Source organism: Thamnophis elegans, chromosome 3 (assembly GCF_009769535.1).
Source record: "Thamnophis elegans isolate rThaEle1 chromosome 3, rThaEle1.pri, whole genome shotgun sequence".
In the NCBI taxonomy this organism is placed as follows: Eukaryota; Metazoa; Chordata; class Lepidosauria; order Squamata; family Colubridae; genus Thamnophis; species Thamnophis elegans.
In genome coordinates, this window is record NC_045543.1 from 123,241,441 (window position 1) to 123,313,529 (window position 72,089).

At 37.4% G+C, this 72,089-nt stretch overlaps 2 protein-coding genes across 4 annotated transcripts in view; both read right to left on the reverse strand.

Annotated features, from left to right (window-relative positions):
* Window positions 1-1,288: 1,288 nt before the first annotated feature.
* Window positions 1,289-41,364, reverse strand: NDUFS4 (NADH:ubiquinone oxidoreductase subunit S4). Its single transcript, XM_032214083.1, has 5 exons — window positions 41,192-41,364; window positions 30,690-30,762; window positions 10,142-10,314; window positions 4,882-4,955; window positions 1,289-1,507 (listed from the first exon to the last, which is right to left on the reverse strand). Exons 1-5 carry the CDS (start codon window positions 41,308-41,310, stop codon window positions 1,404-1,406), a joined length of 543 nt encoding a protein of 180 aa, XP_032069974.1. The 5' UTR covers window positions 41,311-41,364; the 3' UTR covers window positions 1,289-1,403.
* A 26,821-nt stretch (window positions 41,365-68,185) lies between these two features.
* The window catches only part of FST (follistatin), an 18,029-nt gene continuing 14,125 nt past the window's right edge, over window positions 68,186-72,089 (reverse strand). Inside the window, exons 5-6 of one of the 3 annotated variants that reach the window (XM_032213537.1) lie at window positions 69,765-69,920; window positions 68,186-68,907 (exon numbers count right to left, since the gene is read on the reverse strand). In XM_032213537.1, coding sequence (XP_032069428.1) covers window positions 68,825-68,907; window positions 69,765-69,920 — 239 coding nt within the window. In that variant the 3' untranslated portion in view covers window positions 68,186-68,824. Of the gene's footprint in view, window positions 69,212-69,689; window positions 69,921-72,089 lie in introns of all 3 variants that reach the window. The other 2 variants (XM_032213538.1, XM_032213536.1) reach the window with 2 other exon arrangements.

Here is a 72,089-nt window from a genome sequence, read left to right on the forward strand (position 1 = left end):
CTGGTGTTCAGCATGATGACTAATGCTTTAGCCCCAGTTTTGAGCAGTAGTAACAACAGTCATAACTAACTTCCCCAAATTCATTCTTCCAGATTTGAAGTGCAAGGAAGCTGCAGTGGCACATTCCTTGAGAAAGAATCTGCTTACTTTTATGGAAAGTCTTGTATTTTAATGCCTGCCTTGATGCTACACTGAGAAGCCAGACTGGAATTGGTCGCTGCCTCTCTGAGAAGAGCTGGGATAAAGTGGTGATATTTTTGTCTTAGTTACAGAGAACTTTCCAAAACACCCTTAGCAATTCTTGACTGGAAAAGATGTCGCAACATTCACAACAGGGTGGTAGGATGTATCCTTTCCTCTTGCAGTAAGGGATCACAGAGTTTTACTTGGATCCTGATAGGTTTTCACACTTACATGTTAACAAGCAACAACAGGATTTCTCTGCTAGGGTTTAAGCATGTTCTAAGTATGCCTTCAAGTTCTCAAAATATAACACTTCCCATCATTTTAAAGTTAGAATGGCATTGAGAATCAGAACAATGCGCATTTAATATTCCAGAGCGACCTGCTATTGACTCAGGAAATCTTGTTTTAATAAAATAGTACAATCTTGTGTACTATTTGTGTACTTGGTGGGATTCAATTTTTTTTACTACTAGTTGTGTGGGGATGGCTTTGTGGGCATGGCATGGCTTTGTGGACGTAGCAAGGGATGGATATTGCAAAATTCCCCTCCCCTCCCCACCCCACTAACCTGCTTTCCAGTTCCGTTCTCCTGTTCAGGGCAACAAAGGAAGATCAGCTGGGAGGCAGCAGGGGTGTGGCCAGCCTATTTGCTGGTTCTCCGAACTACTCAAAATTTCCTATACTGGTTCTCCAGAACCTGTCAGAACTGGCTGAATACCACCTTTGTACTCTTGTATATAACAAAGTAAAAAAGCTCCACAAATGACTGTATGTATTAACAGCTTTTCTATGCAAATATATATATATATATATGTGTGTGTGTGTATGTGTGTGTATGTATGTGCATATATATATATATTTACACACACACACACACACACACACACACACACAAATAGATATTGAATTATAAAATTATTCAAAAGCCAAGCCTTGGTCTTTAATGCTGCAGCTCATTTCAAACATTCCTTTTAATGAATTCCACGTACAGCAATTTCCTAGAGGTATGGACACCCCAAATCTCCTCTCTAAATATAGGGAAGTTTGTAACAGGTTCAATTGGAGACATCAAAAACATTTTAAATAGACACCACAAGATAGATGAGCAGTTTAAAGGTCAAATTTATTAGGAGATTAAGAGACGTATTATACATGGACTATAAATACAGCACAGCTGACTTTATTCGCAGTCAGATGCAGAGACAACCAATGCCAACCTATTTTGTGGACACCCTTGTTCTTTTGTTCCAAGAAAAGTTTGCGCCATAAGACTTGGATTTAGGTTTTGGAATCCTCTCCTCTTGAACATCATAGCTCCAGCCTAGGAAAAAACATGTTGAGAATTCTAAACAACACACACACACACACACACACACAGCTGGTAATACTGAGCAAGTGCAACACAAACAAAAGCAAGTTCAAGCTTTTAAGAGCTAACAGAAAAGAAATACCAACATATTTGATATACAATATGCAATTACTAGTTTATTCTTTTGCAAAAGGCAGGGAACAATAATCCTTTAAGACAGATATGCCTTAAATGTGACCTACACCTGTTCCCAGGTTTGTCAGATCTCAGGCACTATGTGTTCCAACTTTCACCGCTCTTGCTGATGGACCAGGACCGACAGTTGACACATGAAGGCCTGTAATCTTATGCATTCACACCTCTCTATCAGATGTCAAGCCAAGTTTTGGAAATATGCCTGGTAGCAGAGTACCCCAGTGCCACAAAGAAGCAAGAAGGACAAAGAGGCGAGCTTTGGAGAATTTAGAATGTGATCCTGAATTCAGAATCAGCTGCTTCACCTAACAGGAATCTTGCTAATTTTTCCATAGCTTCACATTTAAAACAAACAGAATTGCCTGATATTAGTCTTCTAAAAGAGTCATCTCCCAGCTGTAAACCTTATTCTGATTATATTCCTCTGTCACATTCAGAAATTGGATTTGCATGATGATAACCATACAGAGGCAGAAAGGAATGGGCAGTCTGGGGCAGAGACATGGGATCAAGGAAGGATGAATGTGATTAATAGACTATTCACATCGCAGTAAAAGTGCAATCATGATACTCTGCACTTGCTTCTGAGGAGGCCCTCTGGGAATGGGAGTGGGAATGGGAGAGGATATGGAATGAATCTTTTTTTTTTTTTTTACTCTTTTATATGCAAGATGTAATCTAGAGAAAATTCACAGTTCCAGACCTGTATTTTTGAGGAACAGCTACCTCCCTTCTATGATAAACCAACAAAAACAGTCTTTGAGTCAGAAGTCAGTATTTTTGAATATATCAACATGGTGACTTTTTAATAGAATTATTAATTTTATGCTTAAAATATTTCCTATTAATACTATGCATTACATTATCTATCTATCTATCTATCTATCTATCTATCTATCTATCTATCTATCTATCTATCTATCTATCTATCCATCCATCCATCCATCCATCCATCCATCCATCCATATCTATCATCTATCATCTATCTATCTATCTATCTATCTATCTATCTATCTATCTATCTATCTATCATCTATCTATCTATCTATCTATCTATCTATCTATCTATCTATCCATCCATCCATCCATCCATCCATCCATCCATATCTATCATCTATCTATCTATCTATCTATCTATCTATCTATCTATCTATCTATCTATCTATCTATCTATCTATCTATCTATCTATCATCTACCTATCTACCTATCATCCATCCATCCATCCATCCATCCATCCATCCATCTATCATCTGTCATCTACCTACCTACCTACCTACCTACCTACCTACACACACACACACACACACACACACACAATTACTAATACACACACGCACACACACATTTCCATGCAAATTAGATTAACCAATTTAGATCTCTCCAAATATTTTGGCCTATATTTCTTAAAATACTGTCAACATCATGTGTTATTAGGGATAATTTAAAGAGAATTTATGCTGAAGTAAATATATGTGTAAATAAGTAAATAAGAAAGCAACCCTGGGTTAGGCTCCTAGGGATGATTTCAACTTTTGACTCGAGTGCCGGAATGAAACTGAGTTTAATAACTGCATGTTAGCAGAGTGTTAGAAACAAGCCCATAAAGAATCACAGGGTTTGGCATCATTTGATCTGCCTGAGAATCTCTGCACTCATGGGGCCTAATCATGGAATAAGTGAGACTTGTAAACGTAGATAAAGATGCCCTGGCACAGGCAGATGGTAAAACATCTCTCACTTGCATTCACTGGAATTAGGCCAACGTTCTTAGTTCTCACTTTAGCAAACTGATTTTCTTGTCAAATATTTGTAGGAAATGAGATAAAGTAAAATGTAGAGATTTAGTTTAACACCAACGTTTATGGGATGTGAATGCTTGTAAGAACTACTCCCTAAAAATTCCCAGTCTATTTAAGATGTCAGTAGTAACATATTCAATATGTTTTAGTTAAGAAAATTGCTAAATCGACATTTTTGGTCCTGAAAAATGGAGGCAGATGACCCCCAGTTTAGATTTTGATCCAATAGCTGAACTTCTCATTAAAAGCAACAATATTAATTACAAATGCTTACTATGCATAGATCAAATTACTTATTGAGAATCTGTTTCTTGGTGCTGGTTTTAATCTCTAAAGCCAAATGGCTTTCTATCTGCAGGACCATTTACTACAGATGGATCCTTCTGCCCACAGACACCTCCCCCCCCCCCAGTGACCATGCCCTCATTAGGGATGCTAAGGATCCTCCCTCTAAAGACATCTGTGGACAGTAAGAAACGTGTTTCTCAATACTAGCCCTATGACACATCCATCCTGCCTATCTTGGTAAAATTGTGTCATAATGTGACAGTATTGGGAAAGACAATGTTGGATGCAAAACCCCCATGAAAAACAGCACCAGAGCTTGGTATCAATAAAGGTAAAGATTTCCCTTTTCCAGTTGTGACTGACTCTAGGGCGTAATGCTCATCTCCATTTCTTAGTGTTGTCCAAAGACATTTCCATGATTCTGTGGACAGCATGACTATACACTAAGGGGCACAGAACACTGTTACTTCCCACTGAAGTGGTACCTATTTATCTACTCACATTTGCATGCTTTCAAACTGCTAAGTCAGCAGGAGCTGGGGCAAGTAATGGAAGCTCATCCTGTCACATGGTACTCAAGTTGGAACCCAGGCTGTCAACTTTCCAGCTGACAAATTCAGCATCTTTAACCGCAGAACCACTGCACCCCCTTTTGATATCAATATTTCAGGCTAAATTACACACAAGTGAAAAATCTACCTGGGGTGTTTGCAAAGTAAGACACCAATCACTCTACGCCAAGGTAGCCAACCAGAGTGAGGATGCTGAGAAAATGACAGTGACAAGAGTCTAGGAAGGGACAACTGAATAATTTTTACTACTGATGAGGTTCAATATTTTTTATTATTAATGATATCAAGTGTTAATCCAAACTTCAATTTCAAGAAATATAAGAGAATGTTAATATTTGAATGTTCTATAGCAGTTCCTGTTGTAAAATCACTATTTACACTAGTACTATTATCCACTTAACAGAACACATCTGCCAACATGAAATTTCAGTCCCAGGCCACTGTCATTTCTTTCTGCTAGTAACTCAAACGCCCCCTCTCATTCAATAAACATGCACTCATCAATCGCACTTTGGTTGCTGCTGTACATACCATTTTTTTCAGCAAATGCAATAGCATCTTCTTTTGTAGAGAAGGTTAGTTGCATATTGGACAGAGGATCCGCTCTGTAAATAATAAAACATTATGGAAATAGATAGCAGGTAAAACATTTAAAAGTTGCATGATGACTTCAGAAAAACTATTAAGATCTATCTGGGTTTTTTTTCCTGGTGCCAAAATGGCACAATTATTGGCTCTGGTCTAAAGGAAATCCTCTTCCTATAGATTATCTTTGTATTGCTGAGAGAAAAGGCACACAAAGTCTCAACAAAGTCACAAAGGTGCTTCTTTAAAAGACAACTGGACCAAAGGTTCAAGACCTGAAGAAGCTTCTTGGATGAGAAGCAAAACATTTTCAAAGGAAAAAAAAACCTCAGGAAAGTCCAGTTGACTTTTGAAAAAGCACTTTTGGGACAACCATGACCTGGATGACTGAGAATTTCCATAGAAAGTTTCAACAGAGATTCTTAAGATAGATACAATGGTAAGATTCCATGTAGGGTTAGGATTAGAGTTAATGAGCGTTCTGAACTGCGTTGGGAAATCAATGGGCAAACCTTTTTACTTCTGAAACTGAGTGATAAAATTCACCAGTAAAATTCTAACAACCATATTCTGTAATCTTTGAAGCTTTACAATACATTGCAGTAATGCTGATTGATAGTTCTTAAACATTACAGTATCTAGACCCATGATGGCAAACCTATGGCATGCATGCCAGCTGTGGCATATGCAGAGCCCTCTCTGTAGGCATGTGTGCCGTTGCCAGCTGTTCCTCTGCTTTCCGACCAGCTGGTCTTCACAGGCGCCGGTAAACGCCTCAGAAAACGCCCTGAAAACCACCAAAAAACCAGGCATGTGTGCACTGGCCAGCTGGTCTTTGGATTTCCGGTGCTCTGGCACATGCACACATGCACGTGTGTTCCGGTTTGGGCACTCGGTATTGAAAAGGTTCACCATCACTGATCTAGACCATTAAGAGATACTAAAACTGGGCAAAAAGTATTTGGGTCTATAATAACAGTATTAATGATGCCATACTGGGACCTTGAGGACCATTCTGTCCAGAACAGGAGGATTATCAACTCCACAAATACAACGGCCGTTAACTCACAGCACTTTGATCTTGTTAGAGTTCAGCTTCTGCTTATGTGCTACCACCTAGCCCATTGTCAAAACCAGACACTGGTTCAGCAGCTCCACAGCCTCACCTGACTCATAAGGCAAGGGAAAAGTGCCATCATATGCTGATCACATTTAACTTCAAATCCCTAGATGACCACATCTAGTAGTTCCAGAGAGTTTCTGAAGAAAAACAACAGATGGTGTAGAATAGAATGGAAGCTTGTGGGCATAATGATACAAGTGTGCTTCGGGCCTGGCTAGAAATCCCACAGATTTTTAAAATACAGATCTGGCTCGAACAACCACACATCCTTGCATGCATTCTTTTATCTTTTAAAATTTAAACCATATTCTCTATCCAAGAATTGAGACAAATTGCTGGCTGCCTGCTTCTAATTCTGAAGTTTCACAACATCTTATGGTGGTTAGAAATGCAATTTATTACACCAAAAGAAAGAAAGAAAGAAACAAAAACAATTCAGTTTGTCTGTGTGCATTCTGATTTTTGATTACTAAAGGAGGAGGAGGCTGAACCACAAAAGGGCCAAGAATTCTTAGCCTTCCATTTTCTGAGTCAGCCAAACGTCCAAACCCACAGTCCAGCCTAAAATGTTAAACATGTGCTTACTTAAATTTTTCAGAATATCTCTTTCATGAATAACACCACCACAATCACTAAAATAGAACTTCTAGTACTACCAAGGGAAGCATGATGAATTCTCAGAATTTATGAGAATAAATCTGTTACGGCAACTCTGAAATTATGTAAAATGTGTCTCAAGATTATAAATGGCTGTGTGTAATTGCTTGGTCACAAGAAGTCCTTTTGATCTGCAATTAAATCTTCATGAAATCTGCCGAACTTTCTTCAGAGATGGAGAACTAACTTTCAGACTTTAAAAAGGAAGGAGGCAGGTGACAGATGAAGACAGATTGCAAATTGAATGACTTCTTTCATTGAGCCTTTGATATAAAATTTAACAAATTATTAAAGCACTATGGAGATATTATCACATGGTATTATACAACAAAAATGCATCCATTCTCACACTGAGGGCAGTGAGTTTTGAGCTAAGAATCTTGCCAGGTATAATACAAGTGGGAAACTCTTTTTTTTTTTAACTGAAGTCCAAAATTCCATCCTGCTGCACTAAGAGAATTCAAGACTGATATTTTTTTCTTAAGGAAGACACAAACCTATCTAATACAGTAAAATAAGGTAAACCAAGAAAGTTCCCAAAGAATTGCTTCAGCCAGTATCTAAAGTGGCATAGTCCCCAAAGAATAGGCAGCTTAATTCTAAAAGCAAGAGAGTTAAGGAACCCGGGAAATTACTTTAAGAACCTAGATCAAGCATTATCTAAGCTGGAATCATCCCTACAGATACATATTGGCTTGTCACATCTGTTTACAACTTTTAGCAATGCTTTCACTGGAATGCATTCTTTATCTGACCGAACTGATAAGATGAGGGGTTTATCATGTTTATAAGCCTACAGATAAACCAAAAATGTTTTGGAATATAGTGATTATTTCACAGACATTGCCTAGTCACATGCAAAGGGAACAAATCAGATCCTGCAAATCAGTGGTCCCCAACCCCCGGTCCGCGGACCGGTGCCGGGCCGTGGAGTACCTGGCACCGGGCCGCGCAGCGGCCGGGGGCCATGATCGCTGCAGCGCCGGGGGCCATATTTGCAACTTTGTAGTCCTCATGAACGCGCCCTTTCTCTGCCCCCCCCCCCGCCGCCCCAGATGTGCGGGGCTGGGGGGGCGAGGGGAGGCCCGATCTCCCCCCCGCCCTTTTGCTCTGCTCGCCCCGGGAGGGAGGGGGCGGCGGCGGCGGCCTCGGCCCGAACTTGGGATGCTGCTGGCGGAGGCTGCCTGGGAGACGAAACTTTGTCCGCGGACTCACCCGGCCCGCCTGCCCCGTGGAATGACGAGGGGGGTGGCAGGAGCGGGCGGCGGCGCTGCATTTTCCTCCCAAGGAGAAACTAAGGTTGCGGGGGGGAGGGGCGCAGCGCGGCCGTTTCGGGGGAACTTGGGGAGCTTCGCCGTTCCGAGAGGCGCTTCGCGCGCAGCCCCACCCAGGTGGGAGATGTTTTCCTCCACTGAGGCGGGGAGGGGGGGCTTTACGTAAGACTCGCGGCGCAGCTCTGCCCCCCCTCCTGGAGTGTCACCTGCCTCCCGCCCCTCCCCCCCGCCGCTCCGCCGAAGCGCTTTTTGTGTCAGGCCGGCGGGGCTCTCGGGGACCCTTCGGCCGCAGCCCGCCTTCTCCCCCTCTTCCCTTCATGGAGCGCGGCGCGGAGGCCCACCCCCTCGGAAGCAGCCGGCCTCCGCCGCGCCAGCCGCCCGCCCGCCCGAAGTAGGACACAGGGCCATCTTTTTCCCCCGCCGAACTGCAGCGAGGAAAAAGGGCTGCCCGAGCGAGCGGATCGCGGGGTCGGTTCCCCCTCCCTTCCCCCGGCAGCCGAGGAGGAGGAGGCGGGGCGGCCTCGCGGGCTGTCGGCCTTGGCGTGAAGGAAGCCCCCCCCCCCCTGCGGAACGCGCGCCCAGGATGGCCGCCTTCCCACCCGCCGGTCCGGAAGGCCGAGGGAGGCTCGTCTGACTGGTCCGCGGCGATAAAAAGGTTGGGGACCACTGCTGCAAATTACCACATAATCAGTGGTTTTATCTGTAATTAGTAAATTATACCTTTTATTGTAATTTATTTAATTGTGAATTGCCCAAATTATGGGCTACGATCCATTAGGCTACAGTAAATAAAGATGACTCTCTGTTTTGGCCTCTCATTTCTTTATCAGTAAAATTTAACCTAGCTTTCCCCCCGCTTTCTGAAGCATTTTCTCATAGGCGCAGGGTCTGCTTTTTCAAATCAACTGAGTGTTGATCAATTGATTGGACAGAAATTGACCCACCAGGTTGTGGCTTGAGCCTGATGTCATGGGTTGAGACAAGGTGACTGGCCCAAAGTTACCCAGCTGGCTGTCAACTCACAAAGCTTTCCTGACCCTGGCTTTCATTCCTAAAGCGGGACTAGAACTCACAGTCTCCTGGCTTCTAGTTGGATGCGTTCATCACTGGACAAAACTGATTCTTATGTAATGGAGCTAATAACAACAATTTGATCTTGTCTGACTATTGGAATTTTCCGGAAAAGTTTTTTTTTTTTTTGGTCTTTATATACAATTACAGGTATTTGTTTTCGTATATTACAGATATATATTCACATAGTTATTATCATTCCATTTACAGGGTTATAAGGGTTGCTTTATTTACCATCCCTCACCTGTTTTGACACCACCTTCTTTTCCCTTTCTTTTCTCCCTCCTCCCTTCTCTCCTTTCTTCCTTCCTCTCCCCTACTCCTCTCTTCCCCTTCCTGCTCTCTCTCCTTCTCCTTTCTATATTCCTCTACTCACCTCTATCTTCCTTCCTTCCTCTCATCTCCTCCTTTATTTTTTCTATTGTTATAGGTGTCTCTTCCAAATCTTAATTTTTATTTTCTTGGGGTGGTATTTCCGCAAACCCAAAAATAATTGAATATCATTTCTTATTCCCTTTCCTTCTCAAATCTATCCTGATTGTGTTCCCACCCTTTGTATCTTCCTTTTGAATATATACTTATATATTATTATTTTCTTCCCTATTGCCCCCCCTTCCTTCCCTTTTCTACTTGATGGCGTATCTGTATGTCTTTTTCTAACCATTCATAAAATCTTCCCCATGAATTGAAGTTCACCGATTCCTCTTTATCCTTTATTTTCAAGGTCAATTTGTTCCTCTCTGCACAGTCTAGATTTTTTTTTATTATCTCCTCTTCTGTTGGTACCTTATTTAATTTCCAATTTTGAACAAATACAGTTCTTGCTGCTGACTCTGGAATTTCCGTGGCCTACTTAATGCAACGCCACATGGTCATTTGTACATCCGACTACCAGATGACTCCCTTTCTAGAGTATGAGAATAGCTCCAATTTCACAGTTAGAAAAAAAAAAACCAAATAAAAAATAACATCCCTGGCAAAAACATAATTTTATTAGCACTTATAAAATCTAACCGTGCTGGTTAAAGGTCTGTATTAGTTGATCAACGAATAAACTTTGAAAACGCTATTTTATACTTACGAAGATGCCCAACCCATCAGTGGGTTTTCCCAGCGCTCCCTTGTATCAAATTCCATTTTCCATTTTTTCGTGTTATTAACACCAGCTTGCATGGCATTACGGGCCGGAACAAAAATATAAGCTTTTCGTGTTTTAATATGCTCCTCTGGAACACCAGTTAGAGGGGTAATGTCCTATGAAAACAAGAAAAGTGACATAAAACAAGTGCATTTTTTTGAAATGCCAATGACCTATACTTTGGGGAAAGTTAATTTTCATTGACAGGAATGAAACACAGAGTTTCCAAATCTATTCCTCATTCATGTATAGGTTAACGAATATTCAAGAGTCTTTTATACAACTTACATAAACTTTCTGGAATTACAATTTTTCACTGAGCAGAAGATCATTAACATTTAAACCTTAGGGGAGTTGCGGTACCTTTGCAATGCACTGCTGTAAACATTTCTTCTGTAGTGTTTAGGCTAAAACGTGCAGCTCTATGGGGCGCCCCAGAAGCCTTAATGAAGCTTAGCACAGGCATTTATCTCAGTGCCATGACTAAGCAGTTTTGCAATACCCTTGCATGTAGTCCTTCTTCAGTGACTGTTCAGTTACAATTGTGATGACTCCAAATTCTCTATTTCGCCTCCAGGTTCTACACCATACTTGACTTATGTTTCGCCTCTACAGCTTTTGGTACTACCCCGTTGAATGAGGAATTCTGGAAAGCAAAAAAGCTTGCACATTTTTGTGCAATTTTGTTGATCGCAAGTATTGACTAAGGTTTGGAGGTTAGTTTTAGTACGTATAGGCCAACACAACTATTTCTGGTTTTAGCCAGTAATATACCGCATGAATGGAATTGGAGTGATACGATTAAAGCTCAGTAAGCCAGATATTTTGCATAGGTTTGAAGCAAGCTCTTGGTGATACAAAAGGTATTCTCTATAATTTGAATCCTAATCTTCTAACATCTGTTGACAAAAGCTCAGATTATCAAATGCTTCCTCCCAAAAGGACCACATTAGCCGAGCAGGGTAATTCAAAACTACCACCTACTTTAGATTTTTCCTTGCACAATGCCAATGGGAATGGCTTGGATCTCTTTCTTCTGCCTGTCTCCAAAACAAAGGCTGATCTGATGCAAGTCCAAATCTTGGCAGACAGAGGTAATCCAAACCAGTGATGACATGACTTAAATTTAAGGAGGCAAACAAATTTAAATAGCACACTAGGGTTTTAAAAAATAAGCCTCAGCTACCAACCTCAGTGTATCTGCTGTCAAAGACTTTAAAAGCTGCTCTCAGCAGACCATTCCTAGAAAAGGGGAGACATGTCTTCCACTCCCCCCTCCCCTTTTTGTTTCACTTTATAAAATCAACTCCAAGAGATCAGTCACAACTGCCAAGTGTGAAATGTTTGTCTTGCATTTAGAACTAAAAGGGGGGGAGAAACCCACAGGAAATTACAACAACGCATAAAAGCTGAGCTCAGACTACCTAAAGCAAACTGTCAAAATATTTTAACAATTTAATCATAAATGTTTTCTTTGAGTCCAAATAGTGTTTATATTAAATTCCGGGCTAGTCAAAATATGAAGACACACCAATTATTTAGTCAAAAAGTTGCAACATACAAAGCTACACTCTCTTCCGACAGACAGGCATTTATTTGATTGCTTAAAAAGAACTATCACAAAGGTTGTTTGATTGGGCAATCAATTGTAGTACTTCACACAATTTGTTTCACCTATGGTAAAAATAAGGCAAGGCTTAACTGTTGCAGCTTGTCTGTTTATAAAAATCAACTGGCAGTTTATTCACATTCACACAGATACAATCTTAAAGTTAGGATTTGCCTGCCTCTGCATAAATATGTAACTGACAAAAAAGTAGTTTCTACTGATTCTAAAGGGATGCCACAGAATATGCAGACATATACATTAAGGAAAAATGACAAAATTAACAAAGATGTACCTAACCTTCACACTATTTACTTTTGGAATAAACTATGTTATGCAAAGTGTAGAAAAGTATTAAGAAATTGTAAAGAAAAAAACCCTACACATGAGATGAGAAAAAGAAAATTAGCTAAATTTAGTTTACGCCAACACCATTCATATTTTTTTTTTCATTCTTCCAGAATGGCCTCATACCGCTTCATATGCTGCTTTTTAAACTTTGCATGCCCTTCTTTTGAAGGACCTCATCAACTCCATCCAATCACCACTTTCAACTGGGAAGTGATTAAAGCATGAGTGAAAATGACCATGACCATTTATCACTTCATATGTTGCCTTTTGCTGTTTTAAATTTACCACTTTTTTTTTTGTAAGATTCATCAGCTCCATCCAACTATAACTTTCTTGGTTCTTTCCATTCTCTTAACTTGCTCACTCTACTTCCAGGTATTTGTTTTATGATTTGGTCCTCATACATTCTCTCTATATGACCAAGGCACAACAATTTATGTCTCTGAATTACTGTATTTTTCGGAGTATAAGACACAACTCTTCCCCTCAAAATTTCCTTTATACACTGAATACAGCATTTTTGGCCTACTGAAACCCCGCCCCCTTTGCAAAAATGGACATGCAGAGGGTTTGGGAGGCTTGCAAAGTGCTCCTGGGGGCTGGGGAGGGCAAATAATGGGCCATTTTTGCTCCCCCAGGAGCCCTCTACAAGCCTCCCAAAGCTCTGCATGTCCATTTTTGCAAATGGGGCAGGGCATTTTTTTGGGGGGGAAAAAAAAAGAGGCGTGCAGAGGGCTTGGGAGACCTGCAGAGTGCAAAAACGTTTTTTAAAAAATTACCTCTTCAACATCATGGTGCGTCTTATAGTCCGAAAAATACAGTGCTCACTTTTGCATTCAGCCTTCCTTCCTTCACCTCCCCCCCCCCCCGCCTTCACGTACTTTCTGTGGAAGTCAGTTAAATTACTGCTAGTCTTCTCCTGTCAAAAACAACTATCTTGATTTCCTGCAAATACTTCAAATTCTCAGCCAACAATTCAGGATTCTCCACATACAGTCGCATTCATATCCCCAACCAATGTATGTAACATCACACAAACTTTTTTGATATATTTATCAATAAACAGAATAAACAACCAAATGGACACCAGATACCAATCTGTTAAGTGTTACTCTCACTATCTTACTCTCATAAATGATTTATTTCTATCATGTAATACTGGTATTGCATTCAGCAACCAATCTTTCCTGCTAATAATATGGACAGAACCATCAGTTTCAATATATTTTGGTCACAAGTATAGTCAAGGCTACAGTCAAAGCCCAGTTTTAATGCACATAATATCATGCCATTCTATACAAATTAGAATCTTTAGGAACTACTTTGCAAATCATAAGATAAATAAAATATGCTTTGGATGCAATAGCCATAGAGCTGTACTGGAAAATAAGGTGTGGCTGCAGTCCAGTGCATTTTTTAGCTGCCACGTGCATCTTAAAACAATGAAAAGAAGAAAAAGGAAATTGTGGTGGTGAAGGCAGCTGCAAGATGGGGCTAGGAATAGCTTCTCCCATTTGCCATCTGATTAATGAGATTTTTGTGAATGGCCACAGTGACAATGATTTTGCACATGTATAAGCCTCCTCAGGGAAGTTTGTTAAGAGTTCCCATGGTATGATTCCAGATTCCAAATGTGTTTACCAGTCTTCAAAGTAGACTTTTGCAGTCTACTCCTGCAAAAATCTCCAGATCTTTATTGACCCCAGAGATATATTTGGATAACCATGCATCTGAAATTAAAGTCATCAAGGAGAAAATACTGCAACTTCATTTTACATATTTCTGAATTTTCTTCCTGAACCAGAAACAGAATTAGTTTATTTAGCTTTAGTTTAGTTTATATTTTATAAGTCATCATATCTTATGTAGGATATATGAAAAGTATAATTCAATGAGAATATCTCGTTAAAGGAAATTAGATCCCTACTTGAAATAAACAAGGAATGTATTAGGCTGTTTCACTTTCATAGTTTATCCATGTGATACTTGGGTAAGAATAGGTTAAATCCACAATTTCCCTGTGTTTGTCTCCAATGGATGCTATGAGAAAATAAGACCATTTTAACTAAAAGTAGAATAAGGGAAAGGAATCATTCCCTATGTTCAGTTTTTTTTTAAACGAAACCTTTTCTGGTTTTCTCAGATATCACCAGGACACATTTTCCACAGGGCTTCACTCAGGACACTTACAAAGAAAACGCTGAATACCAAAGTTTAGCAAGAGATATACCTTACAAAAGTTGCTAGCATTAGCAAATTATTTTTCAATCTCAGTTTTCACTCCACTAAATCAATTTGCACAATGGATGCATATTTATATACAGTGGAACACAATGTTAAGATACTTAGGCCTATAGGTTATGCTTTACCAAACAGTGACCATGAAGAGGTGTACATTAGAAATTGCAATTTACCTGAAAAAAAACAAAAAACAAATGTGAGCCACCATTTCTTCCATGGGGAAAAGAACATAAAGACCTGTTTTGCAAGGCTGGAGGGGCTAATCTGCTTAACTACCGTAATGTGTGTCATTCAGGAGTATTTCATGACCAAAAGCCAGACATCTGAACATTATTAGCCTACTGGAATAATTTTTATCTTTTAACATAATAAATAAACTTAACTTTTGAATAAATACCAATCATGCTCTTGTATTTTTTGACAAATCACTAATAATCATCTTTTCTTCCATTAGAAAGTTCTATTGATCTTGAATACCGAGAAGCATGTTGAACGGACAAAAAACAATTGTAGGAGCTATGACTCATACTAGAAACTTAGGTTCTGAACATAAATCTCCTTTGATCTAATAGATTTGACTAAAAAGTAAAATATTCACTTAGTACATTCCTAAACCTTAGGAATACCATTTTCCTACTCCAAGTTGCATTTTGAAAGCGTGTAACAATCTACTATATTACAAGAGGCAAGGTGGCGCAGTGGTTAAATGCAGCACTGCAGGCTACTGCTAGATCAGCGGTTCAAATCTCACCGGCTCAGGGTTGACTCAGCCTTCCATCCTTCCGAGGTGGGTAAAATGAGGACCCAGATTGTTGGGGGCAATATGCTGACTCTCTGTAAACCGCTTAGAGAGGCCTGAAAGGCCTATGAAGCGGTATATAAGTCTACTGCTATTGCTATAGTTATTTCAGCCACACAGCTTTAGCTGCTGACCAAAGAAATTGTCTTTTTAGTTACATTTAATGGGGTTAAATCTCCTGCTTCTAAATGTCATTTAAAATATTTGAGATTTTGGGAGGGAAAAAAATAACTTCAATTCTCCACTGTGTCACCAAGTACTTTGTTCCAAATTCAAGACCTTAGTGAAAGTACCAGTGAACCAAATGGCTGCAACACTACTGTTGGGAGAAGTCGTTTAAAAATTTCTTTAGCTTCATGATTTCAAGTTCACTCTCCTTTAATTATTGGCAACACAGAATGTGTCGGAGGGAGTTCTTTGATACACACTGATGCATATGTATATTTCAAGATGTTTAATGAAGAAATGGGAAAAGATCAACTGGGAAAACTATATATAAAATTAATTAGTATGGCATATAATTCTTTCTATTTTGAAGCTTACTCTCAGATGTAGTGATCTAAAGGATAAATATTAAATATTCCTATTTCTTTTGTTTTTTAAAGAGTTAATAATCCTATAATAGAACTCTTGGAGATTTAAGAAACTAGTATATAGAGTTCAAGTCTTTATACCATGTACTTCCCGAAAGGAAGGGGGAACCAATGGAATTACTGACTCAAAACAACAACAGTGGAATAATGTCCATTACTTTAGCTTTAGTTTTCAAGTCACTTTGGCCAATTTATTATGGCACACAAGTTCACAAGGTGAAGTATTAAGTAACACGGTAGAAGTAAAAAATAAGGAAGAATTAAATCTTGTTTCTGCCCCAAGTTATTTATGGATATTTAAGTGTCAGCAGTTTGTTTTTCAAGAGACAGACAGACATCCAAAATTTCCATCTGCACAATCCCAAAGAGACTGTATAGCATCCATGTGAGCAAGTAGCTGTTTAACATTTTCCTCCTCTCTAAAAAAAGGAAGCTGGGAACAAGCGACGGGAAGTTGATGTCAAAATGCAGAAAACCTCCCAGCAAGCTCCCAGCAGCCACCCAAGAGTCTAAAACTTGCTAGCTGCCCTCTTTTCAATGCCAGAATTTCACACATTTCAATGACCATTATGACTTCAAAGAATCAAATTTTCATCATTGTCCATCATCTGCCAGTTGATTTGTATAAAGAAGTTCTGCATGCACTCAAGACAAAAGGCCCCTTCCTTCCATGGCTATGTATCAAATTTAAAAGTACTGTTTGTGACAGTTGTGTCTGTGGTAAATTGGGATAACACTGAAGAAGTGCAGCTGCTCTGCAGGAGCCTCCTTTTTGGCTGCATTTCAGTTAAATAAAAACTGAATAATTAGTCCCTGCTTTTATTAAACTGAAAAAATGCCAGTGGCCTTCATAATTACTTCCGGTTCCCTAGCCTACTTCAACTCCATAATAGATCCTTGGATTAAAAAGAAGAGGGATTAAAGACCAACAACCTCCCATATTTTTTGACAAAAGGTAGCACAAATATACAAATATAAAACTGAGACCACAAAGGTGATGCATGTTTGCTTTGCTAGGATGGAAACCTGAACAAAGTGAGCATTAAACAAAGTCGTATTACAATTTTTATCTGTTGACCTTCAAAAATACTAATGTGAACATTTGGGTTGCATTAGTTTAGTTGCTTTTCCCATTACGTTGCAGTGTTCTCCTACTCTTGATAGATCTCCATCATTTCCACCTAGGATGGTCCTGTTGGTCTTAAATTTAGCTATAGGCCTGCTGGCTAAAAGTAGAGGAAACTGCAGGCCTTCTAAAACCTGACTATGTAGTCGGGCCTGGAGCTCCCAGCAAACAGGAGACTTGCTCAGAAGACTCCATTGCTCAAGTGCACATTTTAATTCTCCCTCTCGTAGGGTTTGGATTTTTGTTTATATGATATTTAGGAATATGGATTTTTATTTTGTTGTTTTTATTTGTTGCTTTTTATGTGACTGTTTTGCACCACACGGAGTCGCTTTCGGTGAGATGGATGGCTGTATAAATTTAACAAATAAATCTGAAAAGATATTGAATTCAGGCAGACATGTAATTTCTCCTACAGAAAGAAGTGAAGAAAAGTTATAAAAACAGGTCTCCTGCAAGAAGCAACCTAAGTAACTTCCTTCCAATGTACAGCACTGCTCAGTTGTAAGTTAATTCATATAGACAAACAGGTGCAAACAGATGCTTTAGCATCTCTGCTCTGTACTCCCTCCACTGGCACTATAATTAAGCCATAAAAACTCTTAGAGCATGTATCCTCTGAAGCATTTGAATCAGTGATGGGTTCCTACCGGTTCGGACCAGTTCTCCTGAACCAGAAGTGCTGACTTCAAACAGAGAGCAAACTGGTTCTCTGTTTTTTTAAAAAAGTGGGCCCACTTTTTATACTGGATTATACTTACCTTTATTCCAGCTTCTGAAGCTCAGCCTGAATTGCCGTTCCTCAGCCGTTTTCCTTTTTTTCTAAGTAATTTTCATTCCATTGTGCATGTGCGCGTGTCATACCGGTAGTAATACCAGTAGTGATTTGGATATAGTGCCCACCCAAATCAGTGGTGGGCACTATATCCAAATCAGTGCCCACCACTGATTTGGATATAGACTAATTCCTTCTTCACATTAATTCACTCTTTGTGCATTTATCTACAAGTGTATTAAATTCCACTAATAAATTTCATAGAATCTTTGGGATGGAAGAGACCTTGGAGGTCTTCTAATCCAACACCCTGCTCAGGGCATGAGTCTTATACCATCCCATTCAAATAGTTGTCCAGTCTATTTTTGAAAATCAGCAGCGATGGAACACCACAATTCCAGGAGGCAAACTATTCCATTGATTGACTGCTCTGTTAACTTTAAAATTTCTCCTTACTTCTACCTTGTGTCTCTCTATTACAAGCTTCTGCCCATTACTTCTGGGCCTGCCCTCTGGTGCCCTAGAGAATAAATCAATCCTTTCTTCTTTGTGACTTCCTCTCAAGTACGGGAAGACAGTTATGTCCCCACTGATCCTTCTCTTTGATAGGCTAGACATATCGAGATCTCTCAACAGTTTGTCATCCAGACTTTTTATCACCTTTGTTGTTCTTCTATGCACACTTTCCGGGGTCTCAACATCTTTTTTGTATGGTGGTGACCACAACTGGATGCAGTATTCCAAGTGTGGTCTCACCAATGCAGTGTAAAGAAGTACTTTCATTTCTTAGTGTCTTGACACTAAGTCTTTGTTGATGCAGCCTAGGACTGCATTGGCTTTTTTTGGCAGCTGTAGCTGGTAAGAGTCAACAATGACTTGATGACACATCATCAAAATCATTATTATCGCTATGCCTGGCAATTTTGTAGGCAGGTTACACTGGGTAGTAGCCAAAACAAAGAAAAAACTGTGAAAAACTAGATTTATACAATTATGATAAATGCCATATTTTCTAACATAAATGCTTAGCTGTAAAGGATTGTGGACTATTGCCAGCGGTCTGGATCACAATTAGTATTATTTACTACATTAAATGGTGGAAAAAATTAAAAGGAAATGATTGCTATTGCTTTAAAATGTTCCCATCAGGTATTCTTTGAACATTCAATTTTGAATATGTGCTCTAATAACAAATGTATATTTCTGCACTGCACAAAATTTTGTCCTTTGAATCTTTTATTAGTCCTGTGCAGATCTAATCTTTCTTAAATTTAGAATTGTCATATAGCATCTTGTAGAAGGTAGCAAGCAATTAAGTGAGAGGGGACATATTTTTAAAACAAACAAGCAAACAAACACACCCACTTTTGAGGTCATTTGTTCACTAAAATAATGTTAGGTGACATGCTTAGAAATTGATACGTCTTCTATTCTATTAATACTGGAAAAAGTATAAGAACAACTTGAAGAAATATGTTATATCAGAATTTATGGTTTTTTTACTTGTGATGTTAGGGAATGTTTAGTCCTGATCCAATCATGATCCAATCATTCTCTGTTAGCCTTACAGTTCTCTGTAGCTGCTTTTCATCGCGGGAAGTTGGGGCCCATTAAATTGTTTCACCCTAGGAGCCAAGAGATCCTGTTGGTTTCTGAGGGAATTTGGGTTATTCCTGAGGTTCTGATGTGCTGGTTGTCTGAGTCAGATATGAGGACTCCTCCTACATGTGAAACTTAAAGAGCCCTTTGGTTTTTCTAAGGATTTCCAGGAGATAAAGTGGCATCAGATATGCCTACAACACTGCTGGAGGAATATCAAATCTGATGAACAAAAGCAAAATTTTCTATTAAGGTTTCCTTTATTGCAATAAGGACGGCAAAACTTATTTTTCCACTCACACTACAGCTAGCCAACCAGTAGCCTTGTTAAGGGTACTTATATTTCCTGAGGAGAAAGTAGGAAAAAAATCTACAAGATTGTTGTAAAGACTCTTTTTTAAAAGCATTTATACAGCCACTAATCTTTTAACCAACTCTGGACAGTTCTCAATCAATATTCTCATCATCTGTAAAGAAAATTCACCCAGATCTGTTTGATTGGTTATCTTTTGGATTTTGATCTTTGGTTCTTTTCCAATTGCTTGATTATTGCCTTTAAAAGTTCCAAGTAATCAATACAAGTAGTGCTTGATTTACGATCATAATCAAGCCCAAAATTTCTGTTGCTCAATGAGACATTTGTTAAATGAATTTTTCCCCATTTTACGACTTTGCCACAGTTAACTGAATAATTGCAGCTGTTAGGTTAGTAACATGATTGTTAAATGAATCTGGCTTCCCCACTTTACTTGCCAGAAGGTTGCAAAAGGGGATTAAATTACCCTGGGACACTGCAACGATCATAAATATGAGTTAGTTGCCAGGCATCTCAATTTTGATCTCATGACCTTTAGAATACTGCAATGGATGTAAGTGAGAAAAATAGTTATGTCACTTTTTTCAGTACCATTGTAACTTTGGTCACTAAATGAACTATTGTAATTCTAGGACTACCTGTATAAAAGTACAGATATGAGGATTTCACAGAATCATTAACTATAAAAGGAAGTTGAATTGAAAATGTTTAGTAAAACAAAACAAACGGTCACAAGTGCAAATTTAGTTTCAAATGAGTCAAGTCCCATTATTCCTTCATAATATCTAGGTCTCAATAATTATAATTAAAACATCTGAATAACATTATATCTTTATTTCTATTTAATAGGGAGACAATCTCAATAATATAAAAAAGCTTTATAATGCACTTAACAATACAGATTATGTTGAAATACTTTTAAATTTTTTGGACTAGCACAGCATTTTTTTAAAAAAATTCTCTTTAAAACCTAATCAAGCAAATAACGAGAATTGAATGAATGAAATAATCATTCATTCATTATCTGCTAGATTAACATTTTTCTTAATTGAGCTGTAAATCTCATTATTTGTTCTTATACTAGCTTATTTTTTTCTCATAGTTTTGTATTTTTTAAAAAGGATACTTTGTGTTTTTATTTAAAAAAAATCATCAGAATTCCCCCTTCCTATAACTCCTAAATAGAGCATGTCATTATCAGGCATTGTTCTTCAAATGTAACCCTACTGTGAGAGCCTGCCGATTGTAGATAACAGAAAGAGGCCCCCTTTTGGGGATAGAGGGTGGGGGGAATGGCCTTACTAGATAGGATCTATCTGAATTTTCTTTAGTACCAGGTAAAAACTACTGCTCTTTAGTATGCTTTTTGAGATCATGGCTTCTTAAAATGTTAGACTTAGTTGTATTTAATTTTACTGCTTAAACACCTTTACTGATACTATGTTTTATATTATAATAAATATTTATTGCTAACTTTTAATTTTATTAATATTTAATTTTTCCAAAGTTATGGAGTATCACAGAAATTTTATTAATATAAACAGCAGTCAAACACAAAAAATAAAATAGATGTCTTGCAAAATACATATTTCAAACTGAACAACATTAAGAACTAAACATATGTATTCAACATTAAACATTTAAAAGACTGCTCCGAACTGCCATCACACTACCCTCTGAGTTATTCTTTGATGTAAAGCAAAGAAACTCATGAATTAAAAAAGACTCCTGTCTGCCCTTCAAAGAGAAATATCCTTTGACCCAGTGCTCCAGACTAAAGCCTTGAAATATCTGCACAAGAACCTTCTATGAGAAAAATCCAGACAAAACAGACACTTGAGATTTTTTTTTTAAAAAAGCTCAGTCTAATTTGTTCCTATACCCCAAGAGATAGCAGTGCCAATGTGAAATTGAACAGGCAAAATAAAACTTCTGTTCACTTTGCAAGCCAAATGCAAATATAATAGGCAGGAAAAAAAAGTCAGGTTGGTAATTCAAAATAATAGTCTTATCCTCTGAAAAATCTGTCAGATTAGTTTTTGCAATGAGGAAGAATATGTGCATTTCTTTTCAATTAAAATGTATTCCTTTTAAACAATAAAACTCTTTATATATATATTTTAATTTTGTTATTTGAACTGTGACAGTTACAGATATAGACTGTCGTCTAGCAGAATACTCGCTGCCTGCAGTCATTTTACAGAAAGCTCTGTATCACTAGCCAGTTAGCTGAGCTAGCTAACACTGCCACATGTTTAATCACAGTAATTACTTACAAAAGCAAGTGGCAGCAAGCACCGGAGGCTGAATTGAGATATGTTATTCTAATTAAAGAGGGAATTAATTGACAAGTAATGAATTGCAATAAATTAGCAATCTTTTTTTTTTTTAAAGTGAATATATTTATCTAGATATAAATATGCATGCATTGGCATAGAGGATGGCTTTAATACCTGCATAATTATCATGTTTGTTTTTCTTTTCTTAATGTTACTTTGCAGTGTTTTCTGCAGTAGACAAACATTTACAAGTTACAATCAAACTGTACTTACTATGAAAGAAGTGTACATTATATCAAAAGGTAGTATTCTGGTCATTGTGAAAGTTTTAATATCTATTTTAAGAACACTTTTGAAAATTTGTGGCAGACAAAAAAACATGCAAAATATTGTACTGTTTCTACTAAGTATTTTTTTTAAACGTATGTAAATAACCATGTCCCTAAATGATAGGCGTGTGATGGTGAACCTATGGCACGAGTGCCAGAGGTGACACACAGAGCCCTCTCTGTGGGTATGCATACCATTGCCAGCTGCTCTTCCGGGTTCCATCATGAGTATGCGCTCTGGCCAGCTGTTCTCTTCTGGGTTCCAGCATGCACACACTCCAATTTTGGCACTTGGTGCCCAAAAGGTTAACAGTGATAGGTGATATCATAGAAAACAAAAACAGCTATAACTAGTCCTTGCTTACTGACCATTAGTTCAGAAATTGTCTGAAGTTGTGACAGCGCTGAACAAGTATACTTACAACTGGTCCTCAAAGTTCCAGCTGTTGCACAGGATTGCAATTTGGGTGCTTGGCAACAGACTTGCATTTATGATAGTTGCAGCATCCCACTGTCACGTGATTGCCATTTGTGACCTCTTCTCCTGGCTTCCCACAACCAAAGTCAGTCAGTCAGTCAGTCAGTCAATCAATCAATCAATCAATCAATCAATCAATCGGAATAGAATGGAATTGACCTTCGAGGTCTTCTAGTCCAGCCCCTGCTCAAGCAGGAGATCCTATACCATTTCAGACAGGTGACTGTCTAGTCTCTTCTTAAAAACCTCCAGTGGTGAAGCTCCCACAACTTCCCACAAGCTGTTCTACTGGTTAATTGTTCTCACTGTCAGAAAATTTCTCCTTAATTCAAGGTTGCTTCTTTCCTTGATTAGTTTCCATTCATTGTTTCTTTCCCCATTGCCCTCAGTGGGGAAGCCAATTACCTGCCTGCTAACCTGACTGCAAGCCACCTGGGACCTACAACTTGTTGCCTTCTTCCATACTAACATTATTTGTTGGAAGCTGTAGGAAGTTGTGAGAAGGTCCTTGCTTAATGACCTGCAATGCTCACTTAACAACGGCAACCAAGACTGTTCCAACTGTTCTCACTAAATGATGTCACCTGACATTATGCTTTGCCATTGCTTAGTAATGAAAATTCCAGACGCAATTATTGTTATTAACTGAGGATTACCTGCATTAACAGAGCCTTATTTGTAAATAAATTTTGCTTCCACCGTTCTGTCTGTTTTCTTTCTGCAATTATTGTTAGAGCCAGTTTCTGGTCACACAATGATTCAGTCTTGATGGGACTCAACTTCTTCTTTTGTTTTGTTTTTCTGTCCCAAACCTTAAAGCCTCCAAGCATCAGATCTTTTATTGCATCTATATCTCAAGTAAGTATACTGAGATCTCATGACATGGTATCTAACTATAAACTGAAATGGATTGAATTTTAGCTATGAACCGGTTGGGTGATTAAAGGATTGGACTAGAGATCTATATTCAGATCCTGAATTTTGTCTCATCATTAGCAGGGAATTATTCTTAGCATATAAGGTCTTCTATCCAAAACGACTGAACAACTTACAACTACTTTTGACCTAATTTGTTTGTTCCTTTTCTTATTTTCAAGGATTTTTTTAAACAAACACAATTAATCAGTTCCTTAGGACAGACATGCTCACAATCCATTACACAGATTTGTTCTGAAACACTGACTATGATTAAGCAAGAATAGCAATATTCTTTTAAAGCACCCAAATGCTGTCAAATAAACAAGTATGTCTATGGAGATTCTTAGTCATCCAGGTCATGGTTGTCCTTAGCTCTGAAGAGAACTGAAGAAGCTTCTTGGATGAGAAGTGAAATGTCTTCAAGGAAAAAGAAAGTCCAGTTGCCTTTTGAGAAAACATCTTTGGGACAAATAAGCCAATAATTTTAAGAATCTTGCAAAAAATGACTGTTGCTGGAGGAAACTTGAAATCAAGTAGCAGGAAACAAAGGTAGTGAATAATTTTTGAAGATTAAAACCTTGGCAATCTCACAAAGTTAACAAACATTTACAAATATTCCAAGAATTGAGATAGAGAAATAGTCAGGAAAAAGTATTTATGATGGTTAATTCCATCTAATTGACTGCATATTTGAAATTTATTTATAAGTAAAGCTTCTCAAACCACTTCCATTCCAGATTGTTCTACTTCAAACAATTTAACACTGATATTTCTTTGTTTTGTAACCGGGTTTACAGATTCTGTTTCTGCCTATCAACACTGTCAAGACAGGTAGCTGTCATGAAATTGGGGCTGGTGGGGGCTGGTAATTCCGGATTATTCTAGATTAAATTAGACACAGAAAAATGTTGTAAAAATTATGTAAGTACATAAGAATCCAGGAACTTCTGATGCTGGTTTGGTTGATACAAAAAGCTAAGAAACTATTACGAAAGAATTGCAGAAACTGTTCATTATCAAGTTCTATTTCTAATAATTAATTTGGGGGGGGGGGTTTGTTCCATCTTTTTCTTGTCTTTTTGCAATAAAGAGTAATTTTCTATTAGAAAGGTATTTCAGTTTCTATCCCAGATTCACACACACACCCTTTTTTTTGGTGGGGGTGGGTGGGTAGGTAGACAGATCTAGTATCAGGTTTACTGTTGAGAATTAACTTTCATTGGAAGACAGCCACAATTCTTAATTATATTCCTCAGATTCAACCCATTCAGAAGACAGAAGACATTCAGCAATTTCCCATTGTGTGTGTGTGTGCACGAATGCATACACATATTTATATACTGTATTCCTATAGCCTGAAATATATTAGAAAAATGTAAAGAAGAAAGAGAAAGAGAGAAAGAAAGAAAGAAAGAAAGAAAGAAAGAGAGACAGAGAAAGAAAGACAGAGAAGGAAAGGAAGGAAGGAAGGAAGGAAGGAAGGAAGGAATCACACACTAAACATAATAGAAAAATGTTGTTAATAAATGTAGCAAAAATGCAAAACTTGATTGAACTTTTTCTTATGTAAATATAAGAATCATGTTGAAATAAAACAATAGAAATATAAATAATTTAAAAGTTATTTGAAAATACAGTGTACCATATTTTTCAGAGTATAAGACGCACTGTTTTTCCACAAAAAAGAGGCTGAAAATCTGGGTGGGTCACACAGCGAATACAGCATTTTTTGTCTCCTGAAGCCCCGCCCCTTCACCAAAATGGCCATGCATACCCTTATGGAGGCTTCCAGAGAGCTGGAGACTGGGGAGGGCAGAAATTAGCAAAAAAGGGCTATTTTTGCTTATTTTTGGTTCCCCCCCCCCCAGGAGCACCCTGCAAGCCTCCCCAAGGCTATTCATGCCTTTTTTTGAAAAAAAAAAAAAAAAGGGCCCATTTTCGTGAGGTTTGCAGAGTGCAAAAACTTTTTTTCCCCCTTTTGGAAAGCTTTTTAACTGATTGATGAGAATTACATTGATCAAGTGCTGTGCCAGCATAAACACCTACCTATCTACTATATTTCTCTCTATCTCTATTTCTCTCTCTATCTCTCTTCCTACCTACCTACACACACTCTCTCTCTCCCTACCTACCTACTGTATTTCTCTCTTTCTCTCTCTCTTTCTCTCTCTCTATTCCTTTATCTACCTACTTATCTAACTACTTTCTCTTTCTCTCCCTACCTACTCTCCCTATTTCTCTCTCTTTCTCTCCCTCTCTATCACTCTTTCTACCTACCTACTTTAAAAAAATGCCTCTTCAAAACCTTGGTTCGTCTTATATTCTGGTGCGTCTTATACTCTGAAAAATAAGGTACATATAACCAAAGTTGCACTCTCATTTGCCAATTTATTTCACAAAGACTACATTTTCTCCCTATATTTTATTTCAGTAAATCTTTTTCAAAGACAGAGAAGAAAAGGCTCTTTTGTCAATGACACAACCTTCAATTTAAATACAAAGCTTTGGTCATAAGGTTATTATAATCCTTCCACTGCCTGTGTCCAAGGTACAGCTGTCCTCAACTATGCTTTGAACTGGTACTAGCTACAAAAATATATTTGGATGGACACAGAACAGTAAAGCAAATCTTCAGTAGCTAAAAATGGAAAACAAACAGAACTCATAACACAAATTAAGCAACAACAATATTGTTCTTGGCTATACAAGGTATTCCTGAGGAGTGTTATTCAGTGTTGGGGTGAGTAGCAAGCAACCGATTAGCCCAACTAAACAGCATTGCAGCATATGTAGTTGGATTGAACTGGACAGTCCATTTGAGATAAATCTTCAGTAAGTAATATGAGTGGCTTGGCTTGCACCACTGGAAGTAGAGTAGTAGTACAAAAGTCTGGGGCCTGTTCCATATTTAGACTGTTAGGTATCAACAAATGCAATCTATTTGTTTCCTATCCATGTGTCTACATTTCTGTAATTCTGCTACCACATCACATATCTGATGGCACAGCATAAGCTAATTTGTATACTGTATTGTTTCCAAGGATATTTAAGGAATAACATGACTCCAAGAATTTCATTGACATATTTGTTTTGTCCCACACGGGGGTGGAGCATAAATTTGTTTTACAAGATTTCTAAAGTTCTTTAATAAAAGTTATTTTGTAACTTTTTAATTCTAATAAAAGCCATAATGTAGAATTCAAGAACAGAAAGTTTCTGAATGTGTTCTGATTTTGAGTCCCAGAAGAAAATAAAGCCCCAAATTCTAAATCATAAAAGCCCATTCCAATGTAGTTGTCCTTTTCACTTTATAAGCTTAATTTACAACCTTTGACTATTGGTACCAAGTTGGTACTTACTCCTTCAATTTCCTAATGGTAAATTGTACTATCAGTTTATGTTATCCTTGCCTTTCAAAAGGTTATCAGTTTAATTTTTTTTACCAAGAAATCCATAGCCATCAACCTTAAAACAATGAACACATTTTATTACATTATCATATGTCACTAAGCTCCAGAACATTTACTGAAGTCTACAAGAAATTTCCACACAAAAGTCATAATGAACTTTCCTTTTAGGCCTCTAAGCAAAACCAACCCAAATAAAGACAAATATTTCAACTGGCAGTATTCATTCGTCTGCAGGCTGAGGTCAAGCAGATCAAAGAAGCAAACAAGGATCAGAGAAATGCTTTCACGCCTCCCTCCCCCCCCCCGAAAGAGAGACCATGAAAAATAGTCTTGCTGGTCCTCACTATTATTAGTGGATGGGCAAACCATTGATTAGAAGAGAATAAAATCTGCCTTCTCCATTCTATGAATAAAAGATGAACTGAACTTAAAGCCATCCTCTAAGATAACTTGAGCTGAGTTAGTTTACCAAAGGTAGCCTGGACTGTGTTGTGGCTTGCTAGTTGCCAGCGGAGCTGCCAGCAGATTCGGACAGTGAGAAGGTTGGGAAGGAACATGTGTCAGTCCTGCAGTCTGGGGAAGGCTCTGATGAGGGCTCTGTGTCGGAGGCAGAGAGGGGGCCACAGCCATATGCCAGTTATCAGCTGCCTTCAGAGTCAGACATCAGTGAGGCAGACGAACGGCTGGAGCCTGTTCCCAGTGTGCACATGCACAGAGTTGCCAGACAAAGGGAATAGCTAAAGAACAGGGGTTGACTTGGGAGTAAGGCCACAAATGGACGATGACTGGCACCTCCCAGAGGAAATAAAAGAGGAGCAAAAGGGGAGTGAAGCTTGCAGGAGACAATTAGTTTGCTTAATTGGTTTGTGACTCTCCGAGATTCCTTGCCAAGTTTTGCAGATATCGGCTTGTCAGCTCTCCAAGCTAGAAGAGGTCTGTGACTGTAAATCCTCCCTTAAAAGACTTTGCTGGATGTGAATGAGCAGAATTCACAGTAAATTAATAAAAGGGTTTTTTTTGTTATGACCAGGAGTTTGCTTCATGCTCTTGGGAAGCCTAGGTCAGAACAGACTGTCTGAGACTGGAATACACAGATGATATAAAAGTGCTAGTACCTATTAAGAAGTATTATAATATCCTTCCTTTTATACATAAGAGCACATACTGCTGTGATTAACTGGTCAAATCTATATCAGAATATTTTCTGACTGAAGTCCATAATTTTGGAAAATGTTTCCTCTCTTTTTTCCTTATGGAAAAGTAGGGAAACTAGCATGTTAGGAATTCTACTTTCAATATTATAGGAAGATTTTTCTGACAGAAAAATTTACAATCATATTTATGATGCAAGTTTAGTGATAATTGGACACTAATATTAACAATAATCTCATTGTATCTACTACATACATATTATTTTAGCATAAAACTGAATAAAGAGAGCTACTTCTATATGTTTCTGGTTTTAAATGGAAAAACAATGAAATAATACTACCAATAAATTCAAAATTTGAGCTGGATTAAAAGACATACTGACATGGTGACTGAGGCCAAAAGTCTGCAGAAACAGTTGAAGGAAAACCATATGCAACATACAAGGGGAAACAATAGCATTTGAACTACTTTTGTTTCATATGTGAGGCAGTAAATCATTTTAAGCTTCACTGAGGGAAATCATCACAGAAATCTCACATCAGCAACAGAGAAACCCTATAGGAGCCACCTGAAAACAGATAAGATCAAATAGCTTTCAGCTCTTTAGGCCACCCCCCAGATCTTAGAACTCCAATTGATGGTTTAGATGTAGCTTGCTGTTAAGTAGTAGGAAATAAGAATGCTATATTTTAGAATTCTTCCACTTTAGCTTCCTAGACATACACACATAAACAGTTCATGGTTGTCCCTTAGGTGCTTTTATAAAAAGCAAATGGACTTTCTTGGTTTTTTTCCTTGGAAATGTTTTGCTTGTCATCCAAAAATCTTTTTCAGTTTCTGGACCTTTGGTCTAACTTAAAAGGTAGTAAAATAATTTTCTACTAGATATAGAATTCTATTCATTTACGTTAAATGAAATCATCCAATAGAAAAAATCATTTGTGAAATGGAGTCAGTCCCACATTTTGAGTCCTACTCTAGAAGTTATTACAAAATGTTGCCTCATTTACTAATTCTAAGAATTATTACTATACAGAAGAAAATAGGAAAAATATTAGTTGCAGCTAGTAAATAATTCAATTAAAATTATACAATACATTGGCTTCAACTTGAAAAGCTAAGACTGCAACTGCTAAAATATTTGAGAAAAAAACAAAGTGCAACTGAAGTATACATTATTAAAGAGAAATGCCATGTATTCAATTAAACTGTCATCTCTTTTATATTTAATGCCCAAAAAATGAATAGTGAAAATTTCTCTACATCAATTATAACAGCAATGAATTCAAATAACAAAACAAACTTCCCTTAATGTTACCTATTTTCCTTACTTTCTTGCATCCCAATCCAGCCATCCTAATAAGATGAAAAAAAATAAGAACACTTCCTTCTGCTTAAAACTTTAAATTTATCAAATGGCAGTTACAAATCATCACCACCAATAAAAATTAGATACATTACTGAACTTGCATTGTGTCAAAATAGTAGTCTATAGTGACAAAATTATCCCTGTTGAAACCTCCGTTATTATTGTAAGCTTTCAAAATTCATTTTTTTAAAGTGACTTTATACAGATCTATTCTAAGTGTGTTTCATGTTTGCTTTCATAGAGATTTGTTACTATTTTTCACCTCCAAAATTAAAACACAGCAATGTCAATGGAGATTATTATGTAAGCCATGATATATCAAGTCCCTTCAATGCTTTACAAAAAAACCATCCAGTTAATGAATAATATAGGCATAAATATTACAGCATCATTGTTTTGGTAAGAAGCCACACATTGTAATATACTGGAACTTAAAAATTATGAACTGGTAATGATTAGCAAAAGAATACGATACAGTTGTTTCTGATTGTGATCCTTCATGCACATTTTGGGCAGAATATATGAGCAGATTTTACAATCGATTTATAAGGGGCATTTTTGTTACATTTCTTTAAAAAGGGTAAATCTAACAATTAATTTTAATAAGCATTATTGAATCATGTATGACTTCATGATTTCATTCAGAAAAGTATTTTAATATGGCAAATTGCATATTAATACATTTCTTCCTAAACATAATACAGGTATAGTGGTACGCCAGTACTTGACTGCTTTAAAACTCATTGAATTTAGTACTCGACACATTTTGCCCCGATACTCATTTGTTTGATACTTGACAAGCAAACTAGAACTTGTCAGTTGGCTCATAACTAATATATTATTCCTTAGTTTGGTACTTGTCTTTTTTGGTACTTGTTGTGCTTCCTGGAACCAATTAATGACAAGTCCCACGGTACCATTGTAGTTATAATACATAATTTCATAATACGTGATTAAATGTGTGGAGTCCTCCATGCACCCTTATTAAACTTGAATGCCTCTTGATAAGTTACTATAGTTTGTATTTTAATCGAAGAACTTTGATATCTGGCAATTGCACTTACACTGATTCCCAACTACGGTATACAATTCGTAGTACCTGATACACAGAAATATCTTCAAGGGAATATATACATCAGAAAAGCCTTACCAAATTTTGATCAACTGTGATAACTTGTGTATCTTGGTCCTGTGCCAGCTGCCATGTGGAAGTCTTCAGAGGCCTGCAATGCAAGATTTAAAGTGAAAAATTGATTTGTCCAAGGAAAAAATAGAGACAGACAAATATAATAATGATTTTCATAGCAACGATGCACGGTTTAACTGAAGTCTTAATTGCAGCTTTGAATGAGCAAGTGATGACAGCCTTGAATTGGATTGTCTTTGTGACCATGAATCCTGTAATGTACTCTGGAAGCAAGATATGCCAAGAACAGTGTTTCTCAATCTTTTACCATCTGTGATCCCCTTCCATCCTTGTTTTTCTCCAGTGTCCAGGACCCATCACTAGATATGGACATAAGATGGTAACTGGTGTGTTTTCTGATGTCTGCAAGGCAGCATTTGCAGTATTATATACTTTGTTTCTCTGTGGCACCCTTGATACATGCCATGACCTCCTATTACATGTTTTTCACCTGTGCTCCCCTTTCAAATACCCTTGGGCTCTAAGGAGGCCATATGACTCGCAATTGAGGATTGCTGACCTAGAGCAGTACTGAAACAAGATGAAGAACGAATCCTACTGGGCACAGATAAATGTCTACATTAGGAATTATTTTTGGTAATAAAGGTAGTGAAATGGGGGTATTTCTCCGTTCTCATGAACCTGAAGGTAATGGTCTGTAGCCTTATTTCAGATGATCAGATCCCTTTTGGGTACAAGGAAGGCTACGGAGTCCTTACTGGGTCACTTTGTAGACTAATTGGTTAGATTCACTCTGAGTTGAATGCCAGCTGGTTTTATAAAAGTGACTGATATATGATTTTGTTCCATTATCTGGGACAAGATTCTGCTTGTTATTCCTGAAGAAATCGAGTCCTTGATATTATGATCTCTACCACCTGAGTTCTGGATTTATGTCTCTCCTGGTCAAGACCTCCTCAATAGTGTTATGCAATTGGTTCCAAAAGGCAGTTAATACCTCTTTGTGACAGGAGTTGGTGCCACTTGTCGTCCACCTCTCCTTAACTGTGTTTAATAACTGTCACTCAATCTCTTAAGAATTTCTCTTTTTAAACAAAACTTGTTAGAGGTGCTAGATGCTCAGTTCAACAGGCTCTGGAGAAATCAGTTATCTAGAGTCTTCAGACAGGTTTTAGGCCGGGTCATAGAATCATAAAAGCATTGGCCACATTTGTGGATGACTGTTTATGGAGATTCTCAACCAACCAGGTCATGATTGTCCCAAAGGTGCTTTTCAAAAGACAACTGAACTTTCTTTAGTTTTTCCTTGAAAATGTTTCATTTCTCATCCAAGACACACACACACCAGTTACCTTTATAATCCAAAAACTAGGAAGGGTACCTTCTGAGATGCCATGCCCACATACCTTCTGTAGGCTCTACCACCTGTCCCCCAATGTCATTGCCCTGTACCATTACAGCTCTCTCTCCATCCCAATTTAACATCTACCAGTAGACAATGTCAATGTCAAAATTATTAACAGACACTCAGTTGTAGATTTTTAAAACAAGGACTCTGTTGAGACACTTATCCAGTGTCTATAGACTTTAAGGACCTAAAAACCGACAATCAGACCATGACTCAATCCTAGCATGTGGGAGAAGTCTTCGGGTACCCTAAATCTGGGGATTTTTCATTTCAACACTTGATGGAGCAGCACTCTGCACACACAGCCAGATTTGGAAGTCCTCCTTTTACTTGAAGAACAGGTGGCAACCAAAGTTGTGGGAGGAGAGGTTGCACAAGGAAGCAATTCATTTTGTGTGCAAATTACTCACTTCATGGACTGGGAGGTCCTGCCCACAATTATTCATACTCCAGGGACTTTCCAATTGAATTGCTCTTATGAATTCTACATGGAGCTGTCCTTTACAAATACACAGAGTTGTTCTGGTAAATAATATGCATGTTTTAGGAGTGTTCTCAGTCACACCTTGGCAGCATGTTGGTTGCTATTGTTGTCAAATGCCTACAATCACTCACTCATATAAGTCTTTCAAATTAATTAAATAACTAAATAACTAAAATCAGCCTGTAAACAGCTTACCCGTATGAGATTGTCTCTTTCCACTGCAAAGGAAATCTTGCCCAACTCAGAGCAATTAAAAAAAAAAACATAACTTGATCTTATCATCCAGTTGAAATCCAATCAAAGCTAGAACTATAAGAATTCATTGGTGATTAGTTACATTCTGTGAGATTCTGTGTGGTAATAAAACTCCCTCTTCAAACTGGACTCCTGGTGAGTTACATGGAGACATTGATGTCATTTTATTGGTAAGGATACGGAAGTGACTTGCCTTTTTATGGGGAATTAAAAAAAAACACCAATTCCCAGTCTAACCTACAATTTTCAGGTTACCTGTGGGTACCTCCTCTGAGTAATAATCAGGATTGCCCTGTCTAACTTTCTTTACCTGGATGTATGTAAAAAGTGCAAGACATTCCTAGGGAGAATTATTCAATGTACCTTTTCACTCTGAACTGCTTAAACTTTAATGAACATCCAAGGCTTCACTATTATACCTGACCAAAACACTATTAATTCATGGTGACATGAAAAAAAAGTTGTCATGTAGTTCTTGATATTGCTAGCTTTAACCATAATTTAGTTTTCCTAACAATATGTTAGGAAATGTGATGCACACTGTCCATTATTACACAAGTTGGACAGTCATATAAAACTTATAAATAAATAAACAAAGAAACACATTTAAAATTGCTTTAATATATCTGAATAAGCAAATTATATTTTTCAGTAATTACTGCTTGGAATCTTGCTCACTGGAATTCTGAAAAAATGGTGACAGTTTCAGCTGAAGTTGATGAACAATTACTAAAATTACTAAGGCAATTGTTTAGTAAAACCTCAAAAATTATTTCAGAGAAGACTATAATATGAACCATATAAATGCATTGTATCACAGAACGTGAATCATATTTTCAGATTTCTATTAGCACTGTTAAAGTCAAGTATATGAGAGCTAAAAAGGAGCCATTTTAAATTAGAAGAAAAGAGTTTCTTGGTAATTCTTATTTTAATGACAAAATGTATTTTCTGTGGCTGTCTCCAAAAGTCCTATCAAACACATAGACAGACACTATTAGCACTTAAAATTAACCCTGGTTCAAATCTCAAACAACAGATTTTCAGGGCCAAATTACACTTACTGAAATTACAGAACTGTTTTTTTCTCATCTAGAAATAATTACAATAGTTTAATCTAGAAGTTTCTAAAGCATGAACAATTGACACCAAAATTCTCTTTTCCAGCCATAGCAGATAAAAACCATCACCTATATCACCATCATCTACAGAACACTGAAAAGGGCACAGAGATACTGAAGTGGAATAGAAATCATCTATCGCAGATGAGGTTTTTTTTCACTGAATATTTTCAAAGAACATAAATAACTGCTCTGAAAGTCAATTTCTGGTATATCTCAGTTCTATTATATCTCCACCATTTTTTAAAAAAAATTCACAGTAAGACATTATCAACTGCTCTATTTATCAGATCAAAGTGCTTGGGTATTAAATATTTAAATTTGGATTTAAATCATTACAAAGAAGACTTAGTTTAATGATTAAAACAGTCATAATGGCAGATGGTACAGGATAATAAAAACAAGGACAAATAGGCTGAAAAACAACTTCTATACATTCATACATCTATCTTAATATTTTGCTGTACAATTCAATTCCTTGTGATTTCATAGATTTATCCATAAAATGTTGTTATAAAAAGACAGAGTGGGTTTCTTTTCCAGGATATTTTATTTTATTTTATTGCTCAGTCTAGTCTACAACTATAGTATCCGATGGAATCTACCATCCAAACACCAATCAAACCTAATCTGACAGTTTCTCAACTCACAAAAAGTAATCTACCTGCTCAGTTGTGTTTTTTTTCTCTTTTAGAGTTAAAAAATGTGAAATGTTTTAAAGATAAATTGGATTAAAAACATGGACTTGAAAAATATATTAAACTAGGTAACACCGAGTACTTGACACTCTTTTTCGTCCTCACACATATATCCCAAACAACATGAAAAGAATAATTCTCTACTTTCGCCTTTTAAGATAACATTAGCTTGAAACATATGCAGATGCTGCTTTTCTGAGATGTAAATAAATGTAACAAAATAAACCTAATTTTAACGTTGGCTGTTAAGGTCAAGAACCTACGTGGTCTCAGATATCAAAACCAATTTGTATAGAAAGTTCACCTGTCTTTTGTAATTGAACTCATGACCCCTCAAGTACTAAATACATTATTAAGAAAGCACACTATTAAAAGACATTCAACTGGATATTACAAACAACTCCATAAAGTTTAAAACTGAAGCCTTTCAATATAATAGATACCATTAAAGAGGTGTTTTAAATTCTTCCCTGGTATCAGATGTCTAAATAATTCATCATCAGTAGTCTTTATGCATATAGTTACCTATTAAAAGAAACAATACAGTACTTAAGAAAAAGCTACTTGCTAACCAAGAAGCAGCTATCCTAACAGATTCCAAACTTTCTTTACCTAAAATATGTCAAGAATAGTTTTCATATGATACACAAATTAAAGAGAACAATTATTGTGCTCATTCAACAATTTCTTAACTACTGACTAGTGCTGGAATTCTGTAATTGTGGGCTGACTGCTGGAAACTGTGAGAAGAACGGGGGTGGAAATATTATTTCCAAAACACCACAGGTGACCCCGTGCTTTGCCCTGCGTGTTTTCTGAAATGTCAAATGTCTCCCCACAAATATATTCAGATCATACCAAGGGTGCATTAATTATCACAATGTAACTCAAAAGTCAAATTATTTAATTCCAGAAGTGCAAGGAATGAAAAGCTAATGTTCTACAACCCACCTCACATTGGAAAAGGCTATGTCCTTTCACTGTTCAGAATGCTTTAGAACTGCAACATTTTGTTATTTATGTTAAATAATTCCCCAGTCATGAAAGATATATTCATCTTTTAAAACGTAAATGCTAGATACCAAACTAACCTTTAGCCAGATGTTCCAGTTAGTAATTGCTGATCAATTGTAGGCAATATCAAATGTGAATGATTTTCAGGATCTATTTCAGTTTGGCTTCAGGTCTGTTTTACAGGATAAACTGTTTTAATTGTCATGTGGGGTAACCTATGCTGGAAGCATGACTGGTTAGACATCTCAGATCAAGTTAAATAGAATTCCTCTTAAGGGTGAACTTATACTCATGAATTATTCACCGCTGAAGGCCTGAATGAACTGAATGGGTCAAGCTGACCTAGACATGTCATAAACAATTCTCAATATTTCAATATTTGTTTAATTTATTTCTAAATATATGAGGCTCATTGTAACAATACCTAGCAGGTATCGGCTGACTTTGATAAAAGCTATAAAGTGTCCAGCCTAATTAGTATTTGGATGGAAGACTGCCGGAATATTGTTAAAGACTCAGACTAGATTGGAATATTTTTTAAAAAAATGAAGTGGTGATAAAAAATATCTGATTTCCATATAATAAAGAATGCTATTGGGAATATGTTCAGGTAACCACAGACCCCCCCCCCCCAAGTCTTGTAAAGTCTCATCATAATGGTGGTGATGGTGGCAGTAGGTGTTCCTAGGGGTTCCACCACAAATGCGCGAACGACAAAAGCGCGCCTGACTAAACCGCGGTGACAAAACCGCGCCGACGAATGAGCGCTGAAGCACGCCGACAACAGCACGCCGACAGAAGCGCGCTGTAACCTAACCCTAAAAATAACCCTAAACCTAACCCTAAACATAACCTTAAACCTAACCCTAAACCTAACCCTAAACCTTACCTTAACTTAAATCGCGCTTCTGTCGGCGCGCTGTTGTCGGCACGCTTTTGACATCACGGTTTTAGCGCCGCGGTTTTGTCGGCGCGCTTTTGACGTTCGCGCTTTTGTCGGGTCACGTTCCTAGGAGGGATGAGCAAAGAATGCAGGGAGTATTTGCCAAGAGAATATATTCCCAGTAGGTTTGAAGATCATTCTGGCTGCCCAGCTAAAGCAAGCAAGCAGCAGCAATGTAAGAAGATGCTGAAGCAGATTATCACTTTAGTAACAAAAGCATTCATTTATACTGTGCGGAAAAAAGCAATGGTAAACCTATCTTGTATTTTTATTAAGAAAACCACATAGATAGAATATATACAATGACTGACAATCTAGGGCCACATGATAGGCCCTTTCAGGTCTAACATTAGCAAAGCTGTGAAGTAAAATTTGAAAGCATCTCTTTTCCACACTGAAATCAAGTTAATAAACTTTAGGGATTAGGCCACGTTGAGTTCTACAAATTAAAATTGTGGGATATAAATCAAATACTTAAATATGTAAATCGGGACAGGTAGATTAATAAGTGGAATTTGAATTATTAAAAATAAATTATGACACTTTTTAAAAAAAATACTGGATGTTGAATGTTTATGAGTTGAACTCAAAGTGGTAATTACTTGTTTATCAGAAAGAAGGATTCTTTTCCATTAAAATACTCAGAATATATGAATCCTTTCTACTAGGGTCCCAAATTAATGACAGGACATGGATATTTTACAAATGAGTTATGTGCATGTACTTAGCTGTGTAATGAATTTGTCATGGCTGGTAAGCTAAATGGGGAAAGGTGTGGTTAGTATTTTGATGGGGGACGCAGAGCTGGGGATTGAAATGTTAGAAGGAAAAATCAAAAAGAAAACCATCAAACCACTTAAAAATGCCATGGATGTGTCCATAAATCAGCAGGAATTGAGCTTAACTTGAAGAAGACTTTAGATTAATCTGGATTTACTCATTAGTTTACAACAGGGGTGTCAAACTCAATGTCCGGCTTAGATCTGACCTATGGAGTTGCCCTGGAAACAGCAAAGGACCAGACCGTGGTTCCTCTGCCAGCAAATATGGAGCTCCATTTTTATTGGCAGAGGGTTGCAGGAGGCCGTCGTAACTGAAAATGGAGCTTGCAAGAGCCGCTGGAGGCCCTGCTGAGCTCCTTTTTTGCTGGCAGAAGGTTGCAGGACACCATCATAGCTGAAAACGAAGGGCGGGTGACCCTTCTGAGCTCTGTTTTCGCTGGCAGAGAACTCAGGACGCCACTGGTGCCCCAACACAAGTGATATCAAGTTGGTCACCCTGTTCCCCTGAAGTCAAACACAACCCTGATGCAGCCCTCAATGAAATCGAGTTTAACACTCCTGGTTTAAAACAATTGCATGAGAAATATAAAAGTAAAGCTAAGTATCATTAGAGTATTGTTTTGTTATTGTTAACTTATATAACCCATATACCTAATATTTCAATTCTTTAGCCATTGAATGAAATGCACTTGATCTATTTTCAATGCTACACTGAAAGACAATTATTACTCTGAATAAGAGAATGGTGAGAACAGTTCCTGGATCAAGTGGATTTTGTACTATAAACTGGACAGCAACAGCTGAATGAGCATTTATAGCTTGATCTAAAATAATTACATTTGAATGTAAAAGTTCAATAACTATGTAAATATAATTAAATTTATTTCCTACATTACTTAATAAATTATTCTTTTATTAGTCTTAATCTTATCATCAAGCTTACTGATTGAAAAACTGATTTCAAATACTGCTTGAAAATACCAGGTTTTTTTGGATACAAAGACCTTAGAGATGGGGTTTCTCATACCAACAACCAAATATGTACTTTGTAATGAATAACATTCATTAAAACATTCTTGGAATGTTAATGACTAGTTGCGATATAATGGCTGGTTTAAAAACCAGATTGGTCAAAGAGGACTACTGGAGAACAATATTATCAGAAGTATAAAAATAAAGAAATACAACTTTGTAGAATTTGGGTTGCAAATTAATTATATTCATGATATATTCTTCATAATATGTTTTTCTGCATTTTGATTTAATGGATACTTGGTAGCAAGTAGGTGTACACTACCATCTTAGCTTTGAAAATGAGCATTCTCTTACAAAATGATGAACTAGCTTTTAATTAAGAGTAGCCTAAAGTATGCTTCTAAGGTCGGATTTTATACTACCTAAGAGATGTTAAAGGAATATTATACAAACAACCATACCAATTGCTTCATTTCAAGGAATTGCTTAGCTTTTTAGGAATGGTATGAAACATAATGTGCAATTTGCATTATGTAAAGACATCCTTTTCATTATTGTAAAGCAGGGGTGTCAAACTTGCCATCATGGCGTCGTTATGTGACGTATTGTGACTTTCCCCCCTTCACTAAACCGTGTGTTGAACGTGGCCAGCGTATGACACATTCAGCCCACAGGCCACAGGTTTGACAGCCCTGTTGTAAAGTATCATATTGTATGCAGGCATATACAATTAGGGTGTTTTTACAACATTCCAAATAACACTGGGATATACGTCATGTTATGTATTAATTTTCAGTAATAAAATACTTGGAGCTAATTGGATTTTGGCTATAAAATGACATAAATTCTTCAACATTGTTTTCAGTGGTTTTACATTTTTGAAAACTTTCACTTGGGAAAGTTAAGAAAAATAGTTTTACACTCCAGGTGGAGGAAATTTTATTGCTAATTGTGCCTACTTTTTATATTGAAATAAAGAGATCATGAGAGTCAGTTTGATGTAATGGTTAAAGCATTGTACTAGAAACTGGGAAATTGTGAGTTCTAGTCCCACTTTAAACACAAAACCAGGTGGGTAACCTTGAGCCCGTTCATTTCTTTCAACCCTAGGAAGGCAATGGCAAACCACTTCTGAAAAGCCTTGCCAGGGAAAATGCAGGAACTTGAGGTCTTAGAGAGAATCGGAAATGATGGAATGGAAGAAAAAAATTACAAACGATATTGTTCTAGAGAAGAAAAACAATGGTCTATTGGAAGCATTGGAAGCATAAAACTTCTGTCCACTCAAAAACTCAAATTTTTGCAGTACACTGCCCATAAATAACAGACCAGCTACTTATGTGAAATAATCATTTTTGCTTTATAACAAAAATATACAATTTTACATTGAGAAGCAAATCTACACTTTCTGAACAAAAATCAAAATCTATCTAAAGAGCGGTCTGATTCCTTAGACACTTAACCATGATAAAAATACCCCCTTCTATGTTTTGAAATTTTAAGAGTATCATCTCTGTAGATGAAACTTGATTCAATTGGCTATTTACTAGAAAAACTAACGTTTTATTAAATTGTTTTGACACACATCTCCCCTATAAGGTGACCCTGAGTGGATAGTTACTATTTCTAGGTAGTTGTCACTTTTTCATACACCTTGGAATCTAAAAAAGAAAGGAATTTGCAAATTTCTGTAGATGAAATTTGATTCAGTTGGATCAAAGAATAGCATTTTATTATTTTTTTACTCCACCCAGCTCCCTTACAAAGTGACTCCATTCAGAGTGGTCCAGATAGTGGTCACTTTTTTCACAAACCCTGGAATGTAAAAAAGAAAGGGAACTGCAAATAGGGGAAGCTTTGAAAGGCTTAAAAAGGTAAAGGTTCCCCTCACACATATGTGCTTGTCGTTCCTGACTCTAGGGAGTGGTGCTCATCTCTGTTTAAAAGCCGAAGAGCCAGCGCTGTCCGAAGACGTCTCTGTGGTCGTGTGGCCAGCATTTCTAAATGCCAAAGGCGCATGGAACACTGTTATCTTCTCACCAAAGGTGGTTCCTCACCAAAGCATTTTTACATGCTTTCAAAGTGCTAGGTTGGCAGAAGCTGGGACAAGTAACTGGAACTCACAGTTACGTTGTGCTAGGGATTCGAACCTCCGAACTGCCAATCTTACAAGCTCAGCGTCTTAGCCACTGAGCCACCACATCCCTGAAAGTCTTATGTATCAATAAACCAACCCATATTCTAGGAAACATAACCTTCATCCTAGACACAAAAAGTATGCTTGTCCATTCATTTCTCCTTACACAGAGAATCAGCGGAAGGTAGCATTGTCAGAATGACTGCTGTGATCATCCTATCTGGACTGATAACGATATAGCGCTATAGCCTCTATTGCTCGGATGTCAAGCTTCCCTGTTTCAGCCTACAACCACGTGTAGGAGGAATCCGATCAACACGCAAAACGTTTCACGCACGTCTGAGAAGTTCTACTATTTCGGAGCATTTTCCTTCTCCGATGCCGCAGCGTCCGCTTTGTTTTGACAGCTTGTCTTCCGCTACCCCTCCCTCCAACCCCAGAGATGGCAGAGGCGGGATAACGTCCTCTTCGCCGGGGTCTCCTGAAGGGATTCCAAATGAGGTGCGCAGCTTTTACAGCCGGAGAGGCGAAGCATCCTCAGGGCTCCGTTGCCGGTGCTGCCTGGAAGGCTAAACGCCTTCACCTCTCCCACTTTCGCGGAACAGAGGTCGAGTGGGTAGGGAAAGAAGATACAATGGGGTAGGAGGATCCGTCTAGCCAAGGAGCCACCCGCCCCTTCTATAGATACCTGGCCCCAAGGGCGAGGACAGCTTCGCTCCTTCTTCCTCCTCCTCCCCCGCGCAGCAGGTGCCTCGCCGCAGCCGTTGTCATTGAGATCTCCCGCAGCAGCAGCACCACCGCCGCCATGATGGTGCGAACAGCTGCTTCCGGGAAGGAGCGTCGCTAGGGACAAACTACCTCCGTCCTCGTCAGGAACGCGAAGCGAGGCCGCTGAAATCGCCGAGCAGACGAGGGAGGCGGGTTTGGAGGGTGGTTACGGCCAATGCAAAATAAAGGGCGGGATAGTGGCGGGCAGGGGCGACGTGGGAGAACAATACTTTTTGGGGTGGGGTGTACATAGGTCAGTCCCTTCTGAGCGTTGGGTGGAAGGCAAAGCTTTAGGAAGTGGTTCCAGAAATCGGGGAATTAAATCATTACCCACCATTGAGTTGACTTGCATCCCCCTGAAAAGAAGCAAGTTTGTTTTAGGCGTTCTGGGTGTTTTGGGGCAAAAAATTCTTCCTGTTATATCGGTTTACGGAGGAATAAACGTTTGCATTTTATGGGACCTCTTCCATGGAAGGCACATGCATAATTGCAGCTAGATACCTCAATTATTTTTGAAGGAAATGCATCAGTAAAATAAACGAGCACACAATAGATACAAACCCAAGGTAAACAGCTCTACTATGTAGAAAATACGACTTCAGCAACAGAGTCGTCAATGCCTGGAATGCACTACCTGACTGTTGTTACATCCTCAAACCCCCATAATTTTAACCTTAAACTGTCTACTGTTGACCTCACCCCATTCCAGTGGTGGATTGCAGGCGGTATGCCCTGGTATGGGTGTACCGGAGCCAGGCAGGAGCCCCGGATACTGTTCTAGTACGGTGCTCGGGAGGGGCCCACCCCCACCCCACCCACCCGTGCTCCTTACCGTGTTTTAAAGCTGTCGGCGCTTCTGCGCAGGCACATGATGCGTACAGAGTTTGCGTGATGCTCCACTGAGCAGCTGAAGCATTGTTTCCAGCTACAAGGCATGTGCGCACTGTGTGTGTGTCAGGGCCAGTTGGAACGGAATCCGGAACCCACCACTGCCCCATTCCTAAGAGGTCAGTAGGGGCATGGATAAGCACACCAGTGTGCCTAACGTCCCTGTCTTACTGTCCCCATTTATTTGTACCCATTTCCTGTGTTCTTATGTTTATTCTTACTCCTGTTATCTTGTATATGAGTGACAAACTAACTAACTAAATAAAATAAATACCGTTTGGCATAAAATGTGCATACTGTCTGTCACGAAATGGTGATGCATATAACTAGGAACAGAAATGTGTATTTTCTCGTAGGGGGAAAACTTGACTTTTTGCGATCAATTTCCTGCCTAGGCTTCCTTATATTTGGATTTGATTGCACTGCACTTATGCATGTATTTATTTTAACTGCATCCATATTTTATGAAATAATTCTGCAGTTCCTGAGCGAGGTCTGAATGGTAGGATCAGAAGAAGAGAAGGTAGCGTAGAAAGTCAGCACCCATCCTCCTGGAAGAATGAAATATTTTGAGGAATATTTTAAAAAAGACAAGATTCTTATTTCCCAGAGGAAGAAATGGAGAAACATGGTTTTTGGAGGCAGAAAGCAACCCCCATATTTTCTTAATAGCCTCAGCAGTTATTTTGTGCCCATTAAGAAAGACTGCGCCAGCCTACAAAACAAAAAACTTCAACTCCAGGATGATGGCATTATCCTTCAGAACATAATAGATTAACCCACTACCATTTAGCTGAAGATACAGGCACAATCTCCTAAGGATATTTCAGATCACAAGCCTTCATTGTCTCCAGAGCAGTCCAAACTTCAACCAAACCTAGCTCAGACAAATACCTAGGATTTTTACTTTGCCTGTAAAGCCAGCTGTGACTCCTACATAACCCCTACATGGCCCCATGGGAGTCTGACAACAGCCAATAGAATACATGTTCTTGCACAAGAACAGGAAGCTCAAATGCAAAGCCCAAGAGAAGGTATTAACTCCATGCGGTCAGCTGCACCAGAACCCATGTGCTTGGTGGTTCTGCTTCATCTTTAAACCCTCTTTCCAATCAGCCTCCAGCCTCCATTTTGTCTCCAGTGCCTTTCTCCCAGTTTGGAACTGAACCAGATGGATATTTCTTCCTACAATAGGTTTAAGGCTAGTCTGTTTAAGTACCTGAGCACAACTACATGCTTATAAACCTAGATCTTAGGGAAATCGAGATGTAATGTAATCCTTCAATTGAGGAGCACTTAACATTTCTGCCCTCTGCTACCTCTGTCCCTTTGGCTTTCTGTAACTGGTCCATGAGGTCAATCGAAAATGAGAAATTAAATTTAAATAACTATGGCATGTGCGTATCCCTATTGGTTCAGCCTTCTACACCATGTGGTCCCATGGAAAATTAATTGCCCATCCCTGATATAGATTAATACTCAAAATATTGCAATTTAACATTTTTCATTCACTTAATTCATAAAATTGAGCCTCTTGTTATTTGTGTATGTGTCTGCCTGTGATGCAGATATCATTTATATGCCTACTTAAGGCTATGAACCACTTCACCCTTTCCAGAAAAGGACACAATATTTTAAACCTAAAATAATAAAAAAATGCATCTGCAACCACACTCTGCATCCCTATTCAGCTACCCCCTGTGTTATTAAAAGTATAAGAAAGGATGTGTGACAATCTATGAACAGTGGTCCGCTTGTTGGTTCTTATGTATGAACACGATCACCATGGCTATTTAGTAAACCATAGCTTTGGTTGAAAGTTTAAATTAGAAAATAATTCACTTTGTTTCCCTGCCTCTTGACAGCATACAATGCTATATTTCTTACTTTGGATTACATCAGAGGTGGTATTCAGCCGATTCTCTCCTGTTTGGGCAAACAAGCAGCAGCTGCTGCGGGAGGCTCCTCCCACCCACCCTGATGTAATGCGTGAGCACTGCGCATGTGCAGACGTGGCGCATGCACTCACATTTGCAAACTCCTAGAGAAGGTAAGTGAATCAATCAACCACATATGAATGTATCCATTTTGGTTTGTAACGCATACTCCAGTAGCATATCCAGATGTGGTTTGACTATTGTGCAAGACTATACTCCAAAAAGAGGAGTAAAGCAAAAATAGAATCTAAAAATGGTTTTGTTTCATTTGCATTCAGAGTTGATTGAAATGAAATAAGTTAGGACTATATAATTATTTTCCAAACATTTATTTAATAATTTTTCTATCATATTTCATTCTTAAATTCATATTTTGGAGGCTGCCTCCCAGTTATTACAGGCCCTTAGACTGGGAACTTCTGGTTTACTGTGTTATATGAATTCAGTCCTGTTCTCTGCATGTACTGGCAGAACAGGGCTGCCAATCCTTCCTATATGCCTTTGAATTACAACATATGCTTTATCAAGGGAAGAAAATATTTGTGCTGAAGATGTTACCAGGTTGGTAATGGAATGTCTGCAAATGCTCAAGGAGCACCAAAGACTCCATGTATTATATCATTTGCCCCTTTTGCTTTCCAGATGCCCATGCTACATGCTGCTTGAAGAGACAATGTAGGTAATAAAAGGAATACATCTAATACTACTCTTAGGACCACTTCTGAATTCCCAGTGCACTCCCAGTTCATAACAATTCTAGCAGTCCTATAATTCATATAAATATAGAAAAGACCACTTAATCCCTCAAATTAAGGCAGCAGGATAAGACATCTCTCCAACTTGTGAGTAGCCCAGAGACCTGTGGTTTAAACATTGTGACAAACAAACTATTGAATTAAGATGACTCCTGGACTGATTCAGCAGGGTTTTTGGATGTTCTTAGCCAGCGAAAGGAAGTTCACCACTGAATACATCCAGTGAAGGGGCCCCAACTACCTCTCTGTGTAATTGGTTCTGCTGTCAAACTGCTCTACTCTTAGGAAGATTTTTGGAGTATAAGTTGCTACAGATCAAACTGTTGCACAAGATTTGAGAGAAAAAAGTTGGCCACTGTCCCTGGCATGATGACAGTAATTCACTATGATATTTCATGAGCTGATTGATGAAAGTTATGCAATAATGAAATGTTTAGTCTTGAAAGATTTGGTGTGAACTTTATTTAAATAGCCCTGGACTAGTTTGCTGCATGTTTAATGGAAGTTCAACTGACTTCTGTAAATATTTTCCCTAGTATTTTCTATACAGTATGCTTATTATTGTGCATATATACCTGCTGCATTTATTTTAGAGTAAGACTCATAGGATTAACTGGAACTGTTTTCCACTAAACAGCTTTAGGAAGGATGGATAGATGGAAGGTGATAGATTAGATAGATAGATAGATAGATAGATAGATAGATAGATAGATAGATAGATAGATAGATATAGATACACATAAAAACACAGACAGATATAAATAGATAGATAAACACTCAGTATATATACTGTGTGTGTGTGTGTGTGTGTGTGTGTGTGTGTGTATGGAGAGAGTAGAGAGACAGAGAGAGACAGAGAGACAGAGAGAGAGGGAGTTTTACCATTTACCTCCACATGCAAAGTTATTTTTCCTGACTAAGGATTTCAGTAAAAGAAAATAATAACTCTTTCCCGTGCTCTTTTGCATCTTTTAAAGCCCATCTGAACTTACTTCACAATTATGTCAGATAGCAACAGATCTTACACTCATACAATTTTCATAGTTCAAAATAAATGAGGTAGATATCTAACATTTTACTTATGATTTTATCCACTCCCCAATAGTCAAAAGAGTGGGTGGGGAATGGGATGAAGTGGGAGATTTCTTAAGCTTGCTGGACTTCACATGAAATTTACCATGAAGTCAGAACTATCTGGTTCTAATTTCACTGCACACACACACACATACACACACACACACACACACACACAGTCCCTTTTGTATGAGTCTTCCATAAAACATCACAGTCCAAGAAGGAAAGGACAAATTAAAAACAGGCAACTTCTGCTACATTGTCCATTTCATATGCAACCAAGCATATGGCATAGTCCTATGAGAAAATTCCTCCCTTCCCCTGAGTCTGCCAAATAAATTAAAGTAAAATATAAAATACAATTCATTTTAATGTGCATCATTTTGAAGCCACATACATATAATCATTTCAATCTTCCCAAATAAGTCAGAGAAGATTGTTTTGAATATCAACCTATTTCCAATGTTTTGTAAAAGTCCACCTTAACAGGCAGCAATCTGAAAAAGAGCATGAATGAAACGGGGGAATGGAGATTCTTCTGAATATAACAACCCTGCAACTACAACATGGATTTCCTCATGTGAAGCCATTAATATCTGGAACATCTTCAATGAATCATAATAACTATTAGGATTATTCACAGCTCCAACAATATTAAATCATGAGTATTGTTGACAACCCCCCCCCCCCAATAACTGTGATTTGTATAACAGTGATAAACCCATCATGTTTTATTAAGCAACTAGCTGATAACTCAGAGTTGCCCGGATATTTACTTATCCCAGTCCTGTATTAGACAGGAATGGCGATGTCAAGTGGCAACGTAAATGCAGAGTGGGCTGCCCTCCCTCCTTCCATTAATGTGCTGCAATTCCTGAAGAGGCAATGGCAAGAGCAACTTCTCCCTTAGCCCTGATTTTGGCGGCAATTAAATTAGTTAGAAATGTTTTCCCTGTGATCCCCGAAACATAATTTCTAATGTTGGATTTTCCCCCTCACCAGAGGAAGCCTCCTTGTGGAGTACTGTGAAGTACTGTGAAGCCATTACCATGGCAACTCCACTGCGCTGTATAGTAGAAGCCATTTTAAGGCAATACAGTAGAATCTATTTAAAGGCACAACAGGCTGCCTATTAACAGAATACAGACCCTTAGGGGTGTCTTATATATATAGTTACAACCCCCGGTATGCCCAAATATGGGAGGAAGATCACTACTTCCATTCACTACTTCCATTCTCTGTCCATTGGCTCGTCACAAGAGACCATCCAGACAGAAACCCAATATTTTTACTGTTGCCTTTGTTACATTTGTGTATTTGTGCTGATAAATAAATAAAGGGAGACTAGTATAGATCTATTACAAGCTATTTAGCTCTCATCAGCTAGCCATACCCTTACTGGGAATCAAACCTGTGCTGTCTTGCATCTTAGGCAGATGTGTTAACCACTAAGCCATTATTTATCAGCACAAATACACAAATGTAACAAAGGCAACAGTAAAAATATTGGGTTTCTGTCTGGATGGTCTCTTGTGACGAGCCGAAGGACAGAGAATGGAAGTAGTGATCTTCCTCCCATATTTGGGCATACCGGGGGTTGTAATTCTAAATAGATACCTTTCACCCCAGCACAGCTGATAAGGAGTCGAACTCTGTGGCTTAGTGGTTAACACATCTGCCTAAGATGCAAGACAGCACAGGTTCAATTCCCAGTAAGGGTATGGCTAGCTGATGAGAGCTAAATAGCTTGAAATAGATCTATACTAGTCTCCCTTTATTTATTTATCAGCACAAATACACACACACACACACACACACACACACACACAAACATATATGTTATATTTGTGCTGATAAATAAATAGGGAGACTAGTATAGATCTATTTCAAGCTAGTCTCTATACTAGTCTCCCTTTATTTATTTATCAGCACAAATATAACAAATGTAACAAAAAGGCAACAGTAAAAAAAAAAAAAATTGGGTTTCTGTCTGGATGGTCTCTTGTGACAAGCCGAAGGACAGAGAATGGAAGTAGTGATCTTCCTCCCATATTTGGACATACCAGGGGTTGTGACTTTATATATATATATATGGTGCCATCTTGATTTTCTTTTCTGCACATGTGCAGAACAATCTTCATTTTAAAATGTAATTTTTATTCATTTTTTAATGTTTTGCTCATGTGCAGATCATTTTAAATGAAAATGTGCACCGCGTGGAGTAGTAGTAATTTCTTTTTTATTACCAAACCGGTAGTAATGGAACTGGAACCCACCCCTATAGATAGTGGAATAACATTTAGCAGATATATTTTGCACTCTTTCAGGAAACTGTTTTCTGGTGATGATTGGAGGACCTTCTAACCCAACTTCTTTTACTCTGACCAAGAATAGGTTTTCCAATATTTAATATAGAAATTTCTGGCGATTCTGAAGACGGAGAACGTTTGCATCAAAGACATGGACTTTTTTCATTCAGTCATGATCTCAATACTATCATGAAGCTACGTGAATGTTCTATATTATAGTCCCACTCCTTAGTTATAGTTCTACTCCCCTACTGAATGATGAACAAACAGCAGTTCATCAATGTGTAGGCATTCAGAATTGCTGAACTCCATATGAAATAAGTTGCATAGTTTTTAATAATGGTTTTAAATGTTTCAATTGATTGTTTTTCCAAAGGTTTTTTTTGATAGGGTCAACACAGGAAGATACTTAACAACCACAGCTGATACCAGAATTTTCATTTCTAAGTCAGGCAGTCTAATTTTTTTTGTCACAGTTGCTGAGGAAATCACTATAGTGATCATTAAATCTTTGTTGCAAGCCAGCTGGGAAAAATTGCAAATGGTGATCACATGACCCTGGGACACTACAACCATTATAAATGCATGCCATTGCAAAGTAGTATAATTTTTATTGTCATTGTACTTAAATACAATGAAATTGGTTCCAAATTTTGATCATGTGATGGTGAGGATGCAATTGTAAGTGAGATGACTGGCTGATAGTCACTTTTTTTGAGGGCCATTGTAACTTTGAATGGTCATGAAATGAATGGTTGTAGGTTGAGGACTACCTGTATCGGATCAATTGATAATCACAAATGCCAGTTCTAAGTTCTTACCTCTCCTTCTTCACAATATGTAAACAATATTGCACATGACCTGAAGTGTTCAGAGCTTTTCCATATTCAATAATAGGCAATGTTTAACATCAGAAAACAAAATTATGACACATTATGGATTGGAGCAGTTGTTGTTACAGCATGAGTGCTTTTAGCAATAACTACCTGTATTTTGTTCTGCTTATAACGCCATTCATTTATGTGAAGGTTTTTGGTATAAGCAATTGGGAAATGCAAAGGACAGGTTGTTCGCTATTTTTCTTCTTTTTACAACATTGATATGCTGCAGTTTATCACTTAAAAACAAAAAGTAAAAGAAAGAAAAGAATTTTCAGTGTTTAAAGACATTTTAAAATTGCATTTCTTTGTTCCTTACACTTACGTACTGTTAAAAAAAAGTTTGTTGACATCTATTATTTTTATAAAACAATTCTAAACATTCCCCCAGTTATGTTTCTACGTTTATGTCTGTCACTTTTTAAAAAATAAAGATTAGGAAGACAGCTAAAATTCTTTTATAAACTAATATTGCTGATCTAGCAGGCAGAGAGAGACATTTTTCCCCCACTTCAAACCAGCAGGATGAGTGAAAGGCCACTAAAGTTTCCCAAGTTAAGAATTTGTTTCGGGCTTGTTTAGTGGTTGACAGTATTTAGAGACTGTTCTCATTGTTTGACGTAAGGCAGGGATTTACTCTTTTCTTTTCTCTTTTTCTTTTCTCTTTTCTTTTCTTTTCTGTTTCATTCACTACACAAACAAGCCCCCTCTTTCTTACAGCTTCTTCCATGGGGGTATATTTGGTTATGTTTTCCCTGAGGAAAATGAGGTAGAACAGATTTCTGTCTTTGAATTTTTAGAACCATATGCTCTAAGTTCTTTTTTTTCAGATCTTGTTTTTTAATATCTTGAGTGTGCCTAAGTCAGACTTGAGCCCTGTGAACAATAAAAGAGAAGCTACTCATAATGGCTCTTGTGCCTCAAGCAGCGTAAATCAGACACAACTTGGTAGATAATAATGTTAAATGCTAATCGTTCTTTGGTGAGAAGAAAATCTCTCTTTGTTGTTCTTTTTGAAGTCTGGTGGTAGGAAGAAACCGAGACTTTTGAAACTGTTTTAGCAAAGCCCCAACATATTGTACATTTGACGGATGCCTTGTCTACTAGAGCTCCCAGCTCAATGCTAAATAGACTCTCTTTTCGCTGATCCATCTTTAGAATGCCTGATATTTTCAACAGTCTGTTCCTTCCCCCTCCCCTTCCCTCAAGGCCTGTCAACAGGCCATCAGCACAGCTGTTGAGCCAAAGATCTTTCTTTGCTGTGTTACCTGAGATGCCCATGTTTGAATGCGGTGGTGTCTCTAAGTTTGGCACTATTTCCTATTCACACTAAAGGTGAAGGCTTATGTAAACATTTTCAGAGTACTAGGCTTTTGCTGGAAACTTGCATTACCTTTCACTTCCTGGCTTGAGCTCTGAAAAAAAGCCTTAACAAATTTGCAATAAAAGCCAGCTGTGGATGATACTGATTGGCTAGTACTTGTGATGTCCCCAAATCCCCTTCTAATCTTGTTTTTCAAAACAATCCAGTTTTTAAAAAAATGGACAAGGACATGGACAAATACACAGAGCAGATAAATGTTTGTTGCTTTTTAATAGTCTATTGTGAGCATCTATGAATTGTTTTTAATTGAAGAATTCTCTAGAAAAGTTTCAAAGGAATGCAAAGTTTTAGAAAAGAAGCAATAACAAACAAATGGTATGTGAGAAAAAACAGTTAACCCACTGAAACCAGTATTGATTTGATATTATACGAAGTCTAAATACTTTGAGAGTTTTGAAAAATACAATGAGAGAGGTTATCTTTAATTGTAAGTAAATCTTCAACTGGGTTAGGATATACTTTCATAAATGAGTACAAAAATCCAGTTCCCATCCTTTGGTTTAGGAGTAAGTAACGTAGCGTAAAGCATCCTAAAATTCTAAAATCATCAGTCTTATTTCTAAATTATATGAAATTGTTTCTGAGTTACAGGAAATAACTCGTTTCACCATTAGTGATCTTCCCACGCAATCCATAGTTCAGCATGTTGCTGTTAGATGTTCAAATAACATTCTCACTTCACTCAAGGCCCAGTAGACCTTAACAACAATCTCTATCATCTGGCTTGTACTGGATTCTTCTGTGAACTCTGATGATAATTAATTAATGCAATGTTTTATTTTTGGAAACTCAAGGTAATGTACATTTTACCTTCACTACAGCCCTGTTTTATAGATTGGATTGGGAGATAGTGAATGTTCTAAATTGCCCAATTAATCTGATAGTCAACTAGACAGTGTTCAGACAACATGCCACACTTGATTGGTGTTAATTGTGCTAAAAGTTTTGTTGATTTACCCAGAAAATAATTGTCTATTATGCAAACCCAGAAAACAACTGAATTTTGTAAATAGACAACATGAACTATGGAAAAATAGTCTGTATTGCTGTGATGTTTTCATGAATTCAGTTTATTTTATTGTTTCTTTAATCTTTTTTGCATATTAATAAATCTCAAAAAGTTCTGCTAAAGCTTGAGAGAAGATTCATTATTGCTAATATTTTTCTTACATATTTCTTTCAAGCCCCTTCTGCTCTTTCCCCCTCTGGTAAATGGACAGTTCCACTTATTCTTGTATCATCATCATCACCATCATCATCATTATCATCATTATCATCATCATCGCAAAACAATCATAAAAACTTGAAATTGTAAGCTGGTATGAGAACAAATTCATTCTTTCAATTTCACTTCTGTAACTGCTTTTCTCCCTGCAAAATGAAATCTATACCTGTCAGGTGTTGCCAGCCATGCAGCGCTGCTATGCTATAAGTTTCTCTGCCAGGTGGAATAACCATTTTGGGCAGGTTTTCACAAACTATGAGGTGTACCACCCTTAGGGAGGGACAGACGCCATCCAGGGGAAATGTGAAGAACCTTTCAGTTACATTGTTATAATAAATCCATCTTTCTTGAAATTTCATTGCATTGGTTTCATTGCTCATTTGTGTTCATTTTATATACAATAAATAAATATATACCTGCACCATACATATATATGCATACCGTGTTTCCCAGAAAATGAGACAGGGTCATATTTTCTTTTGACCCCCAAAAGGAGTTATTTTCGGGGAGGTCTTATTATTTTTGAGGTGTAGGAGGTTAGGGTTAGGGTTGGTTACCTCATGGCTGCTGCTGTGTTGCAATATTTTCAGGGAGGAATTATTTTTGGGGGAGGGCTTATTTTAGCACATGCGCTCAAAAGCCCGATTGGGCTTATTATCCGGGGAGGTCTTATTTTCAGGAAAACAGGGTGTATATCTATCTATCTATCTATCTATCTATCTATCTATCTATCTATCTATCTATCTATCTATCTATCTATCTATCTTTTAATCACTGTCCATTTTGAATACGTAGCAGAAAGAGGAAAGTTGAGAGTCCACAAGGTTGATGCTATATGGAACAAAATTGATAGTTGCAGAATCCCAGGGTCATGTGATCACCACTAATAACCTTCCAACAAGCAAAGTCAAGGGGGAAAGCCAGATTCACTTAACAACCAGATGATTCATTTAACAACTGCAGTGATTCACTTAATTGTGGCAAAAAGATTGTAGAATAGGGATGCAATTCACTTAACACTGTCTTGTTTAGCAATGGAAATTTTGGTCATAATTTCCAAAACTACAAGGATGACCAGAACTTTTGAAAATATGGTTGTTTTTAATGTTTCAGTAGCAGTTTCAATCTGTTGCCATTTCAGTACATTACATTTCTTTATACGCCTTACTGCAGTGTTTTTCAACCTTTTTTGTGCAAAGGCACACTTTTTTCATGAAAAAAATCACGAGGCACACCACCATTAGAAAATGTTAAAAAAATTTAACTCTGTGCCTATATTGACTATATATAAAGTGTTTTTCCCACGGCACACCTTACACTATGTCACGGCACACTAGTGTGCCGCGGCACAGTGGTTGAAAAACACTGCCTTACTGTAGTGACCTAAAGGAAAACAGATTATTTTCCTTTTTTTTAAAAAAAAAAAAGGTGAGTATATTTTGTAAATTTCTTGAGAATATTGTATTGGTAATTTTTTTCTTTCTATCTATTATTGAATAAATGTGGTGGTCTCCACTTTTATATTTGTTTCTTCTTATCAGGCAATTAGGCAACATATGTTAATCGTGAAAGTGCAGGATATAAATTAAAATGGAAAATGTGTCATATCTCACATCTCACATTCCAGCCTTTAACACCCCTAACAATGTATACCTTCTATTGAAAAGTGAGACATATTGAATTCATTGAAGCTTATTCTCAAATGGAGCTATCTTTTCTTGTGATCTCCTTGAAAGAAAGTGGGTGGGCGGGCAGTCATTTTTGCTGGCCATAACTGAATAGCATCTTAAAGTTCTTGGATAATGTTCAGTTTACTGAGACCAATTTAGGAGGATTGACTTTTGGATACAAGGAGATGATTGCACCTCTTTGCTGTCGTCTTGTCCAACACCATAAACGCCAGCAAATCCATTGGATTACCTGTTTTGGCATTGTCTAGCGAAATAATCCTAGAAATTAACCAGACCAACCTGTGTTCTTCTTCATTAATTAGGAATTCCAATTGTCCAAACTTGCATTATCATTTAGACCATGCAATAAAATGAAATGTGGGGTAGTATAATAAATATTATACTACTGTACTGAAATATTATAAATGCATTACCAAAACAACAATATATAAATGAGAATTTAAAAAAAATTCTTTACAGTACTTAAGGAGAAAACCAAACTTCAAAAGTAATTAATAATCATATGATTCTTCTTTTTTCACAGTGAAGTAAAATGTATATGTCACTACAGAAAAGTACTCTGATAAACTTATCAAAAAGTGACTCAATTTTTATTAATATATATTAGGTTTTAAATTATATCAGCTTAAATTGTACAAGCTTAGATTTATTTAAGTCAAATTATAAATCAGGGAGCCATACTATAAAATTGGAGAGAACAGGATGATGGTATCCCATGCTATTAAAAGGCTTAGCATATTAATAGCCCTTCAACATTATCAAGCATTCAGCTGCAGGATTCTGTCATGGAGAAGAAAAGACTTCTTAACCCAACAGGAAGCATTGGCAAAGCAAAAGTGACATTAATTCTCTATTCCATGCAACCAAATTCTTGTTTTTGAGAGGCACCTCAAAACACCTCCTGCAAATTATGTTTTGCAAAATCTGTGATTCCTAGACAGTATTTCTTTACCTTATTTTATGTTTACCTTGTTTATTTGTGTCATTTTAATTTGCAACATGATAATTCCTATTAGGATACAGTTCACATCACAACATGTCACCTTTTACAAAATTACAAATGCACATTTTTCATTACCCATTTATCAAGGTTTCCTCTGTCTGCTCATCAATAATTCGCCTAAACTGATCCTTCCAGTCGAAACAAGTTTTAATCTATGCATTCTTGTTAAAAGAGTGTTAATTGCATGAGGCAATGTTATTTTTAGTACTACTATTCCAGATTTTATCAATGGAACTTTGGGGAATTTGTGAACTATCACTTTTATTTAAAAGTGTCTTTCATGTATGCATTATTGTTACAGACCTGTTCCTATCATAGCTGTCCTATATTATTTATATTGGAAATTATTTTTCCCTTTCCATTAATATTTCAAAAGAAGTCAAATAAACATTTAATACCAATCACCACTTCTGTAACAAATGAGAAAATCAGACTTAAATAAGACTGAATGCATCAAAGATTATTGTAATCCTCCCATCAATCCCCATTAGTTTATGAAATTTATTTTAAAAATCCTTAAAATAAAATAATGATGTTGCTCTTTTTATTGAATTTATAACTTTTGTTTATACAGTAATTTAAATTACCCATGAAGTTACATTCATTAATATGCAGTTGAATTAAACATTACTGTCCTTTATATTTTCACCTTTAATGAAATTATAATTTCTTCACTAATCTAGATGAACATACATCCAGATATCTGAGTGACAATCAGTCATTTTCCCATGCATAATTGAAAATGCTAGTTATAATGCCAGATACCACTTAGGATCATGGAATCTGGAAATCTGCATGTTCTAACAATTTTTTCTGACCTTTCAGATATGTGTAAAAGATGCTTTGCTCTGCTGTCAAATGTCCATTGTGTGAGAACATGGGAGTCTTCTTAGATGTGATATTCAGACTGGAGAAGTCCCTAACAAAGGAGACCAAACTAGTTCCTAACATGACTTCCATTTTACATGCAAAACAATTTTTAACTTAGGTTGATCTTGATGTATAATCTGTTATTCATTGATTTGTAGAATGAAAAACTAAATTCCAAGAGCTATGTAATAGAAGTTAATTTATTAAAGAAGATAGTCTCTTAAGAACAAATGTTAAATATACTTATGTTACATGAAAATGCTCATCTTCACTTTGCCATAATGAAATTAGTTAATGTTTCTGTCAGATATACTGTTTTTTACTTACAGTTCTTATGTAATTTGGTTTGAGCTGACTTAGGTTAGGTTATATCCTTTCTTTATGTGCTGGAATGGAAGCGTTAGTCAGTGGTTCCAATCATCCTTTCAATTTTTCATAGTAGTGAACAACAACATTTGATTGGTCGCAGTATGTGAAATTTAAATAATGGGTACATTATTTACATGTCTAGCATTGCTGAGAATAATGTGGGGAAAAAATTAAGGGGGACCACTTTAACAATGAAGTTTGTTAGAAGTCGGAGCTTCCAATTCTTTTCTTTTGAAAAGTAATACATTTAGGCAGCAATGATGCATTAGCCTGTGTTTCTGATCAGGAGAATAACAAAGGCTAGGACTACAATTAAAATTAATAGTAAAGGCAGAAATAATGAATAATTGTGGATATCAACCATAAATTCTGCATTTCTGATTAAACATGCATAGATATGACTTATTCAGCAGGGTGATTATTCAAAATGAATGCACGAAATCTTTTGGATTTACAAGATAGCAAAACAATATTGTATAGCAAAACAAAACAAAACAAACTTTCTAATGTGTAAAGACAAATCTTGTCAGATTTATTTTGAATTCATTACACAGAGGGTTCAATTTGAAACAGGATATGGGCTGGATTTGTTTTCAAGATTAAGAGTAAATTTCTTTAAAGCATATACTGTATATTGCTACAGTTTATTTAACATTAAGTCCAGTTTTTATATTTTCCCTGACTCATGGAGAAAGACTGTTGTAGCTGACCAAGAAGGCCAAGGAAAATGGGGGAATTTAGGGCGTTAATATTTTAAGTTAGATAGAAAATGAATTAGTGACTTTCTTGGAAGGTTTGCCCTTGTACAAACAGGGTTCCTTTTTGCAGATGAACAGGGCTTGATTTAGACTGGCACCTGACTCCAGGGTAGCTTTGCCAGCCTGAGAGGGCATTGGAGTTGGAAAACACCTGTTGTGGGATGTGCATGCAACCATGTACAAGGGCAAACCTTCTAAGAAAGTCATTAATTCATTTTCTATTGCATTTAGAACAGCTGAAACAAATGGTACATGCAGTTTAGCTTTATTTGCAAATCTGACAGCATCTGTCTGACTGGATAATAGTGCTTTCAATGTCATTTTCTTTCGTTTTTGAAAAATATGATTTGTGGGAAAATGTACTGGATTGGTGACCATGCAAAAATCCTATGAGCGTGAATGAGATTCTGGAAAACTATTTATTGTCCATGTTTAGCAAGCCAATTGTTGAAAGACCACAAAATATTAAGAATAAGTAAAATATAATAAATATTGAAGAAACCAGATACTTTCCTGGAACATTATATGCATTTTTTTCAACTGTTGTTCTCCAAATAAGTCAGATCTGGAAAATCAAAAAAATCTCAGCTATCATGGCCTATTGTACGGTGACTATTCTAGGGACCTTTTTTATGTTTGTGCTTTTAAGTAAATGTTGACTGCTGGCAATGGCCTGGACAAGTCCATGCAGATTTTTTGGCAAGATTTGTCGGAAATGGTTTACCATTGCCTTCTTCCTGAGACTGAGAGGGTGTGATTGGCCCAAGGTCACCCAGTTGGATTTATGCCTAAAGGAAGACTAGAACTGGTGGTCTCCCAAGTTTTTAACCTGATGCCTTAACTACTACACCAAATTAGCTCTCTTCTCAATTGTACTTATTGTTAAACACACCATACATTCAGAGATGTAAACTCCATCAGTGTAAGTCTGCCATTACTATTTTGGCAAATCTAGAGTAGCATTACTTTTCTTCCATTCAGTCATGTCTGATTCTCAAAGATTGCCTGCCCTGCAGGGTTTTTTTGGCAAGGTTTTTCAGAAGTGGTTGGCCACTGTCTCCTTCCTAGGGCTGAGAGAACATGACTGACCCAAAGTCAGCCAGCTGGCTTTGTGCATAAGGCAGAACTAACTCTCTTCCTAAGGGCCTGCAACCACATTATTATTTTCTTACTATATTGGTAAATCTGATCATCATCATAATCAACTTATTGATGCCTTGCTAAAAACCGGACTTTACTGGACCTTAAATACTGGATCTTTTAATAAAGATCATTTAATGGGAAATAATGTTCTCAGTAAAACAGAACTTTCATGTGTATATATAGAATATTGGGTTGTTTTTTTTTAAAAAAAAAGAATAATTTTCCTAGCCTCAAGTGCATTAGTAATAAAACATAGGAGGAATTGCATGAAAATCTTCCTTTAGCATCTAAAATCTTTCTTTAGATTCTATTTATTTATTTACAGTTATAAAATATTTATAAATATATTTGCTGCCCATCCTGCCTCAGGGTAACCGTGGGTGGAGTTTGATTCTAAATTAGATTTCCTACTACTGAAAATATGACATATAAAACAGACAAGGTTAATTAACCTCAAAATTTAATCAACAAAAGCATACTGTTCACACTGTTTACTAATAATTAATGGCATATTATATTTAACATCAAAAGAAAGCAATGTAGAAATATATTGCTCCTAAATTAAATATTCATCTTTCCTAGTCTGCTAAATGATTTGTTACTATACATTTAGAAATACTAGCATTAAAATTGGCAGCTTTTATTTTCTCTTTTCTAGTATCCTTTGGCTTGGACATAATCTCTTCTTGTTAAAGTTTCTAAAAAGAGGCAGGAGAGAATAAAGTCCCTGATTTGGATCCTAACTTCATTGTGATCTGTCTGTCACTTCACTGGATTCAAAATCTTCCATCACAATTAGCACCAGATTTCCTTCTCCTTCAATGCTCACAACGTTCTCCAGTCATGGCTTTTCAGTGTGTAGACCTGGAACAAGAGGATGAATTCAATAGCAACCCAAATTGGTGAATGAAGACTATTCTCAGGCTATTGTGCTGGTTAGTAGCATGTGGGGAGGTAATAACAGGGTATTATAATCTTCCTTAATGTCTCATCTACATATCAGTCTCTTGGGAGCTGAAACCTTTTCAGGCAGAGCTTTCCAAAATAAGAGGTATAGATTTCCCAGGACTGCCAGTGTGAACATCAGTCATATAAAATAAGTAAAAACAACACTTGCCTTTTTTACTTCTTGTTCCCCGATCTCAAAATACTTGGCATATCTATAGCATCAAGGATCAAGCAGAAGTAATGATCAAAAAATAGGACCACAAAACCTAATTTTAAATATAAACATTTCTTTTTAAGGCTAGGTTTTGTATATAACTTGTTTCAGTTTGCTTCAGAGATGAGTAAGCAATCCCAAACTCACTTCACATTAATTCAGGACTTTCAGGGTGGTGCAATATCAGAACATGGGTAATTTTTCTGTTAATTTAAGGAAAGCAAAACAAAACTACCCAAATCCTCTGTTATAAATCTGGCTCAGACAAGAAAGGCCCAGCTTACATTGGGCCAAATGTTGCCCAAAGTATTCCATTTAGCTACAGCTAATTTAAAAAAAAGTATTGCTAATGCTTAAGGTAGATATTTTTATTATAACAAAATCTTGACAGTCACTTAAATAATCCTTTTAAAGTAGAGGTCCCCAAACTCTTCAGCTCATTGACCATGTTGGTGAAGTTTCAGATTATCTACCCCAAATATTTATTATACGCAACTATTTTAATAAATACTCTTTTAATTAATTGTATTACTGCTAATAATGATAACAGTAAGGAGTAGTCCATTGACTCTTTGTGATTGATATTGAGCATTGTGAAGGACCATGCACCAAAATCTGCTTATTGATATATAACTCTATATGAACAACATTGTACATACATATGCAATATAGTGTGGAAGTTATCATCCAGCCCTCTCCCAGAAAAATGAAATATCCTAGGAAATATTGAAAAGGCAGAATATTTCTCTGGATATGAAAAGGAAGAAACATGTTTTAAAAGACAGAATAGTTGCCTGTAACTTCCTGCCCATCCCCACTGTTAATGGGCCATTAAGGCCAAGCTAGTCCCTTTTACATAATAAAGGCTTCTTCACTGCAGCTGCAGGGGGCATGGGATTAAAAGCATGATAATATTGGCCCTTTACTCAACTGACCACATGGCATCTGAGAACTCATCCATACCTGAATTTAAAACACAGCCTAGAGAGTTGCCCCTGCATGACCCCATGGAAGTCTGACAACCAATCAGAATGCATTTCTTACACAGGAACAGGAAACAGAGAGGTGGGACTGAACAGGTTATAAAAAGCCTACCAAGCCCCTCCCTCAGCCCTTCTCTTCTTCTCCACCAACATTGAAGCATGTGATCACCTTTTCTGTTCAGGGCTCAAGCCATGTGGCCCTGTCCAACAATAAACCATCTTTCCAAGCAGCCTCCATGTCTCCAGTGTCTTTTTCCCCACTTGGAGCTGAACCCAGAAGGACATTTCTTTCATCAATAGAATTGGTCATTTCAAAGCAACATATTTCTCCATTTTGCATTTCTTCTACATAAACTGTGTAGATCCACCTGCAGCCTTTCAGATGCTTCCTTAACCTGGGCCTTCCTCAACCTGGGGCCTTCCAGAAGCATCCTTATAACAGTTGAGAGTTATATTGCAAAACACCTCAAGGCCACCAAACTGGAGAGGAAAAGTTTTTGTTAGTTTATGGCATCAGGTGTGTAGAGGCTTTATAACAGGGATTTTAAAGCTAGAAATTCTACAGTGAAGAACAACACAGTGACTTCTGCACCAAAGACTAATTCAAGGTTTTTTTTTATGGTACCTTCCTCCAAGGAATAAGTTCTATTTTCTTTGAATTATATATAACAAAATACTCAAAGATATGACAAAAAAATACTGTACCAATAAAGGAGAATATTTGTGCTCAGTGTGAAATGAGAGGTCCTTGGTGATCTCTGAGCTTGCTTGTCTTCTTGCAGGCATTTCATTACCTTAACCAGGTAACATCATCAGTGCTAGTAAGCTGTGCTGTTTGCTCTCAGTTTATATTCTGGTGTCTTCCTGTCTGTGTGGGTGGGAATCTTAGTGATTAGGCTGTTTACTGATGGCTCTTTGGCAGTTTCTTGATTGGGGTATTGCTTACTTAATTGTTGGTCTGAAGTTAATCTTGGAGTTAATCTATGTTGATCCGAATGCTGATTACTGGTGGAGAGGTGCTGGATTCTTTTTTCTTTTGGGCTGGTTGATCATCTCTAGAAGTGGGCTGCTGTCGGTTTGGACTGGTTTGCCCCAACTGGTTGTTCTGATTCTGCGTGGTTCAGAAACCTGGCAAATCAGACCACCAACTGGCCCTGGCCCCACCTGATTTTCGGGCTGTTTTCAGGCCATTTTGGGGCCTCCTTTTGGGGCGTTTTTTGGACCAAAATCAGCCTGAAAATGACCCCAAAACTACCCTGAAAACAGCCCAAAAAAATTCCTAAAAAGCAGGCTATCTCTGGGTTGAAAAAAGGCCTGAAAAAGCCCCCCCCCCAAACAGCCTGAAAATGGCCCCCCAAAATAGCCCCAAAACACCCCAAACCCAGGCCAATTTTCCAACTGTTTTCAGGCCATTTTCAGCTCTTTGTTTGGCCTGAAAAATGCCCCAAAATCAGCCACAAAAATGCCCCCAAAACAGCTTACCCAGCTTCTCTTCTTCTTGCAGCCAGATTTCCCAGTCTAGCTTGATGCAGTCTCTCTCTCTCTCTCTCCCTCTCTTTCTCTCTCCCTCTCTCTCTCTCCCCCCCTCTCTCTCACGCACACAGTTAGGATCTTTCTTTCCTCCCCTCGCCCAAAAGACCCCTGGGTTCCCTCCCCAACCCTGCCTGTCCCACACAACTGACATAGAGTTGGCCATGCCCATTCAGTCACATGGTTCCACTACAAAACCGCACCCGACTAAACCGCGCCCGACTAAACCGCGTCGCTGACATCATCCACAGAGTGACAACAGCGCGGAGACAGAAGCACGCTGTAAACCCTAAACCTAAAATTAACCCCTAAACCTAAACCTAACCCCCCTAAACCTAATCCTAATCCTAAACCTAACCCTTAACCTAACCCTAAACCTAACCCTAAACCTAATCCTAACCCTTAACCTAACCCTAACCCTTAACCTAACCCTAAACCTAAACCTAACCCTAACCCTTAACCTAACCCTAAAGCTAACCCTAAAGCTAACCCTAACCCTAACCCCTTACCTTAAGTTGAATCGGCTTGCTTTCAAAGCGCTATTTAAAGTGCCCTTCTTTCTCCGCGCTGGCTGTTGTCGCCCTGTTGATGACATCAGCGACGCAGTTTAATCTGGCGCGGCTTAGTCGAGCGCGGTTTTGACGGGTCACGCAGTCACATAGTCTATAGATGTTGTTAATGTCCATGTGTCTATTTATGGCTGATTTGTCAGAGTGCCAGGCTTCTAGAATTTACCTTGCATTTTTGGTCTGATTTAGGATTGTCACATTTTCTCAGTTGGAACTCTGGTTAAATCTGTCTATATGTTGTGAAATTAAAGAATTTTCGTTATGTCTTCTGACTGCCAATTGGTACTCATGGATGCATTCTGCCAGTCTTCCGCCTGTTTGTCCTACCTAGAGGTTGTTTCAGTTCTTACACTGTCTGTTGTAGATGAGTCCTGGTTTTTGCTTATAAAAATACTGTGCACAAATTGTATTAAAACAATATATAATTTGTAATGTGCAATAATGAAATAAAATAGGTTTCTTTAAAAATCATTACGCACATCCCCAAAAATTAAATATTATGAAATATGTTATATACAAAAGATTGAATAAAAATGATAGATACTGGTATAAAATGTAGGAGTTTATAATTATTATTTTAGACTAGGACTAGAAAAAAGAAAATTTTATACAGAAATTCAGGCTCCGGCATGGAAGTTGACTGGGTGACTTTGGCCATGCCCTCTTTCTCTTCACCAGCCTCCAGTTAACGTAACTAATTGGTGGGGACTCAATAATACAAACCATCTTGAAGAGAATTGTATTTTCTGTTAACCTCAGCAAACATTGAATACATGATGCAAAAGGTATCATTTGGATAAAACTCCATCAGTCTTTTTACACACCCATATAATAAAGTTTGCAATATATAATATTTTTTTTTATTCTGGATTTGGTTGTTAAATTCATTGGCTTGGGCCAACTGACTTATTATGAGTGGATTTTAACGTGTACAATGACACAAGTTTCTTAGGATTTTGTCATGAAGGAATTTGTTTTTCATTATTTAATCCTCCTATTTTTAAAACACTACTTCCTCTGGCTTTGTTGATATTACCAGAAAAAAGTCCAGATGAACTAGCTGTACAATATTATTTGGGAATGCTGGGAGATTTCATGTTGGTATATTTCATGCTACCTATTTCAATATTCATATAAATATCTTTAATACCATGCTGTGTTTTTTAAAGTTACAGACAATTGTATAACAACATATTAAAAATGCATCTAAAAGCATAATACTCTCTTTAGTTTTTTCCAGCCAAATTCATGCGATTACTGTATGAATATGGATGCAACATGGAACAGTTGGCAGGTTAACACGTTTATACATTTTAGCATGGACACCTCATATTAAATTCATCTGCAGCTTTGCTACCTCCTTTAATCTGCCTTGTTTATGCATTCAGCTAGTCTCCCGTAGGAATAAGTGTCTCACACATTCCTTGCATTTCTGAAACAGAGTGGTATCTCTTTAAACATGTGGCAGACTTGATCTCATAATGGGGCTCAACCATTCTAAACACAACAGCTTCACCTACCAATTGTGATATAATTTAGCTGCTACAATGATTATGGAATGCTTTGTTTTTGGTTGTAGTTCTATGAAATATAATTACATGCCATGGTGGAGGAAGAGATTACTAACAGATCCTGTTTCGCTTTCTCATTTCCCAGAAAAAGTGTATACCAATTGAAGTTTCATTAATCAGAAAGTTAATTGTTAATCAGATTTTCACTAGTCAACCCATTGGGTTTGAAGGAATGAATCTGTTAACTGTGAATTCAAATTGTAATTTATCATACTGAATTAGATAGCTGCCTTCAAATATTACTTATTTGCAAATGGTTTTTGCTTTTTCTCAGTTCCTGTCTGACCATACTGCTAAATTTCAGTGGCATGATTGCTGCAAATAAGTAGCATCATCCCCTCTATATTAAGACAAAAAAATTGAAATTGGGTAAAATGCTAAAATGGAATTAAAAAGCAAATGAACTTTAAATCTTGAACTAAATTAAAAAACCATGGTCCCATTTGTGCATTGAAATGACTCTACTCACTTTGTATTCAATCCTTTTTCGAAGAAATGTGAGGCAGACCACATGAAAAACCACTAATCACTAATCCATATTAGTGATAAAGAGCCCCCTTCCTCAACTTCACACCCGATTGATTACATGAGAGGTACAATATATACTATTCAGTCCCAGATCAGTGGCCATTATTGAACCTCAACAACTTTTTCTATAGCTGACTGTCAGATATTTTGGGGCTGAATGAGGGTGCAGAAGCATTATTTCTTTAATATAGGTCCATGCATGTGGGACCAAAATCAGCAAGAGGGCAGATCTAGTGTCATAATGCAGCCCCACTTATGACATCCATATGACAACATTGCTTTGAAAAGGGAAGAGCTTGAGTCCAGAGCCTGTGCCCATTGTGTTCCATCTGCCAAGCAGCAGAAGCCGAGATGGTAGATTACTGGGTGAGTGAATAAATGAAATAAAAACTAATACATTGATTTCTGTTAATATTAAGGATTAGCTTTTTCTACTCTACAGAGCTTTAGAAAATAAACACACCTGTGTGTGAATGGGACTGCATGTGTATGAAATTTACTATGTATGCTTGCATATTGCTTACTCCATATATTAAAGATAATTATAAAACAAAAAAAAATCTATCAAATTATTCAACTTGATATAAAGGCATTTAACCTTTTAAGAAAGTTTTCAAAACATGGCAGATAAGGACTGGATACCACTTTAGTATTATCTCTTAAGTGAGGCATGATTAGGCCATTCATTATGGAATCTTGGAGAAATCTGTGGATCTCTGAGTCCAAGAGAACATCCAGTTCAAGAGTTGCTATTTCAGAAGGAGCAAACCTCTATCTAGAACCATAATCGGAACCAAATAGGAGTGCTAATGTTTTCATAAGAATAATTTATTTGGGATTTAACCTGTCTCATTATATTTGGTACGTCGTAGCTTGCAGGAAATTATCTCCATTACATCTCAAATTGGTCTTGGAAAGGTGATATAGTAGAGGCATATTTGACCTCTCTCAGACGTATCGTGTATATGTTAAATATTGTAACATTATCACAGGATCAACTTCTCTTGTCCCATGAAAATGCCTGGAACTGCACAGTCAGGAATGAGCAGAGTCGCTGTAAAAAAGTCTTTCATTCCCCAAAACTTACAGGGAGTCCAGAGAGATATTATAGTCAACAGTAATGAACAAGACCAAAAAGGATATAGTCCCTCCTTTCAGGTTTTAACAAATTAATCCACCAGAATAACCAGTGCAGCTTTGGTCCCAGACAAGGATGGGCTACTACGGGTTCACCCAGATTCGGGAGAACCCATAGCTAATGTTATAGCCGGTTTGGAGAACCTCCAAATCCCATCCCTGGTTGGTCTGCCCACTTTATCCAGCCCTGCCCCACCCCTCCCAGGAGTCTCCACGCAGCCCATTTTGGATGCGAGGTAAATGCAGGGCCCATGTGGAGGCTTGGGGAGTGGGAAAATGGGCTTCCTGGAAGCTCCAGGAGGCTGGAAACAGGCCTGTTTCCTGCCTCTGGAGGGCCTTCGGAGCCTGGAAGAAGCAGTTTTTTCCCTCCCAGAGGCTCGAGGAAAGGTCCCGAAGCCCAGGGAAGGCGAAAACCTCTCCCCGCTATGGTGCAGGAAGCCAACTAGGCCATGTCCACCATGCCACACCCATCCAGCAATGAGACAGAGAACCCATTGCTGAAAATTTTGAAGCCCCCTAACCCTGCATCTTGACTGGAAGGGATCTAGATAATTCACATCATCTAAGATCTTCTGATACCCTTCAATAGCCTCCAAAATATTTCCCCAAAGATGAAGATTGGAGACCAAGCAGAAGTTATATAAAGGAGCTGGACTGAGAGACTGTGGCCTTATGGCAGTGGCAGGAGAGGACATAACTTTGCCTTCTTTAAGGCAATTGGCATTTCTTTTTCTCAAAGAAGCATTGATCATCTTCTGAAACCAGCCACATATCATATTGTCTAAAGGACCCAAAAGGGGCATGAGTGACTGAGCTCATACCCTGAAGAGAAGCATGCCTATTTCTTCACACTCCATAAGATTAAATGAAAGCCAGATAACATTATAAGATAGTGCCCTGCTTGAGGTAAGATTTGGTCCCAGTGGCATCTAACCAGAGCAAATACAAATTATTTTGTCTACAAAGAATCTTACAAATGTTGCAGCTTTGTCTTTTCCTCACATCCTTTCTGGGAAAGGAATCAGTTTTCCCTACTTGATCCTCTCCAGATGTGTTGGATTACAACTCCCCAAATGACCACTCATGGTCATATGTAGTCAAATACATTTGGGATTCGGGGAGTTGTAATTCATCACATTAATGGGCATAAGTTTGGAGAAGCTGCAACAGAGCATCTTTTGGTAAGTGAAAAGTCCCTTCGAGCCAAAGGCTTAATTCTCTTAATAGTTTAAATCCTTGTTCATGTTTTTATTTTTTATTTTTTAATTTCTTTCATCTAAGGAAGTCAGAGCACCATGCAGAATAGATTCTTTTCCTTTTAACCACAACACAATCCAGTGATCTAGGCAAGGCTGAGAGAAAGAGAGAATGACTGATTGAATAAGGGAGATATAATGCTGGACTTCAGGTTACTATGATTTAGCAGGATGTTTCCTATGTTTCTTATTCATGACCACAGTATGTTTTTTTTTAATAGAAATCTATTTAGAATTATTTGTAAAATAATTACTCCACAATAGGATTACACTAGGAAAAAGAAGGTGCAAATTAAATTGATGAATTTATATAGTTAGATGTATCTAATTATTGTAAGATGCACTGACATTAGCAAGTCTTGCCCAATTGGCAAAAGAAAGTTAAGGACTGTATTGGTTGGAAACATGTGGAAGCAGCCTTCATCCTGCAGTGGATAGACAATGGCTAAAATGATGATGATAAAGTTATACTGATGCCTTGTGCATTTGAATGAGCTATCATAGACTAAATAGAAGATATAAAAATTAATACCATCTCAAGGAGATACTTTTTAGTAGTAGTAGATACATTCAGCTGTAGGCCATCAAGAACAATTAAATTATTATTATTAAAGTTATTATTTTAGGTTTTCATAGAATTGCTAGGTGTACAAAATATACAAGAGCAATTGCTCAGTATAAAGGCTTAAATGTATTATTACAATTTCAAGATTACAGTGTCTGTCACAGAGAAACTTAATTATTACCTTGGCAAAATACCTCACTATAGAATCTCATGATTGTATGAAATAGAGATTAGTTCTATGGCTTTGAAGGAGGTTTACAATTGCAGTGAAATTTTAAAGGTATAATGAGACACAAATAAAATTGTTTTATTAGATTTATATACAGCATTTTCTTTCCTCTAAGAAACAAGGAAATACACATAATTCTGTCCTCTTTTGATTGTTATCCTCACAACATTCTTGTGTTTTTTGGATTTTGAACTCTGATTTCTCTAGTCCTAAATGAACATCCAACCAGTATAGTATATTCATTCTTATTAGTCTCAATATGAGATAGTGAAAACATAGTAAATTGGGCTAGAGTCCCCTAGACTGTAAAAAATACCTTTACATTAGAATGAAATATTTACAATGCCATGGGGCAGAATTTTCTTCTCATCAAGATTGAGTAATGAGGATAGATTAAAAATGATTGAACCTACATTTTTATCACATTCCCAGACAACTATTAACTACAAACTCAGTTTTCGGCATACAAAATCTTCATTTCCTTCTTTGTTCTACATAGGTATCTTACAATATTTCTTGTTTAGTCACCATTGGTCACCTGGAATGTGAATATTTTCCAGTGGAATCCAAATTAATGCTGCAGGAACTTATTTAGCATTCACTTTAGATGTTTTACACCCAAGCATTGGTTGACTAATAATTGAATTCAATATACACAGGTTTGGGGGAAAGGATATCCATTTTTTATTTTTTTTCACTCATAATTATTTACAAATACACATTATAACTTTTATATACATTGCACATTTACATGGTAGAAAAGTACAAAACTATATATTTAAATGAATTTATATTTAACTTGTCATGTTTGAAAATATAAAATTGCCTCAGAAAAAGAAAGTATTATGAAAAGCAAGAAACTTGAACTGATAAAGCTTTGATATAATATTCTGTTAACATTTTGAATGTGAAACAAAAAGAATGCTTAAAAAATGGAACGCAGGACCATCTGCGAGGACAGACCTAATAAAACATTGATGTTCATGACAATGTATTTTCATTTTTATTCTTTTTCTTAAAAAAAGAAAATAATGCTTTCTTTACATTTAGCCACATAGCAACTAAAAAACCCTTCATAATCCGATCTTTGGGTTTGAATTATCATAGTACAATAAAAACGTTCAGGATTTTGAGATCCCATTACTACATGATACAATCAGAGAACATAGCCAGGGAAAGAGGTTTTGTTAAAGCTTTCCCTCTTTCCACCTCAAATATATACTTAACTCAGTTTACAGCGCCTTTTGGTCAGTCAAGATTCCTTGTAAACAAATATCCGAGGGATCATGTATTTATATACAGAATTGGCAAGAAGGAAACACAATAAATAGAAAATGTAACTGAAACTGTCATGCAAAGTTTTGTTAAAATGGAAAAGAGTTAACATTGGCAGAAATAAGGAGCTGAAAATTGTAATTGGGGAGGAGGGTTAGGCTCTAAGGAATGGATTTATAGTTTACAAGAAAAAAAGCTTTACTTTACAAGCAAGAGACCTCACAATAAATAACACAGCTCATCCCATAACGATTACATTTCTTCTTCTTCAAAAAAAGGTGTACAGTCAATCAGACTTCTTTAATGTATAAATTATAAAACATGACACAGTATAAATAAATGTCTACAAGATTCAACTATATGTATACTTCTTTCTTCCCCAAATAAATAAGCATACACTTATGTACAGTATGGACATTGTAATTCTTGCCCAATGGCTGTTTCAAAAGTGATGGAGATTTTTTTTACCACTCTAGAATGGAAGATATAGGAAAGCTGTAGTCCTGGTCATCCTCTTCATCCTCTTCCTCAGGCTCTTCATTGATGGCTAGATAGGAGAATACAGGGGAGCTCTTGTTTAAATACGGATGACAAAGCGCAGAAGCTGTCTGTGCATGTTTTCAAAGCCCCCTGCATAGCCAAAATAGGATGTGGCATGTTTTTTAAAGCGTAGATTGCAGTGAGATGCACTTTGGCACCTGTGGTTATACAATAAAGTTGATTGTGGGTTTTGGTTTATTTATTTGTTTGTCTTTTTGCATGTATGTGTAAAGTGTGTGTTACATAATCTATGAAGTCATAACTGCAGCAAGTTCTGGAGACTCAATGGCTCAGGTTTATTTGGCAGATTCCTGAAATTAGATAAAAAGTGCTCTTGTGTTCTAGGTTTTTAAACTGCTGTTGAGTCCTTCATTCAGAGGCCATCGTGAGCAGACAGCAGCCCACATGGTTAGGGGTTAAGCTAGTTTGGGAAGGGTTGAGGTGAGGGAACAATTAGGTTATAGCCAAGTGTTAATAAAGCAGGCAGCAAAGCACACTCAAGCAAACAATATTAACGGAAGGCAAGAAACAGCTAGGAAGATGCATTTAAGGCAACTTTCTGATGTTAGACACTTTCCTAAAAAGAGAAAGGACCCTCAAACATTTGATTTTTCTTCTCATCAAACACAAAGATTTCTGCATAATACATAAATCTTTCTACGTAAGATCTCACTACTGCATATTTTTCTTTCCTGTTTAATAAAGGTTAAATCCTCACCTATTCTAAGGATTTTTGTTTGTTTGCCTTCAGAAGATTAAAGTTCCTGCAAGGTTAAAAATCTCACTTACAGTTGCAAGATCCTGGGTGTTTTACTTCCAATAGCACACCCAGGGAACAGGCTGCTTCCTTCATGGCACACTCACTTGGATAAGTGGTGTTATCACTGGCACAGACAGCTTCGTCTGATTTGCTTTCTGGACATAGCTCATCACAAAGGGCACACCGTCCTCTGCCCACTCTGGAATCCCACAAGCATTTCTTCCCAGTGCTGCACTGGATGTCTTCACAAGATTTGGCTTCTATAAAGGGTTTTTATTAAAGGAAAAATGGGAAGAGATAAGGGTTAAAAGAGCAAAAGAAAAACAATGCTCTCAAAAATTTTGTGTTTGTGTGTGTGTGTTTGTGTGTGTGTGTGTTAGTGAATCCTTCCTCCCCAAATAGAGTGAAAGTAAAGGTGGAGAATTTGAATTATCACCAAGTGTTGGGGTAGAGGATAAGATCAAGGGTGCTACTAGGAAAGGCAGCTTGTGAAGGTGGTTGAATTCTTCAGCTGAAAAGCAAAATCACTGTGATTGCAAGCTCTATGGACAACACCTGAAGTGTTGCAGAAATGATGCTCAGCCTTCAAGAAAAGATGCATAGTACCCAAGACCAGTTCTGAACTCTGTATAGCACAAAATATAACAATTCTTCCTATTTCCTGTTGGTATAAATAGTATTATGTGGATTTAATTCCAGCCAAGCTTGATGTAGAATCAGCAGAATTAATGGGACTTGAGTATGACTAAAACTACTTTCGAACAACACTTGGGCAGGTTACCCCAAAACCATCTAATTCATCATATTTCCCAGACTTACATTGGGGAGAGATGGGAAATAAAATGTTAAGAATCATCTTGTACTGTCCAGTTCTTTTTGACACTAAAAAGTAAAACCTTGAAAATTCCAGCTTTACAGAGGAACAAAAGAAATATTGGCTGGGCTTCTTTTCCAGATAGGATGGAATATTCATTATAGAAAAGTCCTTCTAGCCTAAACCAGAGGTGTCAAATGCACGGCCCATGGCCGGATATGTTGAGTGCTGGCCCCGCCCATGCCTGGTTAGCAAAAGGGGAAAAAAGGTCACAATATGTCACGTGATGATGATGCTGTAACGACACGAGTTTGACACCCCTGGCCTAAACATTTGCTCAAGTAGACATGTAATCTACGTTGGCTTGAAATTAATTTATTATTCTTTTCTCTTAATTTCAATTGGAGGGAATGCTTTTAAAAATGGTTGGAAAGGACAGAGAGAACTTTAAAAATCTGCTTTTTAATTTCTGCCCTAGTGACAGTAATAATGCGATATATAGTTCTCAAGTTCTTAAGGTGGATTGTGGCTGGGGGTGCTTTATTATCTATAATGATAAACCGGTAGCAAACTATTTATCAATTTGATTTGCTGCCCATCTTGTGGTTCAAGGTGATTCTGAGAGTACTGTGTACTGTGTTTTTCTAACGTGTGCAAATAAAAAGCATGCCAGATTTAAATAATCTAATGGCAGGAATGTTGCTAAAAGTTGAAATACCTTGTCTACTGTCTGATTATACTCTCTTTGGTTTTGTTGGCATGTCTGTGTGTGAGAGAGAGAGGGGGTGGGAGGGAGAGAGAGAGAGAATGAAAGAGACAGACAGACAAACAGACAGTCAGATAGACAAAGACGGAGATCAGGCTATAGCAAGCTTGCAACTTGATTATTTAAAACTACTTTATGTGAAGAGCTGACTTTTAGCTGTGATAGGACAGCACTCATACATAGTTATACTTTTAAAAATGGGGTATATATGGCATGATTTCAGTGTAACTATTTGACCTAAGAAAGGGCTTAGGATATCCAGAGCCATTCTGCAGCATTTGTCACCTAAGCTAAATGTGTCCCTAAACACATTAAGAGTTGTGTTTGAATAAACATTTAGAATTTAGCTTACATGATTCCTTATTTAATACTGGTTTCCCAAGCTGCTAGTCAGCAGATCGCCCTGCACTGCACAGGGCTCAGAAACTGCTGAAGCTCATTTGATCTTGGATGTCAGTGCTCACAGTTTAAAAAAAAATCAAAACACACACACACACACATTTTAAGTGAAAGGCAAATGGAGAAGAAATGCTTTGTTTCTTGGGGAAAATGACTTTTTTTCTTATCAAAGATCAGATGTCCTAGCTGACTACACAATCTTGATCTGCTTTTGCAGACTGGTGCCTTTTAGTTGTGTCTAGGCAACAATTTTCCACAACCCTGGAGGTCATTGAGAGTGGGATTTCTCAAAATTGCCTTTCCAAGGCCTTCCAGGGTTGGATCCAAAGAAGTAGGTACAGCATGACATTATTTTAAAAAAGCCATTTATAACATCTGAATAAATTTCTCTAATGTATAATCTGGTGAACAACTACTGGGTTTATCTCCTTGCATTGAAATCTCACAAGC

Coding starts and splice junctions, on each gene's coding strand:
- NDUFS4 (XM_032214083.1), bottom strand. CDS start 41,310: ATGGCGGCGGTGGTGCTGCTGCTGCGGGAGATCTCAATGACAACGGCT. Junction 30,763..41,191: donor GTCCTCGCCCTTGGGGCCAG/GTATCTATAGAA, acceptor CTTGCATTGCAG/GCCTCTGAAGACTTCCACAT. Junction 4,956..10,141: donor CTGATGGGTTGGGCATCTTC/GTAAGTATAAAA, acceptor TATTATTTACAG/AGCGGATCCTCTGTCCAATA.